The 72089-nt window shown below is 42.5% G+C and overlaps 1 pseudogene; it reads left to right on the forward strand.

Moving 5' to 3' along the window:
• The first annotated feature begins 24028 nt into the window (after window positions 1-24028).
• Window positions 24029-31901, forward strand: LOC123401788 (annotated as a pseudogene).
• Window positions 31902-72089: the final 40188 nt, after the last annotated feature.

Here is a 72089-nt window from a genome sequence, read left to right on the forward strand (position 1 = left end):
TGGGTCCATTGGGACTAGGAGTGCGATGGGTGCTAAAAGTTTTGAGATCCTCAACAACTTGTATAGTAGCAATGGTAGTGTGTGTAGGAAGGCTCTTAATTCTCTTCCTCTTCTTTTTATCTAGACCATCTCTCTTTAAGTTTGGCTAGCATTCTTATGTTCTCATTAATTTGGACTTGGATAGCATTCATGGGTGTGGTGTTCCTTTCCTCAAGGGAGGAAGTTCTAATTTGAAGCATCTCTACATCATGAGCTATGTTGTCCACCTTCAAAGAGAGACTATCTAATTTTTCTAGTTTATCTTCTACACTCTTGTTGAAGGCTAGAAGTGATAAAATCTTTAAGGATGCTCTCTAATTCAGGAGTGGAGTTTTTGATGCTAGGATAATTGTTGTTGTTCCCATAGTTGTTGGATGGAAAAGGTCCAGGATTGCTACCAAAATTACTCCTAGAAGCATTGTCATTAAAGTTGTTCCTAGAGATAAAATTAACATCAACTTGCTCTCTTTCTTGAGAAGCCAAAGAATTTAAAGGAACATCATGAGGATCAATAGGAGCTTTCTTAGAAGTAGAGTCATGATCATGTCAACCTTATCATTAAGGGAGGAGATCTCCTCAACAGAGTTTACCTTCCTACCTGTTGGAGCTCTCTCGGTGTGCTATGGAGAATAATTTGTCATCATCTCATCCAATAGCTTTGTGGCAACACCAAGTGTAGTTGACATAAAGGTTCCTCCCGTGGACGAGTCTAACAGATTCCGCAAGGTAAAGTTCAATCCTGCATAGAAAGTTTGGATAACCATCCAAGTAGTCAAACCATGAGTAGGGCAATTCTTAACAAGAGATTTCACACGTTCCCAAGATTGAGCAACATGTTCATTATCCAATTGTCTAAAATTCATAATGTTAGTCCTCAACTGGACAATCTTAGCAGGCGGGTAATACTTCCCAATAAAAGCATCTTTGCACTTATCCCAAGAATCTACGCTTTTCCTAGGCAAATATTGAAGCCACACTTTCGCTCCTCCTCTCAAAGAGACAGGAAAAAGCTAAGTTTAACAATATCACCATCTACTTCTTTACATTTTGGCATATCACATAGCTCAACAAAATTGTTCAAGTGCAAGGCAGCAGCATCTCCAGCATCGGAGAATTGATATTTCATAACTAGGTTTAGTAAAGGAGGTTTAATCTCATAGACGTGGCTCCACTGGCGGGAGCAGCAATAGGAGTGCAGATAAAGTCATTGTTGTTGTGACTAGTGAAGTCACACAACTTGGTGTTCTCAAAGGAACCCATAGTAGCGGCAACAAGCAAGAACAAAGCAACTAATTTTTTTGAGGTTTTTGGTATAAGACTCTAAAGCAAAAACTAGAAAGCAAACTAAAAAGGCTAAAAAGCAAAGGTAAAAGATAGCGTGCAACTCCCCTATCTTGAAGACTGGAGTCCTCGGCAACGGCGCCAGAAAACTTTGCTTGATGACGAGATGATGTATATACTTCTCGCGCCCTGTTGGTTACCCCAAGTGGAAGGTTGAGATGTAGGTGTCTCCAACCCTGGCACTAGTAGAAGACGTGGACCTGCACACACACAAATAACTTTGCTCCCATCGAGTACAAAGAGGTTTTCAATCTCTCCGACCTTGTAGTTTGCAAAGGATCAAAACACAAGCGGGAAAAGTAATAGTGATTCCAACAAAAAAGTAAATGAAAGTGGTAAATGATGCAGGTGTAAACAATGATGGTGATATAGACCGGAGTCACATGATGTTCACTCGTGATGTCTCTCTCCCAAAAGACGATAAACAACTATGCTTGGTAAACAAATCACAGTTGGGCAATTGACAGAATTATGCACGCACCGCAATGCTAATGATGCTACTTGATAGTTAGAGGTTCAATAGTAATGGGTAGTACGCCAAGACAAGTAGACCGTTTATTCATCAGCATCTACTTACTAATCATCCACCTTGACATATCTATCCAGAACATCTCGCCGGTATTAAGTTGCGAGCCCCACCCAAAGTGTAAACTCAAAGCAACGGACAACTGCATTAACGAACTATGCGTAAGGTAAACAGTCCTTGCAACCATGGTCACAAGCACCGTTATTTTCTCCCTGGTGGCAACAACACATCCCCTAGTCTCATGTTTCTGTCACTCAATTTAGACATCGAGGGGGATGAACACATGATCATGCATGACGCCCCCTCTTGGATTTACAATCTACTACTCGGCCAAAGCAATAAATAGTAACGGAGAACATGCATGAATCACTAAGGAACATAATATAAAAGGATAATCAAATATATAACTCATAAAAATATGAACATCATCTCATAATCCATCGGATCCCAACAAACGGAGCATAACAATAGCAAGAGAATTACATAGACGCCTTGATCATGTAGGGAAGCTCACGAGGACTAACCATTGAAGCACAAGATTGGAGAAAAGACATCACATAGCTACTGGTCATGGACCCATGGTCCAAGGAGGACTACTCACGGCATGTCCGGGAAGCGTCCATGGCGGTGGAGAAGCTCCGGGAGCTCAATCCTCCCTCCGACAGGGTGCCGGGAAGAGGTCTCGTGACGTTCCTGATCTTGGAAGCGCTGCGATGGCGGAACGATGGAGAAATTCGCGATTCTGGAAGTTGTCGAAGGGTTTTATCTCGGAGGACTAAATATAGGCCAAAGGAGGGCACCGGAGGAGGTGGGGCCCACCCAGGCGGCCTCCTGGCGTGGCCGAGGGCCCCCTGTCGTCCACCTTCGGTGATCTGGAAGCTCTTGTTTCGCTGATTTTTTATATATTTTTCTTGGAATTTTTTGGGCTTTAGAAAATTGGGTAAAAGCCCCTGCAAAATAGACATCAGCAGACCGAAACTGCTACTGGGTGCACTGAGTTAGTAGGTTAGTCCAAATATGTGTAAAATTATATATAAGTGTAGCAAAACATATAACAATGTCAACCAAAAGATCATGGAACAAGCAGAAATTATAGATACGTTTGGGACGTACCAATCGCCTTATTAAGACTCGCCTTCACTACGGCTCCGGTGGATTTTGTTCCCTAAACTAAGGCACTGCCTATTGATAACCCACAAGTATATGGGATCATGATAGTTTTTGAGGGTAGAGTATTCAACAAAAAATATAGATTCGACACAAGGGGAGCCGAAAAATATTTGCACGTATTAGTAGCCGAGTTGTCAATTCAACTACACTTGGAGATTTAGTATGCGCAGCAGAGTGATCAGTAGCACAGTAATATGATAGTTTTGATAGTAGTGGTGACAGTAGCAGCAGCAACGGTAACACTAGCAACAGTAATGGTAATAGTGATAGCAGTTTTGTAGCAGTTGTAACAATAATAGAAACAATAGTAACTTAGCAAGAACAATATGTGGAAAACTCCTAGGCACTGGATCGGTAATATTGCTGGATGATATTCAACATGTATCAGTCATAACATAGGGAGACACAGAACTAGCTCCCGTTCATTGATATACTATAGGTATGCATTCTGTAAATAGTCATACATGCTTATGGAAAAGAACTTGCATGCCATCTTTTATCTTACCCTCACGTGGCAGCGGGTCCATAAGGAGACTAAGGAATATCAAAGCCTCCTTGATGGGGTTATAGTCCCAGGGTAGGGTCATAGGCCTGCCCTATAGGTCCTACCCAAGGACTACCCTTCACAGAGGACAAGGCCCTTAGACAGTTCCGACTGAACTAAGGACTCCCCCATCATCCAGTCGGCGACGAGCACTCGGAGCATATTTAACGTACCGACTGGATTCCAATCTGTACATCGTAACCTCCCAGGAGGGCAACGGTCATACGTTTTCATACACCATTATTAACATTTAAGGCTTACGTTACCTGTAACGTAGGCATTTATTCGCCACTATTCCACCCCTGTCCACCGGGCCATTATGAAGGGCAGCGCACCCTATATAAGCCGCCCTTCCCCACTGGTGCAGGGGTTGGCATTTACTGTAATCCTATAATCCACTTGACACTAAGCTCCCAAGAGCACTGAGACGTAGGGCTTTTACCTCCACCGTAGAGGGGCCTGAACTCATACATCCTCACCGTAGCTAAGGCTCTGCCCATCCTTTCGTACCCCATACATCTACTGTCAGACTTATACCCATGACACTCCTTTTAATAGAGAATCTGAAGAAAGCATTAACACATAGTGAATACATGAACTCCTCATACTACGGTAATCACTGGAAAGAATCCCAATTATTACCTACTAGCAACATCAATCTCCGAACATAGTGGATACTAGGGATCAAGCCCTAAACTAACTCGATTACATGATGAGTCTCATCCAGCTCCTCACCGACTTACAAGCCAATGAAGGGACTACTCACTACCGGTGGAGAGCATCATGGAATTGGCGATGAAGGAGGGTTGGTGATGACAAAGACCAAAGATTCCCCTCTCCAGAGCCCCAAATAGACACCAGATTTGGCCTCCCGATGAAGAACGGGAGGTGGCGGCGGTTGTGTATCATGAAATGCGATGAAACTTCCTCTCCTTTTTTCTCTGAAAATAGGAATTTATAATGCTCGAGATAGGGTTAGCCGAGCCTCGTGGGCCCCACTAGCCACCAGGCTATGCCACGGGGGGCTCGCGCGCCCCTGCGCCTAAAGGGCACCACGGGTCTCCCCTCCAATGGATCTTGGGTCCAGTATTTTTACTTTATTCCATAAAAAATCTCCAAAAAGTTTAGTTCCATTCCGAGAACTTTTATTTCTGCACAAGACAACACCATGGTAGTTCTGCTGAAAACAGCGCCAGTCCAGGTTAGTTTTATTCAAATCATGCAAACTAGAGTCCAAAACAAGAGCAAAAGCGTTAGGAAAAGTAGATAGGATGGCGACGTATCAACTCCCCCAAGCGTAACCCATTGCTTGTCCTCAAATAATTCAGTTAACAAACTGAAATTAAAAAGAAAAACTTTTACAAACTCTTTTGTTCTTGTTTACATATACATGCTTAGAGAGCACCCAGGTTTTTAGCATAAATCATGACTAATCATATCGGCTATAACCCTTAGAAACTATATTAGCTAATATCAATGGCATAATCAACTAGCGAGCAATAATAAGATAACTCAAACACCAACACTTTGTTAAAACAATCATGATACAATATGAAAATAGTGGTATCTCGCTAGCCCTTTCTGAGAATGCAAAACATAAATGCAGAACACCTCCAAAGTTCAGGAAGCAACTTGACATTGTAATTCCTGGTACAGGAGATACAGTCATGCTGCAACAACGTTTAACTAAACACAAATCATGAGGATGACAGCAGTGCTCTCAGGTTTGGTACTTACTTGAGAAAGTGATGACTCAAAGTAAAAGTAAAATAACATAAGAGTAAATAGAAAGTCCCTTGGCAAAGGGAAGCAGGGATTTGCCGTGGTGCCAGAGCTCATAGAAAAATCAGAGATAAATTATTTTGGGAGGTACACCCTTCCTGTCAACATTACGACCAAGAGTTATCATTCTCTTCCATGGTAAACAAATTAGCGACAGTTCCCAAGCGGTAAAAGTAAAGGTTTTCTCCCCTCCACCAACAAACTCACTCCACAGCTAACCGAATCCATGGGTGTCGTCCATACCAACAACAATTCAGGGGGAGTTTTGTTTAACTATTTGTGATTTATGATTTCGGGATTGGGAATCCCTTTTTAGCAGCCCCTCTCGTGCAAGGACGAGTGAATAAACACTCATCATGAGAATAACTCGCTTAGCATGGAAGATACCGACTGCCCCATGTTGCTCCATGAGTGGTCCAGGCACACAAAAAGAAGTTCATTTGAAGTATTAGAGGTGGCACATGCAAATTTACTTGGAACAACACGGTAATGCCGCATATAGGTAGATATAGTGGACTCATATGGAATAACTTTGTTTCAAGGATTTTGAAGCACAAGCAGTATTCCCGCTTAGTATAGGCAAAAGCTAGCAAATAGGTTGGGAAGCGACCAGCTAGAGAGCGAAGAAGGTCATGAACATGCTTATGAATAATTATCATTGCATACTAGCATGAGTAGGATATAAACACCATGAACAAAAATATCATGGAGGCTATGTTGGTTTTGATTCAACTACATGCATGAACATGTGCCAAGTCAAGCCACTCGAACATTCAGAGGAGGATACCATATCATCATACTACATCACAACCATTTTAATGTATGTTGACATACAAGATAAATCATTATCCACTCCTAGCAACTTAAACATGGCATGAACAACTATAATCTCAAATTTTCATTGCAAACATGTTTGGTCACAATACGCTAAATCATGAATATTGGTCTAAACATATTTACAAAAACAAAACAAAAAAGTTGAGTTCATGCCCGCTTCTCTGTGCCAGAATCACTTCATCAAATATCGTCATTATTGCCTTTCACTTTCACGACCGAACGATATGAAAATAATAATAATGCAAGAGTGTCGTGGACTAAGCTGGAGTCTGCATTTTATTCAAAAGGAAAAGACAAAGTAATATGGGCTCCTTATTAGATCAATAACAATGCATATGAAAGCCAGTCAACATTTTCATCGTGGTCTTCCCTTTGGGTACAACTCAATAAAGGGAAAACAAATTCAAAGAAACACACTAAAATATTTTTGGAGTTTTTAGTTTCTTAGAAGAAAGCAAATTAAAGAAGGGAAAACTGAAACGAGAAAAACTATTTACATGGGAAAGCTCCCAACAAGCAAAAGAAAAAAGAGAAATCTTTTTTGGTTTTATGCAAGTTTTTAAAACACACAAGAAGAAGTCAAGAAAACTAAATCTACGTGGATTATATAGTACAAGAGTGTGAACACCTACAACTAGAATATGTGAGCATGAATGTAAATTTGGTGGAAACACGTACTCCCCCAAGATTAGGCTTTTGGCCTAGCTTGGTAATCACCACCCGTATTGGTGTGGATAGTAGTCACTATGATAACTCATGGAAGCCCTTGGTGCAGCTTCCGCGGCATGACGGGCAGCCTCCACTACCGCGTTGTACTCATGCGCCTCCCTCTCATAGACGTAATATCTTCCTTTTCCCTGATAATCAAAGAGGGAAGGTGCACGCAAAATAACAAGCACACTAGATTTCTTATTAAACATTAGTTTGTAGTTATAATCGATAGTTGTGGACTTTATGAACTTGTGGCGCTTCATGGCCTCAAAATCTAAGTACTAAGTAGGAAGGATAGGATCACTAGAACGCGGTGACACACCACACTTCTTAGCTAAACGGGAGGCATAAATTCCTCCATAAATATGGCCACTATCATAATTGCGTTGCAATATGCGTGCTGCCATTGCTCCAAGATTATAGCATTTAATTCCAATTAACACATATGCAGGAGACTCCAGTCTGGGGCACATAAGGTACAACCATATTGCTTGCCCACTATGCATTTTCCATTAAAAAGTGCTAGGTAACGAATTGAAGGGAAGTGTATGCTATTAATTCTACCTTGAGTCACTCCCCTGTCTTCACCAAAGCAAAGACTTGTTAAAAATGCATTGTATTCAGATTTGGTGGTTCATCTAGCGATCCCCAAGTTGGAATTTTACATGCATCATAGAAATCATCTAGAGACATGGTGAAGGAATTTTCATAGAGGTTAAAGGAGACTCTGAATTCTCAAGGATAAAATTTAAACTCCTTATTGAAAGTTTCACTAAGATGATAATGTTGCGCGCACTTATCTGCGATGAAGGGTGCCAGCTCAGTATTATGAATGTATTGCTCAAACTCTTCCTTAATGCCTGCACCCAACATCAAGACATCACTTGGCCAAAGGCATGATTTGGTGTGGGATTCTCGCATCAAACTTTCACTTGGCTGAGCATAAGACCGTCATATCGGAGTCTCACTCGATGATGCTTTCGATGACTTCATCCTCGAAGAACTCCTCTTGAACCAGCTCATAATTCCTACATAGGAATTTCTGAAAATTTTGGGTCACACATAAAGTTTGCATGACATCACAAGAATGATAGAAACTACTCATAAGGATGTCTACAACCTAAAACAAGCATTCAAACTACTTGGAAATTCAAGAATTCAACCTGCAAGCTCATCTACAGCAACACCTAGAGTAGTTTATTACTTCTAAGATAAACCACTAAAGCAAAAAAATTGGAGGAGTGGGAAGTTACATACCAAGGAGCAATCCCCCAAAACAGTTTCAGAAATGGAGTGTCGAGCAAAGAGATCGATATCCATGGGTCTGAGAGCAAGAACACGGGATAGAGAGCTACATGGATTTTTTTTCTGGAGGTAAGTGACGAAGTGAGCTGAATGGATAAGTGAGGGGACACCCGAGGGGCCCACTACCCACCAGGGCACGCCTGGTGGGGGTGGCGCGCCCAGGTGCCTAGTGGACACCTGGAACACCCCCTTGTGATGTTTTCAGTGCGAGATATTCTCAAATATTCAGAAAATAATCATGTGAAAGTTTTAGGTCATTTGGAGAACTTTTATTTTTGGGCACTTTTTATTGCACGGAGAATCAAGAAAACGGTATAAACATGGTATTTATTGTATTTAACTAAAAATAACAGGAAAGGTAAAATGGGCACAGAAAGTTGTGCCTACTGAATTAATCGACCCCATGACTCTTGAAAATGATTCATTAACAAGGTTGATCAAGTCTTATTAACAACCACTTCCAATTGGCATGACCCCGAAGAATTTTCGTGAAACACTAAGTTACCTCAACGGGGATGTGCATATCCCCAACAATAAGTATTTCATATTTATTTTTGGCAGCACGTAGAGGTAGTTGAAAACTCCCATTTGTGATAGTCGGAGATTTTTCAATAACATTAACACCATTCGGTTGGAATTGTTTCCTCAGAAAATGCATCGTATGTTCTTTACCATTGACATGAAACGTGACTTTGCTTTGGTTGCAATCAATAACAGCCCCTGCAGTATTTAAGAAAGGTCTACCAAGGACAATCTACATATTGTCATCCTCGGGCATATCTAGTATAACAAAGTCTGTCAAGATAGTAACATCTGCAACAACAACGTGTACATCCTCGCAAATACCAATTGGTATGGCAGCTGATTTCTTAGTCGTTTTCAATGAAATTTTAGTGGGTGTGAGTTTATTCAAGTCAAGTCTTTTATATAAAGAGAAAGGCATAACACTAAATTTTCACATAGTTTCTTTTGATGGAACATGGTATAGATGGTATTCCTCGATCTCCTAGTTTTTTGGGTACTCCATCCTTAAAAGAGTAATTAGCTAGCATGGTGGAGATTTCATCTTCAGGTATTTTTCTTTTATTAGTGATGATGTCTTTCATATACTAACCATAAGGGGCCATATTTAAAATATCAGTTAAATGAGTATGCAGAAAGACTGGCCTAAGCATTTCAGCAAAGCGTTCAAATTCTTCTTCATCTCTTTTATTAGTTGGTTTAGGTGGATAAGGCATGGGTTTTTAAACTATGGCTCTTTTTCTTTGCCATGGTTTATAGCAACAAAATTTCTTTTATCATAATGTTTATTCTTAGGGGTTGGGTTATCAAGATCAACGACATGTCCTATCTCAACATCATTATCTGGTTTTTTTATCATTGTCAGGTTGAGCGTCAACATGAGCATCATCATTATCATTTCCATTATCACTAGGTGAATGCTCACTATGAGATTGAGTTTCAGCATTAGAGATAGAGATGTCATTAGCATTATCAGAAGGTTTTTCTATTTCAGGTTCACTAGAAGTATGCAAGGTCCTATCATTTTTTTTCCTAGAAGGACTAGGTGCATCAATATTAATTATTTGTGAATCTTGTTCAGTTCTTTTAGGATGACCTTCTGGATATCGTGGATCTTGAGTCATTGTTCCACCTCTAGTCATTACTCTAACAACATGATCATTCATATTATTATTCATTTCATGAAGTAACTCACTTTGAGATTTAGTAATTTGTTCTAATTGGGTTTGAAGCATGGAAGCATGTTTTCCTACACCTCTTACATCATTGGTGATTCTAAATAACAAGTCACTTAAGCGAGCAATCATATCAGAGTTTCCTTTCAATTGTTTCATAACATAGGAGTTGAAATGATCTTGCTTTCTAACATAATTATCAAACTCATATAAGCATTGACTAGGATGTTTATTGTAAAGGATGTCACCTTTATCAAACTTTAAAAGACAATTTACCTCCACCACCCGTGGTGGTGTTCTGAGACCATGCATCCCTTCGATAGGTGGTAAATTCTTAACATCTTCAACTTTAATGCTTTTTTTCCTTCATACATTTCTTTGTCTCTTGCATAGTTTTAGGACTAAGAAATAAGATACCCCTCTTATTTGGAGTGAGTCCAGGCGGCGGTTCAGGAAGTGTCCATTCATCATGATTCTTCAATATATTAGTTAATAATTCTTTAGCTTGTTCAACGGTTCGTTACCTGAAAACACAACCAGCACAACTATATAGGTGGTCCCTAGAAGCATCGGTTAGTCCATTGTAAAATATATCAAGTATTTCATTCTTCTTAAGAGGATGATTAGGCAAAGCATTAAGTAATTGGAGAAGCCTCCGCCAAGCTTGTGGGAGACCCTCTTCTTCAATTTGCACAAAGTTAAATATTTCCTATAAGGTAGCTTATTTCTTATGAGCAGGAAAATATTTTTCAAAGAAGGAATAAATCATATCGTGGGGAATATGCACACAACCAGGAGCTAGAGTATCGTGCCAAATCTTAGCATCACCCTTTAATAAGAATGGAAATAATTTGAGAATATAGTAGTAGCGAATTTTATCATCATGAGTAAATCGGGAGGCTATATCATTTAACTTAGTGAGATGTGCCACAATAATTTCATTTTCATAGCCATGAAAAGGATCAGATTCAACCAAAGTAATTATCTCTGGGTGGACACAGAATTCATAATCCTTATCAGTAACAAATATAGGTGAAGTAGCAAACTTAGGATCATATTTCATTCTAGCATTCAAGGATTTCTCTTTCAACTTGCATAGTAGTTTCTTAAGATCTTCTCTATCCTAACAAGCAAGAAAGTATCTAGTTATTTCTTCATCCATAACATAACCTTCAGGTACTTTAGCCATTTCAATTCTAGGATAGTCATGTCTAAAAGGTGTTTCAATATTTTCAGTTTCAAAAACTTCATCAGTTTCGATAATATCATCAGTTTCAACATGCTCAATTTCTTTAGCTCTAGCAAGTTGTTCATCAAGAAATTCACCTAGTGACACATTATCATCAAGCAAGGTACTAGCATCATCATTAGCTTCATTCATGGCGGAGGTATCATCATTAATAACTTGCGACATATCAGGATTACTAGCATGTGGTGGTGGTGTTGCAAGTCTATTCAAAACAGAAGGTGAATCAAGTGCATAGCTAGATGGTAGTTCCTTACCTCCCCTCATCTTAGAGGGAACGATCTTGGTTCTTGTATCTTTCAGATTCTTCAGTGATCAATAAATGGATATACCAAGTGACTCAAGAAATATAACTATGCTCCCCGGCAACGGCGCCAGAAAACGTTTTTGATAACCCACAAGTATTCGGGAACGCAATAGTTTTCGAGGGTAGAGTATTCAACCCAAATTTATAGATTCGACACAAAGGGAACCAAAGAATATTTGCACGTATTAGCAGCTGAGTTGTCAATTCAAACACACTTGGAGATTTAGTATCTGTAGCACAGTGATCAATAGCACAATAATATCATAGTTTTGATAGCAGTGGTGATAGTAGCAGCAGTAACGGTAATAGTAGCAAGAGTAATGGTAAAAGTGATAGAAGTTTTGTAGCAATTGTAACAACAGTTGTAACAGCAGTAGCAACAGTAGTAACTTAGTAAGAACAATATGTGGAAAACTCGTAGGCACTAGATCAGTAATATTGCTGGATGATATTCATCATGTATTAGTCATAATATAGGGCGACACAGAACTAGCTCCCGTTCATCGATATAATGTAGGCATGAATTCTGTAAATAATCGTACGTGCTTATGGAAAAGAACTTGCATGACATCTTTTGTCATGCCCTCCCGTGGCACCAGGGTCCATAAGGAAACTAAGAGATATTAAGGCCTCCTTTTAATAGAGAACCAGAATAAAGCATTACACATAGTGAATACATGAACTCCTCATACTACGGTAATCACTGGAAAGAATGCCAATTATTGTCACTTTGGGGTATGCGGATCCTAACACGTAGTAGTTGCATAAGACTTGCAAGATCGGATCAATAACATAGATATAATGGTGAAAACACAAGCGGTTTAGATCTGAAATCATGGCTCTCGGGCCCAAGTGACAAGCATTAAGCACAAAAAAGTCATAGCAACATCAATCTCCGAACACAGTGGATACTAGGGATCAATCACTAACAAAACTAACTCAATTACATGATGAATATCATCCAGCTCGTCACCAACTAGAAAGCCTACGAAGGGATAACTCACTCCCGATGGAGAGTATCATGGAATTGGCGATGAAGGAAGGTTGGTGATGACGAAGACCGAAGATTTCCCTCTCCGGAGCCCCAAACGGATTCTAGATTTGGCCTCCCGATGAGGAACATGAGATGGTGGCGGCTCCGTATCGTTAAACGTGATGGAACCTCCTCTCCTCTTTTTTCTCCAAAAATAGGAATTTATAGTGGTGGAGTAGGTTATCCGAGCCCCATGGGCCCCACTAGCCACCAGGGCGCGCTAGGGGGAGGGGGGTGGCGCGCCCTTGTGCCTAGTGGGCGCCTGGGGCCTCCCCTCCAGTGGATCTTGGTTCCAGTATTTTTCCTTTCTTCCATAAAAATCTCCAAAAAGTTTCGTTCCATTCCGATAACTTTTATTTCTACACAAAAACAACATCATGGTAGTTCTGCTGAAAACAACGTCAGTTCGGGTTAGTTTCATTCAAATCACACAAATCAGAGTCCAAAACAAGAGCAAAGCATTAGGAGAAGTAGATACGATGGAGACGTATCACCTATGAGTCACCGGCTCATTGAAGTTCTTCAACACGCACGCGGTCAGAAATCACATTCCCCTCCACAAAATGTAAGTACTATTCCAAAACAAATGTAGCTGGCATTTAAAATATTTTCTTGCGTTTCGAAAATGTTAGTGACTTTTTCAAAAATAGTATACAATGTTGAAAATTGTTTGTATAATTTAAAAACAAATCATACCATTCAAAAAACATACAAGACATCCATGAAAATTGTTCAAGTGTCTCAAAAAAATGTTCTACACATTATAAAAAATTATACAAAGGTAAAAAATGTTGTGTAATTTATAACTGTCATCATTTACCTCCATATATAGATGAGGAAGAACCTTTGAAGCCTATTCCCAATGACAATGCCCCCTGGGAAAAAGGAAAGGGGTCGCCATTCTCTTACTTTCCTCGATCGTTCCGATCATTTCTCTCATTCCCTTTTATTTGTTTTTAGGGTTGATTCGTTTTCTCCTCCTATCTACATAACTTTTTGGCTTCGTTTGTGAGCATATTAAGGAGGAGGATCATGATAGGCTTGGCAATCAAACATCAAAACTCAGCCACTCTTATGGAGATGAACAAGTGCATCAAGGACAGAGCAGATCAACTCTTGGTGAAGAACGAGGAGATTATGCATAGATGGCGGGAGTACTTTGACAAGTTGTTCGATGGGGAGAGTGAGAGTTCTACCATTGAACTGGACGACTCATTTGATGATATTAGCAAGCATTTTGTGTGGCGAATCCAGGAGTCAGAGGTCAAGGAGGCTTTAAAGAGGATGAAAGAAGGCAAGGCGATGGGCCCTCATTGTATCCCCATTGAGGTGTGGAGAGGCCTCGGGTACATAGCGATAGTATGGCTAACCAAAGTTTTCAACCTTATTTTTTGGGCAAACAAAATGCGAGAAGAATGGAAACGGATAAAAATATTAGTACCAATCTTCAAGAACAAGGGGGGTGTTCAGAGTTGTACTAATTACCGTGGAATTAAACTGACGAGTCATACAATGAAGTTATGGGAGAGAGTCATTGAGCACCGCTTAAGAAGAATGACAAGTGTGACCAAAAATCAATTTGGTTTCATGCCTCGAAGGTCGACCATGAAAGCCATATTCTTGGTGCAACAACATACTGAGAGATATAGGGAGTAAAAGAAGGACCTCATATGGTGTTCATTAACTTGGAGAAGGCCTATGATAAGATATCGTGCAATGTTATGTGGTGGGCCTTGGAGAAACACAAAGTCCCAGCAAAGTACATTACCCTCATCACGGACATGTACGATAATATTTTGACAAGTGTTCGAACAAGTGATGTCGACACTCATGACTTCCCGATTAAGATAGGACTGCATCAGGGGTCAGCGTTGAACCCTTATCTTTTTTCCTTGGTGATGGATGAGGTCACAAGGGATATACAAGGAGATATCCCATGGTGTATGCTCTTTGCGTATGATGTGGTTCTAATTGATGATAGTCGGAGGGGCGTCAACCTTAAGTTGGAGTTATGGAGACAAACCTGGGAATCGAAAGGTTTTAGACTTAGTACAAGTAAAACCGAGTACATGAGATGCATGATTGTTCTGCTGTGTATCCCTTGCAACGGCGCCAGAAATAGTTGTGTCGACGGCACCAGGAATCCTTGAGCTACGGCTACGCCTTAAGGGACTTCCTAGGCAAGTATGCAAAGGATTTCCCCCGTGGCCTTGGAGCCTTGCGTTGGTGTTCCCTCGAAGCGGAAAGGGTGATGTAGCACAGCGACGGTAAGTATTTCCCTCAGTTTGAGAACCAAGGTATCAATCCGGCGGAAGAGTATCTCAAGATCCTGCACAAACACAAAAGCTTGCACCCAACGCTATGAAGGGGATGTCAATCCCTTATAGATTGTTTTCCAAGTGAGAACTGAAAGCAACAAAGTAACAAAGCAAAGTAAAAGCGGAGTTGTAAATGATGGATGTGAATAGACCCGGGGGCCGTAGTGTTTACTAGTGGCTTCTCTCATGAAAGCAAGTAGACGTTGGGTGAACAAATTACTGTCGAGCAATTGATAGAACTGTGCAGAGTCGTGACGATATCTATGCAATGATTATTTCTATAGGCATCACGTCCGAAACAAGTAGACCGATACTTTGTGCATCTACTACTATTACTCCACACGTCGACCGCTATCCAGCATGCATCTAGTGTATTAAGTCCATAAGAACAGAGTAACGCCTTAAGCAAGATGGCATGATGTAGCGGGATAATCTCAAACCAATGATAAAAACCCCATATTTTTACCCTTGATGGCAACTACTTGATGTGTGCCTTGCTGCCCCTACTGTCACTGGGAAAGGTCACAACATGGTAGAACCCAAAACCAAGCACTTCTCCCATTGCAAGACTTATAGATCTAGTTGGCCAAACAAAACCCAAGACTCGGAGAGACTTACAAGGATATCAAATCATGCATATAAGAAATCAGCAAAGACTCAAATATATATCATAGATAATCTGATCACAAGTCCACAATTCATCGGATCTCGACAAACACACTGCCAAAGAAGATTACATCGGATAGATCTCCATGAAGATCATGGAGAACTTTGTATTGAATATCCAAGAGAGAGAAGAAGCCATCTAGCTACTAACTACGGACCCGTAGGTCTGAAGTGAACTACTCACGAGTCATTGGAGGGGCGATGATGATGATGAAGAAGCCCTCCACCTCCAAAGTCCCCTCCGGCAGGGTGCCGGGAAGGGTCTCCAGATGAGATCTCGCGGAAACGGAAGCTTGCGGCGGCGGAAAAGTATTTTCGAGGGTCCCCTGATTTTTTGCGGAATATTTGGGAATATATAGGCGCAAAACCTAGGTCAGGGGCGGCCAGGGAGGCCACAAGCCTGCCCACCGCCGCCTCCCCCTGGTGGCGGAGTGGGGGCTTGTGGGCTCCGTGGAGCCCACCTGTCTTGGCCCAAACGCTCCGTGGACTTCTTCCGTTCGGGAAAAAAATCATTTCGGGGTTTCTATTCCGTTTGGACTCCGTTCCAAAATCTGATCTGAAAAGAGTCAAAAACACGGAAAAAACAAGAACTGGCACTTGGCACTGAATTAATAAGTTAGTCCCAAAAAGATATAAAAAGGTACATAAAACATACAAAGAAGGCAAGATAACAGCGTGAAACCATCAAAAATTATAGATACGTTTGAGACGTATCAAGCATCCCCAAGCTTAACTCCTGCTCATCCTCGAGTAGGGAAGTGATAAGAATGAATTTTTGATGTTTTCATGCTACCTAGCATAGGTGTCCTTTGTAATTCCTCTTGTGTGACGTGAATGTTCAGATCCATTAGATTCAAAACAATAGTTTTCTATTGACGTGGAAACAATAATAATTCAAGCAAACTAGCAAAGTAATCATGAACTTTCAAAATAACAAGGCCAAAAGAAAGTTATCCCTACAAAAGCATATAGTCTGGCTATGCTCTATCATCATTGCACAACGAATTTAAATCACGCACAACCTCGGTATTGGCCAAGTAATTGTTTCACACCTTTACTTTCTCAAACATTTTCAACTCTCACGCAATACATGAGCGTGAACCATGGTTATAGCACTATAGATGGTGTGGAATGTAGTGGAGGTTGCAAGACAAAAAAGGAGAAGATAGTCACATTAACTAGGCATATCAATGAGCTGTGGAGATGCTCATCAATAGATATCAATGTGAATGAGTAGGGATTGCCATACAAATGATGCACTAGAGCTACAAGTATGTGAAAGCTCTTAAAGAAAACTAGTGGGTGTGCATCCAACTTGCTTGCTCACGAAGACCTAAGGCAATTTTGAGGAAGCCTATCATTGGAATATACAAGCCAAGTTATATAATGAGAATTCCCACTAGCTATATGGTGGTGACAAAACGAGAGACTCTCAATCATGAAGATCATGGTGCTCAAAATGCACAAGTGTGGAAAAAGTGGTAGCATTGTCCCTTCTCTCTTTTTCTCTCATTTTTTTTATTTTGGTGGGCGCTTTGGCCTCTTTTTTGTGAGGACATGGGACAATGCTCCAATAATGATGATCATCACACTTTCAACTCAAAACTTAGAGCATTTATGACTCTATATGGAATGCCTTCGGTAGTGTACCGTGGCAATGATCTAGCATGGCATACACATCAATGGAAACATCATGCTAGCTATCTTACGATCGTGCAAAGGCAATGTAGACGTGGTGGCACATATCATGGCGGTAGTTGCATGGCAATATATCTCGGAATGACTTTGAAAAGGCCATAGTAGGTAGGTATGGTGGCTGTTTTGAGGGAGGCTAAAGGTGGGTTTTGTGCACCGGCGAGAGTTGCACGGCACTAAGAAGATAGTGATGGTGGAAGGTGAAAGTGCATCTAAACCATGGACTCAACATTAGTCATGAAGAACTCATATACTTGTTGCAAAAGTTTTATTAGTAATCGAAACAAAGCATTCAACGCATACTCCTAGGGGAAGGGTTGGTAGGTATAAACCATCGCGTGATCCCGACCGCCACGCAAAGGATGACAATCAATATACTAATCATGCTCAGATTTCATCACATAGCGGTTCACCATACGTGCATGCTACGGGAATTACTAACTTCAACACAAGTATTTCTAGATTCACAGCACCTTACTAGCATGACTTCAATATTACCATAACCACAACTCAAAACTAATTGAGATGAATCAAACTTCTCTAACTATTCAATGCACATGAAGGTGGAAGTTTTCGTATCCCTTTGGATAATTACCCCTTTTTGAGACTACTTTCAAAGCATAGATCAACTACCAAGCCACGCACCGCTATGCTCTAAAAGATATAAGTGAAGCACATAGAGCAAAAGTATCTAGCTCAAAAGATATAAGTGAAGCACATGTCAGCTGAATTGTCTACCAAAAGATATAAGTGAAGCTCGACAAAATCACGGTGTGTGCATGTCTCTCTCTCTAGGAGTGCAGCAAGGATGATTGTGACACAACAAAAATAAAAGACTCCTATGATACAAGACGCTCCAAGCAAAAAAAACATAACATGTGGTGAATAAAAATATAGCCCCAAGTAACGTTACCGATGGATTGAAGACGAGAGAGAGGGGATGCCTTCCCGGGGCATCCCCAAGCTTAGGCTTTTAAGGCATACTTGAATCTCTTGGGGTGCCTTGGGCATCCCCAAGCTTGAGCTCTTGCCACTCTTTATCTTTTTGTCCATAAGAACTTCACCCAAAACTTGAAAACTTCACAACACGAAACTTAAACAGAAACTCGTGATAACATTAGTACAAGAAAGCAAACCACCACTTCCTTAGGTACTGTAGCAAACTCAAATTCTACTTGTGCTGATGTTGGTTTACTATACTTTCAATCTTACATGGCTAATACCCCCGATACTATCCATAGTTTCATCAAAATAAGCAACCAACACAACAAAAACAGAATATGTTAACAGCAGACCAGTCTGTAGCAATATGTATGTTTCGTATAACTCTATTACTTCAAAAATTCTGAAAAATTACGAAAGTCTGAAGAATTTGTGTAGAAATCAGCATAAAAAAGAATCAACTCAAAATCTCTTATAGAAAAAATATGAAAATTATTTTTGTGAGCAGAAAGTTTCTGTCTTTTCCAGCATGACCAAACGATCATCCTCAAGACTAATCATAACGGTTTTGCTTGGCACAAACGCAAAAAGAAACACAAAAAACACAATCATAACAGAATTATGAAAGTGTGGAAAACACAAAACATAAAGAAAAAGGATATATTCATTGGGTTGCCTCCCAACAAGCGCTTTTGTTTAACGCCCTTAGCTAGGCGAAAGTGATAGAATCACGTATAGTCATCTTTGGTGCTCAAACCATAGGTAGCCCTCATCATAGATTCATAAGGCAATCTTATTTTCTTTCTAGGAAAGTGCTCCATGCCCTTCTTTAAGGGAAATTGAAATATAATATTCCCTTCCTTCATATCGATGATAGCACCAATAGTCCTTAGGAAAGGTCTACCAAGAATAATGGGACATGAAGGATTGCAATCTATGTCAAGTACAATGAAATCCACTGGTACATAGTTCTTATTTGCAACAATAAGAACATCATCGATCCTCCCCATGGGCTTCTTGACGGTAGAATCCGCAAGATGCAAATTAATAGAACACTCTTCAATCTCATGAAAACCAAGAATATCACATAAAGACTTTGGAATCGCGGAAACACTAGCACCCAAATCACACAAAGCATTGCACTCAGAGTTTTTGATCTTCATTTCGATAGTAGGTTCCCACTCATCATGAAGTTTTCTAGGTATCGAGACTTCTAGTTCGAGCTTCTCTTCAAGAGATTTCATCATAGCATCTACGATATGCGCGGTAAAGGCTTTGCTTTGGTTATAAGCATGTGGAGAGTTTGCAATGGATTGCATCAAAGAAATGCATTCAAACAAGGAGCAATTATCATAATTGAATTCCTTGAAATCCAAAGTGGGAGTTTCATTCCTACCCAAAATTTTGACTTCTTCTACTCCACTCTCCACACCTTTATCATCAAGATAGGTGGACTCCGAATCATTGGGGCTTTTTTCAACCAAAGTGGACTCATATCCAGCCCCTCCGTAAGTAGCTTTGACACGCGAAAACAAAGATTCAAGAGGAGACACACCAAGCACTTTAAGATCTTCGCGATTTGCATCACTAGAACGCACCCTTTTAAACAATTCATGTCTAGCGCGAATTTGGGCGGTTCTTTCTTTGCTCTCATTCATGGAGATACGCATAGCTTTCAAAGTTTCATCCAAGTTGATCTTGGGAGGAGCGCATCTAACTTTCAAAGCATCAATATCACAAGACATCCTATCAACACTCTTAGCCAAATCGTCTATTTTGAGTAGTGTTTCCTCTATGGACGCGTTGAAAATCTTTTGAGAGTTGATGAATTCTTTGATATTACTCTCTAGATCAGAGGGTAATTTGTTATGATTTCCATAAGTGTTGCCGTCAGAATTGCCATAATTGTTAGAGGAGTTACTAGGAAAAGGCCTAGGAACATAGTTTCTTCTAAAAGCATTGTTGTTGCCAAAATTGTTCCTACCAACAAAATTCACGTCCAAACTAGCGTTGCTACTCTCAATCAAAGAAGATAGTGGCATGTCATTAGGATCTACGGTAGCATTTCTACTAGCAACCAAATTCATCAACTCGTCCATCTTAGCACTAAGCGAGTTAATCTCTTCTATAGCGTGCACCTTTTTGCTAGCAGGCGACCGTTCAGTCTGCCACTGAGAGTAGTTGGTCATGATATTGTCTAGGAGTTTTGTAGCGTCTCCTAACGTGATTTCCATGAACGTTTCACCTGAGGCAGAGTCCAAGATATTGCGAGAAGCGAAATTCAAGCCAGCGTAAAAGATTTGTATAATCATCCACAAACTCAAGCCATGAGCAGGACAATTTCTAATCATAAGCTTCATCCTCTCCCAAGATTGTGCAACGTGTTCATGATAAAGTTGCTTGAAATTCATGATATTGTTACGTAAGGAGATGATCTTAGCCGGCGGAAAATACTTGGATTTGTAAGCATCCTTGCACCTATCCCAAGAATCGATACTATTTTTAGGCAAAGAAGAAAACCAAGTTTTTGCGCGATCTCGCAACGAGAAAGGAAAAGGTTTCAACTTAATCACGTCATTATCCACATCTCTTTTCTTTTGCATATCGCAAAGCTCAATGAAGGTATTGAGATGGGATGCGGCATCTTCACGAGGAAGGCCAGAGAATTGCTCTTTCATAACAAGATTCAGTAAAGCTTCGTTGATTTCATACGATTCCGCACTAGTGGCGGGAGCAACCGGAGTACTAATAAAATCATTATTATTAGTGCTCGAGAAGTCGCAAAGTTTGGTGTTTTCACACATGATGTCTTCAACAAACAAACAAGCACACAAGCAAGCAAGAAACCGGCAAAGGAAAACGGCAAGGGCAAGAGAAAATGGCGAAGGAGAAAGGCGAATGAAAACGGCAAATGTGAAGTGGGGGAGAGGAAAATGAGAGGCAACTGGCAACAAAAGTAAATGCAAGAGAAGAGTTTGTGAGACCTACTTGGATAGATCTTGATTTCTCCTCCCTGGCAACGGTGCCAGAAATACTTCTGATTGTTCTGCTGTGTATCCCTTGCAACGGCTCCAGAAATAGTTGTGTCGATGGCACGAGGAATCCTTCAGCTACGGCTACGCCTTAAGGGACTTCCTAGGCAAGTATGCAAAGGATTTCCCCCGTAGCCTTGGAGCCTTGCGTTGGTGTTCCCTCGAAGCGGAAAGGGTGATGTAGCACAGCGACGGTAAGTACTTCCCTCAGTTTGAGAACCAAGGTATCAATCCGGTGGAAGAGTATCTCAAGAACCTGCACAAACACAAAACCTTGCACCCAATGCTATGAAGGGGTTGTTAATCCCTTATAGATTTATTGCCAAGTGAGAACTGAAAGCAACAAAGTAACAAAGCAAAGTAAAAGTGGAGTTGTAAACGATGGATGTGAATAGACCCGGGGGCCGTAGTGTTTACTAGTGGCTTCTCTCATGAAAGCAAGTAGACAGCGGGTGAACAAATTACTGTCGAGCAATTGATAGAACTCTGCAGAGTCGTGACGATATCTATGCAATGATTATTTCTATAGGCATCACGTCCGAAACAAGTAGCCCGATACTTTCTGCATCTACTACTATTACTCCACACGTCGACCGCTATCCAGCATGCATCTAGTGTATTAAGTCCATAAGAACAGAGTAACGCCTTAAGCAATATGACATGATGTAGAGGGATAATCTCAAACCAATGATAGAAACCCCATATTTTTACCCTTGATGGCAACTACTTGATGTGTGCCTTGCTGCCCCTACTATCACTGGGAAAGGTCACCACATGGTAGAACCCAAAACCAAGCACTTCTCCCATTGCAAGAATCATAGATCTAGTTGGCCAAACAAAACCCAAGACTCGGAGAGACTTACAAGGATATCAAATCATGCATATAAGAAATCAGCAAAGACTCAAATATATATCATAGATAATCTGATCACAAGTCCACAATTCATCGGATCTCAACAAACACACCGCCAAAGAAGATTACATCGTATAGATCTCCATGAAGATCATGGAGAACTTTGTATTGAAGATCCAAGAGAGAGAAGAAGCCATCTAGCTACTAACTACGGACCCGTAGGTCTGAAGTGAACTACTCACGAGTCATTGGAGGGGCGATGATGATGATGATGAAGCCCTCCACCTCCAAAGTCCCCTCCGGCAGGGTGCCGGGAAGGGTCTCCAGATGAGATCTCGCGGAAACGGAAGCTTGCAGTGGCGGAAAAGTATTTTCGAGGCTCCCCTGATTTTTTGCGGAATATTTGGGAATATATAGGCATAAAACCTAGGTCAGGGGGCGGCCAGGGAGGCCACAAGCCTGCCCACCACCGCCTCCCCCCTGGTGGCGGAGTGGGGGCTTCTGGGCTCCGTGGAGCCCACCTGGCTTGACCCAAAAGCTCCCTGGACTTCTTCCGTTTGGGAAAAAATCATTTCGGGGTTTTTATTCCGTTTGGACTCCGTTCCAAAATCAGATGTGAAAAGAGTCAAAAACACTGAATAAACAGGAACTCGCACTTGGCACTGAATTAATAAGTTAGTCCCAAAGAGATATAAAAAGGTACATAAAACATAAAAAGAAGGCAAGATAACAGCGTGAAACCATCAAAAATTATAGATACGTTTGAGATGTATCAATGCACTTTTAGTACTACTAGGCACGAGGAGGAGGAGAATGTTAGCCTTGATGGGCAGATGGTGCCTCAGAAGGACACCTTTCGATATTTGGGGTCAATGTTGCGGAAGGATGGGGATATCGATGAAGATGTGAACCATCGAATTAAATCCGGATGGATGAAGTGGTGCCAAGCTTATGGAATTACCTGTGACAAAAGAGTGCCACAAAATCTAAAAGGCAAGTTCTATAGAACGGCGGTTCGACCCGCAATGTTGTATGGCAATGAGTATTAGCCGACTAATAGGCGACATGTGCAACAGTTAGGTGTGGCGGAGATGCACATGTTGAGATGGATGTGTGACTACACAAGAAATGACCAACTCCAAAATGATGATATACGAGATAGAGTTGGATAGGGCCGGGCCCATAGGTGTGGTGACTGTGTGGCCCACACAAGGCCCATAAATTGAGGGGCCCCAAAAAAATTATACTATGGGCCTAGGTGTTGGGCCGTTGTCGCTTACTCGTGTTTACTGGACGCCCAACCTGCTGTGGCGTTCATACCCTTGCATGGACTTGATACTCGAGATCGATCGATCATATCCTAAAGAAAAGGATCCGTCCATCGTGGATGTGTCATGAACATCACTCGTGATTCCATTCCTGGACGACAGCAGGTCCAAACTTCGAGTAGCGTCACCTAACCCGCATCGCCAATTGCGAAGATCGCGTCCCGAACGCACGCACCACGCGTCCAGGTCGGACGTGCCTCCCGGCTCCTCATTCCAGAACAAACCGAAGCAGTGAACAAAAAATCGATCAGTCTATTCGTCCGCCTTCCAACCCAGCAACACGCTATGGTTCTCCAATCGAGTGTCTTGTGAGTTGATCCTCCTTTTGTTTTTTTAGAATGGAACCAGCCTAATCTTAATAACGGGATGAGGGAAAAAAAGATAAAGACTCGACCATGGACGGACTCGAAGAAACAGATGGCGTCGAACCGAAACCTCGCTGCATCGGTCGGTCTGTAGCATGTACACGCATATGTAAGAAATACGCTACAGTATGCGTAGCGAGCATGCTACCGTATTCCTACGTAGTCGGACCCAATATGGCATATAATACCTAGCGTCGATGCCCTAATTCGACAAATCCAAAGCTTTTTCCTCGCAATCACGCGCGAACAAGAATCTCCAGCTCTCTGCTCCGCTCCGATCGCCCCGCCGCCATGGCGCACCACCGCTGCCGCACCTGCCTGCGCCGTGTCACCACCATCGCGGGCGGTGTGTCAGCCGACCTCCTCCTCCTCGTTGGCGGCCATACCTACGGCCATGGGCAGCTCTTCTCGCCGGGCTTGCTACCCCTTGGCCTCGGCGGCTGCGCCGATTGCTCGTCATCCTTTGCCCCGCCGCCCTTCGCTCTCTCACCGCTGCCGCCCTACCTCCTATCGGAGGCCGAGGCCGAGGCCCCGCAATAGGAAGCCAATCTCCCATGCCGCTTCTGTCCGCCATCGCTCACCGCCGTCGCCGCCGCCCTGCCTCCCCTCGAACTTGGACTTGGACTCGGAGGCCAACCACTCGCACGATGACGCCGATGTTGTCTTGCTCCCGGACTGGGAGGTCCTTCTCCTTGCTGACATTTGGCTTGGCTCCAAGGCGAGGTGCGCCATCAAGGGTGGGGCTTCGTCCCCGGCGAGAGTGCTCGGGAGGCTGCCGGGGTCGGGCCGCCACGCCTACCTCTGTCCAAGGCCCGAGCCTGCCCGAAGTATCCCACCGCTCCAAGCACCGGTGCTGCTCCCCACCTCGGTTGCCTCTACTGATTGTCCTGGCCGCGCACTACTGAATTGGAGAGATCGGATCGCGTTCAGCTCTGCAACTCTCGACACTGGGGATGTTCTGGTGTTTGCCAAGGGTGTTAACCACGCTGCTGATGGAGTCCAGTGCATCTATCGCCACTGCGGCGATGCCCATGGGGTCGTGGCCTTATTCCCGGCCATCATGTGTTGAATAATTAGGCACAATTTCCATGATTAATTCTAGAATATAAAGCATGACGATACCAGCTACTAACATGTGAAACTCTAACATACTAGATGCAGCAGACAACATGAATAGCAGCAAGACCATATAGCAAAACATGTACGCATCTAACATGTTCATCACGCTAACGGGAACACAACACACGTACCGAACGTTTGTAGAGGAAGCGTATGTGTTCGGTGCAGACACGTTGTTGACGATGACGTTGGCGATGACGGGACGAAGTAGACGACGCTTGAGGTGGCGGTACGCAGCACCGCCCGACTTGCTTGGTAGACGACCCGTTGTGCAAGCAGCGAGCAGCCGTGCAAAGCGCTTCCCAAAAACCTAATTCGCCTTCTCTTGTACAGGATCGCAAAGGCGACTGGTTCCGGAGACCTGCTCCCTCGTTCGCCATTGGACGCCGGCGCTCGAGATGAGGTAGACTACAATGGCGGTGCAAGTTGTGAGACGAGGCAAAACCCTAGATGTTTTTCGGTGTGTCTTTGGCCGACCCCGATAAGCTGTATATATAGGATGACCAAGGTCGGTTCCGTGTCGCGACCACGTCTCAAACCGACTTCGTTTCCAAGTCGTATACTTACCGCACAAGAAATTAACTTGTCTGCCAAGACATAAAATAATAAAACGGCAAAAGGTAGCCGTGCCCCGGCAACGCATCGAACCGGAATTTGGCAGAATATTCACGCACATGTCGCACGTATGCACCGCCCGGCCCGGCCAGGCTAGGTGAGCGAGCGTGCGTGTGTGGTTCTCTCATTTCTCTTCTCAACACACACTTAGAGTGGTGGGGAGAACTCACTATATAAAGAGGTCCAACACTTCCTCCACTAGTGAGCTTACTAGAGATTACCCAAATCTCCTAGATTGCTACGTTTTACAATCGAAGCTCATATAGGTGTGTTCTTTCAAGTTTGTTCTGTAGGACAACATCTTTGCTATAATAGCCAATAGAATCACATTAAGGAATGTTGCCAACCTGCCTAACAGTACTTAAGCCTTACATCTCTGAGAGTTTTGCATCTTCACTTAGAGACGGTCACTTATTACTCTCCTCTGTTAACCAATAGCTTGTTCTTCCCAGGTCCTAATTCACGGGATCTCCAATCACAAAGGTTGGGTTACTACTATGGAGTAACGTCTATGGCTCTCATACCCATCTCCCTAGATGCACTATCTATCACATTGCGTGATAGTCCCTTTGTAAAAGGATCTGTCAGGTTTTTTGTTTGTCTGAATATACGTAAGAGTTATTACTCCAGAGTTTCTCAACTTCCTGACAGATTTTAAACGTCTCTTCATGTGTCTTGATGACTTCGCGTTATCCTTAGAATTATTCACTTTAGCGATAACCGTTTGGTTGTCACAATTCATAAGAATAGCCGGTACAGGTTTTTCAACCACAGGCAAGTCCATCAAGAGTTCACGCAGCCATTCTGCCTCTACAGTGGTTGTGTCTAACGAAGTTAGTTCTGCTTCCATAGTTGACCTTATCAATATGGTTTGCTTGCAAGACCTCCATGACACTGCACCACCTCCATGAGTAAATACATACACACTTGTAGCATAGAGTACATCAACATCAGAGATCCAATTTGAATCACTATATCCTTCTAGCACAGCGGAGTGCCCTGAATAGTGAATTCCATAACTCATAGTACCTCTCAGATAGTGCAAGACCCTTTCTAGTGCATGACAATGATCATTACCTGGGTTGGACATGAACCTACTCAGTTTGCTCACAGCAAAAGAGATGTCTGGTCTTGTAGCGCTAGCTAGGTACATGAGTGAACCGACAATTTGAGAGTATCTTAATTGCTCTCTCGTTTCTTTCTTGTTCTTTCTAAGTGTCACGCTGGGATCATAAGGTGTTGGAGAAGGCTTGCTATCCATAAAGTTGAAATGGCTCAAGACCTTCTCAACATAGTGAGACTGCGTTAGAGTAATCCCACTCTCATCCTTAATAATTTTGATGTTTAGGATCACATCGGCTTCTCCCAGATCTTTCATGTCAAAACTCTTTGATAGGAAAGTCTTGACCTCATTGATCACAACAATGTTTGTACCAAAGATCAATATGTCATCCACATACAAACAAAATATGACACTATTGCGTCCGCCATGGCGATAGTAGACACACCTATCAACATCATTAATGAAAAATCCCGCATGAGTCAATGTTCTTTCAAACTTCTCATGCCATTGCTTAGGTGCTTGTTTCAGACCATACAAAGATTTTAGCAACTTGCACACCTTTTTCTCTTCTCCTTTTACCACAAACCCATCAGGCTGATCCATATAAATTTCCTCTTCCAACTCTCCATTTAGGAAAGTTGTCTTTACATCCATTTGATGAATGATCAGACCATAAGAGGCAGCCAGGGAAAGTACGACCCGAATGGTGGTTATTCTAGCAATAGGTGAATAGGTGTCAAAGTAATATTTGCCTTCTTTCTGAGTGTAGACCTTGGCCACAAGTCGCGCCTTGTACTTATCAATGGTACCATCAGGCCTTAACTTATTTTTGGACACCCATTTACAACCCACGGTTTTACAACCATAAGGTCGTTCAGTTAACTCCCAAGTTCCATTAGAAAGAATTGAGTCCATCTCACTATGAACAACTTCTTTCCAATCATCTACATCTGGAGACGCATATGCCTCTTCAATAGTCTTGGGAGTATCGTCCACAAGGTATACAATGAAATCATCACCAAAGGATTTTGCAACCCTTTGTCTCTTGCTCCTTACAGGAGCTTCATCGTTATCCTTCTCATGGACTTCCTCGGGTGTTTGTTCAATATAATCATCAAGTGTACTAGATTTAGAATTTAACTCAGAAGAAAATCTAGCAATGTTATGCATATCTTTCATAGGAAACATATTCTCAAAAAATGTTGCATCACGAGATTCCATTACAGTATCTACATGCATATCAGGAACCTCAGATTTAACTACTAAAAATCTATAAGCAATGCTCCGCTGAGAATAACCCAGAAAAACACAATCCACTATCTTTGGTCCAAGTTTGCGTTTCTTGGGGATAGGAATATTGACCTTTGCCAAACATCCCCAAGTGCGCAAATAAGAAAGTGATGGTTTTCTCCCAACCCACTCTTCATAAGGGGTTTTCTCTTTATTTTTGTTAGGGACTCTATTCAAGACATGACATACAGTCAACAAAGCCTCCCCCCACCGTGCCTTAGATAAACCAGCAGTGTCTATCATGGCGTTCACCAAGTCAGTCAACATGCGGTTTTTCCTCTCGGCAATCCTGTTTGATTGGGGCGAATAGGGAGGCGTCGTCTCATGAATAATACCATGTTCCTCACAAAATTCATCAAAAACTTTGGAAAAATATTCTCCACCACGATCCGACCTAAGACGCTTGATCGTTCTCTCTAGTTGATTTTCAACTTCTGCTTTATAGATCTTAAAGTAATCGAGAACTTCATCTTTAGTTTGCAACAAATAAACATAGCAAAATCTAGTCGCATCATCAATCAAAGTCATGAAATATTTCTTTCCACATTTTTTCAACACACCATTCATCTCACATAGATCAGAATGCATGAGTTCTAGAGGTGCCAAGTTTCTCTCTTCGGCAGCCGTGTGAGGCTTTTGAGGTTGCTTTGATTGCACACAACTATGGCTCTTAGAACCTTTGGCAAGTGTGAAATTAGGAATTAAACTCATACTGGATAGTCGAGACATTAAACCAAAATTAATATGACACAAACGATAATGCCAAACACTTATATCATCATTAATACTAGCACAAATTTGCTTTACTGACTTATTGCAAAAATCTGAAAGGGAAAAGCGGAACAAGCCTCCGCACTCATAGCCTTTACCTATAAATTGTCCAAATCTCGACACGACTACTTTATTTGACTCTAAAACTACCTTAAACCCATCTTGACATAGAAGGGAGCCGCTAACTAGATTCTTGTTCATAGTAGGGACATGTTGCACGTTCCTTAGTTGCACGATCTTTCCTGGAGCAAACTTCAGATCCACCGTGCTAATGCCACGAATAGAAGTATGCGACCCATTCCCCATTAGGACGGAAGAATCCCTTGCGACCTGATAAGAAGTAAACAAAGAGACGTCAGCACACACATGAACGCTAGCTCCTGAATCAATCCACCATGAAGATGATTGAATACTGAAAGCACAATAGGTAAATTTCCATACCCATCAGTATTGCTAGCGGTCACCATGTTGACTGTCTTGGAGCTGGTTTTCCCTCTGCGGTCTGCGCATTCTGGGCATTCCTTGGAAAAGTGTCCGAGCTTCCCGCAGGCGTAGCACTCTAGCTCAGCCTTGTTTAACTTCTTCTTCTTGAAGGTAGTAGTCTTTATAGGCTTGTTGAAAACAGGCTTGTTCTTTCCTTTGTTCTTGTTCTATGGGAACCTTTGTACCATGTTGGCAGTAGGTTGAACCTCACCTCCTTACTCAGTAGTGTCTTTAGCCCGAGTTTTCTCTTCAAAATCACGAGATGCAATCAGATTTTCAACTGATATCTCCTGTCTCTTATGTTTCAGAGAAGTGGCGAAGTTCCTCCATGAAGAAGGCAACTTTGCAATCATGCACCCAGCCACAAATTTATCGGGTAGATCACACTTAATGAGTTCCAGTTCCTTCACAATACATTGTATCTCATGAGCTTGTTCAACCACAGAACGGTTATTCACCATCCTGTAGTCGTGAAACTTCTCCATGATGTACAATTCACTGCCTGCATCTATAGCACCGAATTTAGCCTTCAGTGCATCCCACAGTGTCTTTCCATCTTGTATGTGCATGTACACATCACACAGATGGTCAGGAAGAACACTCAAAATGCATCCCACAAACATAGTGTTGGCTTCCTGGAACTTCCTCTGATCTTCATCAGAAGCTCCCTCTCGCATGCGAGCACTAACATGGAAAACTTTTAGAGCAGTAAGCCATAGCGTGGATCTCACTTTCCACCTCTTAAAGTGCACACCGGTAAACTTATACGGCCTCAGTGCATCAGAAAATCCAGCCATAGTTAACTCAGGAAATTGCCTACAATTAGGTTTTTGGATTGTTGAATAATTAGGCACAATTTCCATGATTAATTCCAGAATATAAAGCGTGACGATACCAGCTACTAACATGTGAAACTCTAACATACTAGATGCAACACACAACATGAATAGCAGCAAGACCGTATAGCAAAACATGTACGCATCTAACATGTCAATCAGGCTAACGGGAACACAACACACGTACCGAACGTTTGTAGAGGAAGCAGATGTGTTCGGTGCAGACATGTTGTTGACGATGACGTTGGCGATGACAGGACGAAGTAGACGATGCTTGAGGCGGCGGTACGCAGCACTGCCCAACTTGCTTGGTAGACGACCCGTTCTGGAAGCAGCGAGCAGTCGCGCAAAGCGCTTCCCAAAAACCTAATTCACCTTCTCTTGTACAGGATCACAAAGGTGACTGGTTCCGGAGACCTTCTCTCTCGTTTGCCGTTGGACGCTGGTGCTCGGGATGAGGTAGACTACGATGGCGGCGCAAGTTGTTAGACGAGGCAAAACCCTAGATGTTTTTCGGTGTGTCTTTGGCCGACCCCGATAAGTTGTATATATAGGATGACCAAGGTCGGTTCTGTGTTGCTACCACGTCTCAAACCGACTTGGTTTTCAAGTCGTATACTTACCAGACAAGACATTAACTTGTCTGCCAAGACATAAAAAAATAAAACGTCAAAAGGTAGTCGTGCCCCCGCAAGGCATCGGACCGGAACTTGGCGGACCATTCACGCGCATGTCGCACGTACGCACCGCCCAGCCCTGCCCAGCCCGACCAAGCGAGGCGAGTGAGCGCGCGTGTGCGGTTCTCTCCTTTCTCTTCTCAACACACACTTAGAGGGGTGGGGAGAACTCACTATATAAAGAGGTCCAACACTTCCTCCACTAGCGGTATCGGACTAAACTTTAGCACCACTATTTGCCATTTCATTCATGGGCTCAATTTGAGATTTCAGAATTTTGTAGATGGGCCAAGCCCATTTAATTCTAACATCACGTCTGTGCAGCAGGTTACCTGGTGCCCTGCGCCACCGATGCATCTCAACTCCAGGAACACAGAGCTCCGTATCACTGTGTCAGCCACCGGCGAGGATCCCATCCCCTCGCTTGCGACTTACCGTCCTCAACAGATTGAAAGTGGCTTGGTGCTGACACCAGAAAAGAACTTGATTTGTGTATGCACCATGGTACACAATGTCTCGAAATTTCTTCGTGAGTGGGTGTTGTACCATGCCGTTGTTGGCGTGGATCACTTTTTCCTGTATGACAACGGAAGTCTGGATGACTTTGCGGATCAAGTCGCTTAGTTGAGGTCTACCGGAATCAAAATCTCTACCGTGCCTTGGACGTGGATCAAAATGCAGGAAGCCGGCTTCTCCCATTCTGTTGCAACACACCAGAGCTCTTGCAAGTGGATGGCCTTTATCGACGTTGACGAATTCATTTTCTCGCCCAACTAGAGAGGATCTGAGAAGCCATCGAAAGCAATGCTTCAAGCTCTTGTTTCAGTTTCTCCGTATGTCGGGCGGGTATATCTGTGGTGCTTTGATTTTGCCCCCTGTGGCCAAACATCACACCCATAGGAGAGTGTCACCCAAGGTACACATGCCGTCGGAAGTAGATTCTGCGGCACAAATCGATGGTTCGGCTTGATGTTGTGGACCATTCTTTGGAGAATGCAATTCACCACTTCACACTCAAGGCTGGTTTCAAGAGCATATGGAACTTTCAAGCACATGTCAACCACTATAAATACCAGGCATGGTCTGAATTCAAGTACAAGTTCAAACGGCGAGTATCTGCCTACGTGGCTGAGTGGAGAGATCCGATCAACCTTGAGTCCGCTGACCGGGCCCCTGGCTTAGGAGTTGACGGAGTTGAACCGGTTGATTGGGCACAAAGGTATTGTGACATCAAGGATAACCTGCTTCAGCAATTGAACACAAGATGGTTCAGCAATGGATTGGGAAGTCTGGGCTCTCAGGATACTTAGGCTTGGCCATATCTGTAACCTCCGATTGTCTAGAAGGATCTAGAGGTACTAGAGATGAAATTGTAATATAGTTTAAACTTGTCTCCTTGCCTCCCAAGATCAATCTAGGAACCAACCTGTACATCGATTGCCACGTTCGGCACCTATAAATAAACATCAGGCGGCCTCCAATGGAGGTAGAGATGCTTCCACAATTCTCACATGGTATCACGAGCCATCTTCCTCTTTCAGCAATTCAACTAGATTGATCTGATCATGGCGAACTCTTCCTCCAGCTGTAGCGGTTAATCGCCACCGCCGTCTCTGAGGAATTCCTGTCCAGCACTAAGAAGGATGGGAAGCAGCACTGACAAATCCATTCATAAGGTTCACAAGATGGCAGTTTAAGTTTGTTGAAGATATTTTTTTGGATTGGTTTCTTGCTCTTCGGCTCTTCTCTTAAAATACTTGGCCGGATGTAGTTGATAGTTAATATATAAATAACTTTTAACTCTTCAAGCATTATAATGGAGTATTTTCTAAGTTGTCTTGATCTAGAGCTTATATCGCCTCTTCAACAATTTATTGGCATAAACTTTTACCTGAAGTTGCCCGTCAAATATCTATTCCTAATAGTACATATACCTGACATTATTTGTCATGTGTACTGCATACTGTTTGGTATGTTGTCCACTTATCCAGGATTCCATGGTCTGCAGTAATAGTGGATTTGTATTAGTGGAAGTATTATCTGAGTGATATTTTTCTGGTTTGGTATCACTTTTGCTCCAGGTAGGAGATATTTGAGCAAGATACCATGTACAAAAGGTAATAACTGAGAATTCATGAGCAATGTAAAATTTCAGCATGATATTTTCAAGCAATAGTTACTTGAATGTCAGACCTTTCTGTGTTCTTGTTTTGACATTTCTGTTCGGAATTAATGATTTATCCAGTGCTGCACATTGTATGTACGCTGCAAAAAAAAAATCATCTCATTTTGCTAAATATTCTTTCTTAATGAACTAGCTTCAGGACAGATGGCAGGTTTGCTAACAATTTGGTCTTTTTTGTGCAATGCAGGTTTGGTACTAATTTCTTGAAATGCTTTTTGCAGCACCATCCTGTTGAGCCATGATATTTGAACCAATGAATTCAGATAACGTCTGCCATGTTTAGTTTTCAGTACATGTTCCGTTGGAAGTGGAACAATATGAGATCCCTTTTTCAATAACCATTTGAACACATGTTTTATGCTTTTCTGGATTATTCAGTGCCACACATTGCATGTTCGTTGGAAGCTTCAAAAAAACTTTATATTTTTGTTGCTAAATGTTCTCTCTTACTAAACTAGCTTCAGGACGAAGAGCGGGTTTGCCAACCATTTGATCTCTTTCGTGCATTGTAGGTTTGCTACTTAATTCTCTAACAAAACTGTGCTTTCGCATCACCATACCGTGGATCCACGAGGCTTGATCCAATGATTCCAGAGAACATTTACTACATTTATGGATCACTACATGTTCTGTTGGAACAACGTGCGATCCTTTTTCAGTAACCATTCCATTTGAACACGTGAAAGGACCGACATGGTTGACTAGAGGGGGGTGAATAGGCAACTACCAATTTTTAGCTTTTCTTAAAAAGTTAGGGTTGGCAACATAAAGGTTCTCTATAATAACAACTAGGTGAGAAACCTATATGATGCTACCGACTATGACCACTAAAGCAAGTAAGGAATATTGTTCAACAATAGCATACACAATGTAAAGGTAAGAGATAACCGCAAGAGGAACCGATGAAGACGAGGATGTGTTACCAAAGTTCCTTCCCTTTGGCAGGAAGTACGTCTCCGTTGGAGCGGTGTGGAGGCACAATGCTCCCTAATAAGCCACTAGGGCCACCGCATTCTCCTCACGCCCTCACACAATGCAAGGTACCATGATTCCACTATGGGTGCCCTTGAAGGCGGCGACCAAACCTTTACAAACAAGGTTGGGGCTATCTCCACACAAAGCTTGGAGGCTCCCAACAAGACCATGGATCTTCACCACAATGGAATATGGCTCCGAGGTGACCTCAACCATCTAGGGTGCTCAAACACCCAAGAGTAACAAGATCCGCAAGGGATTATTGGGGGGAATCAATTTTCTCTTGCTGGAGGTGTAGATCTTGGCCTTCTCAACCAATCCCTAGGAAATCAACAAGTTTGATTGTCTAGGGAGAGAGATCGGGCACATATGAGCTTAGGGAGCAACAATGGGGTCTTGTAGGGTCGAAGGTAGGGTTCGTGAGGTAGGTGAACCTTTTCTATAGTGGGGGAATAAGTCCAACCGTTACCCCCACTATCAGCATGCCCCTAGCGGTACTACCGCTTGGGGGAAACAGTACAACCGCTATCCCTAGTGGTACTACCGCCTGGTGGGAGCGGTACTACCACAAGCCCCAGCGGTACTACCACCAGACCTGGGCGGTACTACCGCTAGGCAGACTCAAAGCCACGGTAGTAGAAATACTACTACGGAGCCTACCACCGCTGGAAAAGTATTCGCAAAAAGTCCGACGAAGTACAACCTCTCAGAGAGGGAGGTACTACCGTCCCTAAGCGGTACTACCGCTCTACTGGAGCGGTACTACCGCTCTACTGGAGCGGTACTACCGCTCAGCTAGCGGTACTACTGCTCATCTGGAGCTGTACTAGCGCTAGCGAGCCGTACTACCACTCTGCTTGAGCGGTACTACCGCTGGACCCTTTGCAAATGCAAGGATAGACCAAGCGGGTGCTCCATTCCCGCAAAGAGAAGGTGGTGGAAAGAAAATGTGCGTGTGTGTGAGTTGATTCCACCCAAACATTTCCGACGCGGACCCCTCTTGATAGTACGGCTTTCCTACTACTCAACACTACCAAAGAGAACCGTAGGAAACACCGTGCTCCAACAACACCGAGGGCCGACAAATCATCTTGTGCCATGTGATGTATTATCTGAAATGCTCAACGCACACGATTAGTACGCAGAGGTGCTGTCATCAATCACCAAAACTACTTAGAACAAGATATGACCTAACAATCTCCCCCTTTTTGGTGGATTAATGACAACACCGGATTTGCACAAAAACATATTAATGAAAACATAGACATGTGAGCATAAAGATAAAGGCACGAGATAAATGATCTCACAGGCTAAGCATATAGAGAGACTTTAGAGATAATATAAGGATAGCATATGTCTCACACCATATGCCGAAGAGTCTTCACACACACAATAAATATCCAACAGACTTAAGCCAACCAAGTTCAGTAAAGAAAGACTCAAACACGAACGAAAAAACAAAGGCAAATCTCTAACACTCACTCCCGCTTTGGCATCAGTACACCAAAAAGGCAGAGACGACGCGAACACAGGTGGTGGCTCAGTCAGCACACACATCCGTAGCGTCCTCATCATCCTCATTTGCCTCCTCGTGATCAGACCCCGTTGCATCTTCTTCGTCAGACACCTCCTAATCAGTTCCATCCCACTGGTAGTCTCTAGCCTACATCCAGGAAGACACTGGAGTGATGACATCCTCAAAACCTCTAGAGACGTGCACATCAAGCGTCCTCAGGAGGCGCTTATCCCGCTGACGGCTCTCCTTCTGAGCCACATGAGTTAGATAGTGTCCTTTTGCCTGCATGCAATACAAGGTCCTCATCTGGTCCTTCAGGGACCCCGTCTGTTCCTTCAGCTTCTTGGCCCAAGATGGCTCAGCAGAAGAACGGGTCTGTGAAGCAGGGCCGCCGTCAGCCCCAGCAGCACCAGTCTCCTCCCCAGTCTCCATGTGATCAGTAGAACGTGAAGTGGAGGTGTTGGGCCACTTCTCTTTCTAGCACAGTTTGATGGGATCATGGCTGAAGGACTCTATGGGTGCAGGAAAGGCCCTACTAGGAAAGGACTCAGCCCATTGAGTCTTGATGTAGTAGAACAAGTAAGGCCCATAGATGGGAACCCTACGGTTGTATATGGCCCTCTAAAGCTCGCAAAACATCACATTTAGGACATCGAGTGTCCCATTGGGTTGTGTCCGTCCTTCCTGACAAATCAGGAGCATGTCCACCAGATAGGAATGAATTTCGTCTTTGTTACCAACCCAAGGAACAGAGTGTTGCGGAAGACCCGATGCATGATATCCAAGAAGGGAATGAGCACACCCTTCCTGACATAGAAAGGCATCAACTTGTCCTTGGGGGTGGTATCAGGGTTTCGATGAGGGCGCAGGCCAACAGGGTTATGCAGCCCAGCGGAATTGTTCTTCAAAAGCTTCATGAACTCAGCCCAAGAGCCAGTCATCTTCTCGCCATGAGTCATCCAGGTCAAAGAGAGATTCTCATCATTATGGAAGTAGACAGAGACATAGAATTGAGCCACTACCTCTCGATCAAAGTCACAATGAAAAGTGATGATATCCTCAATACCTAGCTGCTCAATCATACTCAGGGCCTCTCCAAATTATGTAGTATCCTTCCGGAGATGATTGAGATCAATCCACTGCACTGGAACATATTTCTTCTTCTTAGTCAAGACGATATCTTGATTGATCATGAGCTGCTGCTTGGACCAGAACATCTCACCGCCCCTGAACTGGGCCCTCTCAGTGACATAAGGATTTTGCTTTCGACGCCGCGCAAACTCCTTGAGAGGCATAGTGTCATAGTCAATGGTGGTCTCCTTGTCCTTTGATGCAGTCTTCTTGATGTTGCGCTTTGGAGGATTGGAACCTTCCGGTTCTTCAGCATTATGGTACCTCTTGGACTCGGTGTTGCGAACTGGGTTGGAACGACGGGAACCACCACCTGAGACACGCAACACAAACACGCGAAAACGACAAAAGAAGTCATGGAAACATCCAGAACACACGAGAAAACACAAATGAAACCAAGTAGGAGCAAGCATAGGCAGCAAATCGTGCGCAAGTGGTAGTACCGCTCGGTCAGGGCGATAGTACCGCTCCACGAGTGGTAGTACCGCGTGGGCAGGGCGGTAGTATCGCGTGGTTACAGATCTGGAGGAACAAGACATGGATCTAACCACTATGTTGTAGATTTAAAATCATTAGGGACCAAAACTATGCAGATCCAAAACATATTGAGGCACTTTCCACTATCTCTCCTCCAATCCATGCACGAGACAAAATCATGCCAAAGCAATGAAGCCACTACAACTAGCCCCTAACCCTCGAACCAAGAACATCAACACAACAAAATGAGAATAGGGGCAGTACCGGAATCCATGGCACACGGAGGAGGAAGGAGGAGGGGGAAATTCGTCCAAATGGAACGGGAGGAGAAGTGTCGCGGAGGAAGATCAGATCTGGGGGAACTCGAGATAGAGAGGGGGAGCTCCACGAAAAAGAAACAAATGGGGGCACAGGAAACTGCCCCCTCTCTTATATACCCCCTAGGGCACGGGAAGGGCGGTAGTACCGCTCGGGTCATCGCGGTAGTACCGCTGGCCACGGTAGTACCGCTCGAGTCATGGCGGAAGTACCGCTCCCCCTAAAGAGGTGCATATTCTATCCCTAGTCAGCGGTAGTACCGTGCTAGTCATCGCGGTAGTACCGCTCGGGTCATCGCGGTAGTACCGCTCCCCGGGCGGTAGTACCGCTTCCCCTTAGCGGTAGTACCGCTCAAGAACATACATAAATTTTCAGAACTTGCCAGAACGGCGCGAAATCACTACAGGCACCTACTAGTTAGTACTGGAGTAAAAACACAAGCAAAATATACTGTCTAGCAATATTATAACCCTCCTTTACCGGGAGAGAGGGGGGCGGTGGCTGGAGCCACCTATGTTTGAGACAAAAGGTATGACACCGCGAAGAATTATCCTTGAGTTCATGACCAACACTCATCTTTGAAGCACAAGTGCCATCAATAATGGCCAATGTGAAAGACTTGATCGATTTATGCATAATGGGGGGAGGGATAGTTCATTGAGAGAACAACACTCCCCTATGTCCATGCCTACACCTAGAACTATATATAATGCGGAATGAGGTGCATAGTGCCTAGTTTCAATCCACATTACTTGAATCAATGATATTTAGCTCATGCCTTAACTCCCGGAACCTTGCTTCATCTAGGGGCTTAGTGAAAATATCTGCAAGTTGCTCTTCAGTGTTGATGAAGTGAACCTCAATATCACCACGCTTGATATGCTCACGAATGAAGTGATGACGAATATCAATGGGCTTGTTCTTGCTATGTTGCACCGGATTGAGCGAAATCTTGATAGCACTTTGATTGTCACATAGGAGAGGCACTTTGTCACAAGTGACACCGTAATCCTTTAAAGTTTGCCTCGTCCATAGCAACTGTGCACAAAAACTCGCAGTTGCAACATACTCGGCTTCGGTGGAAGACAATGAGACACAGTTCTACTTCTTTGAAGACCAACTTACCAGCGAACGACCAAGAAATTGACATCCTCCAGAAGTTGACTTCCTCTCCACACAGTCTCCCGCCCAATCTGAGTCGGAATAGCCCACTAGGCTGAAGCTTGCTCCTTTGGTATACCATAGGCCAAAGTTTGGGGTATGAGCCAAATATCGAAAGATTCGTTTGACAGCCATAAAATGGCTTTCCTTTGGTGCATATTGAAACCGTTCACAAATCCCTACACTCAACATGATATCCGGTCAAGATACACAAAGGTAAAGAAGGGATCCAATCATGGAGCAATATACCTTTTGATCCACTTCTTTACCATTGGGATCACTGTCAAGCTTACATCTGGTTTGCATGGGAAACTTGACCGGCTTGACGTCCTCTAGCTCGAACCTCTTGAGAATGTCTTGGGTGTACTTGGCTTGTTTGATGAAGGTTCCTTCTAAACCTTGTTTTATCTCGAACCCGAGGAATAACTTCAACTCACCCATCATTGACATCTAAAATTTCTCAGTCATTAGTGCAACAAATTCTTCATTGAAAGATTCGTTAGGGGAACCAAAAATAATATCATAAACATATACTTGGCATATGAACAAATCCCCTTTGACCTTCTTGGTAAAAATATTGAGATCAATCTTCCCAATTTCAAACCCACGATCTTGTAACAACTCGGTAAGGTACTCATACCACGCACGTGGGGCTTGTTTAAGGCCATAGAGTGCCTTATTAAGTTTGTATACATGATTGGGGAGCTTGGGATGTTTGAATCCCGGGGGTTGTTTGACATACATAAACTCATTTAAAGGACCATTAATAAAAGAACTTTTCACATCCATTTGTTGAAATTTGAAATCATGATGAGATGCAAATGCAAGCAGCATACGAATAGATTCTAGACGAGCAACAGGGGCAAAGGTTTCACCGTAGTCGATACCCTCGACTTGGGAGTAGCCTTGAGCCACCAATCTCGCCTTGTTTCGAACCACAATCCCATTGGCATCTTGCTTGTTTTTGAAGATCCATTTGGTCCCAATGACATTATGTTCCTCCTTTGGTCTTGGCACTAATTCCCATACTTGATTATGCTCGAAGTTGTTTAGTTTTTCATGCATGGCCATAATCCAATCCTCATCATCGAGCGCTTCGTGTACCTGTTGAGGTTCACAATACGAAACAAACGTGTGATGCTCACAAAAATTTAAAATTTGTTGACGAGTGGATACTCCCCTTATTAAGCTTCCAAGCACGTTCTTCATAAGGTGTGATTTGACTCTCAGCTTGGATGCTATCTTGGCTGCGCGACGCTCCAAGAGTTCCGCGCTTGTTAATTGGGGAGCATCAACTTGATCACGTCGCTTGGCCTTGGCTTTGAGTTTTGATCCCGCCTTGGCACCGCGACCCCTCTTAGGTGCTGCAGTAGGAAATTGAGGAGCAGCATCCTGATCAACTTGATTTTTGTCTTGAGCAGGCTCACTGGTTTGTTCTTGATCTTGTGGCTGCTCTTGATCTTGATCTTGTGGCTGCACCTGATCTTGATCTTGAGCAGATTCAGAACCTTGTGTAAGCACTTGGACATCATGTGGTGCATCACCATCTTCATGTGGTTGATCTTGCCCTTGATCCTGTACAGCTAGTTGAGGGTCTTCTCTTTGTTCATCGGAAGCGTGTGGGGCTAGCGAGGGTGATGGCTCCACTTGAGTATAGCATTGTCCTTCTCCTTCGGCCACAAGGGGTTCCTCAATGGGGAGTATTTGACCAATCCCCATTCTTCTTATGGCTTGGGGAGGAATTTCATCACCTACATCACAAAGACCACTTTGCTCCACTTGGGAGCCATTATTTTCATCAAACTCCACGTTACACGTCTCCTCAATGAGCCCAGTGGACTTGTTGAGGACACGATAAGCATGAGAGTTTGTAGCATAACCAACAAAAATGCCCACTTGAGCTCTAGAATCAAATTTAGCTAAACGTGCAGCTTTCTTGAGAATGAAACACTTACACCCGAATACCCTGAAGTACTTGAGGTCGGGTTTGTTTCCGGTGAGAATCTCATATGGAGTCTTGTTCAAGCATTTGCGGATATAGAGCCAATTGGATGCATGACATGTTGTGTTGATGGCTTCGGCCCAAAAGTTGAACAGAGATTTGAATTCTCCCATCATTGTTCTTGCCGCGTCCATCAACGTCCGGTTCTTACTCTCCGGCACACCATTTTGTTGAGGGGTGTAGGGTGCTGAATATTGATGCTTGATCCCCTCATCACTAAGAAACTCATACAGGGTGTAGTTCTTGAACTCGGTGTCGTTGTCACTTCTAATCATCAAAATCTTTGCTTCATGTTGTCGTTGAGCTTCATTAGCAAAGTTGATGACAGTTTGTTGAGTCTCACTCTTCCTCTTGAAGAAGTATACCCAAGTGTATCTTGAGTAATCATCAACAATCACCAAGCAGTACTTTCTCCCCCCAAGACTATCAAAAGATGGGGGCCAAAGAGATCCTTATGAAGGAGCTCCAAGGGTCTCTTAGTGTAAATGAGAGTCGTGGGACGATGAGCGGTCTCATGAATCTACCCTTCAATACAAGCACTGCAAGCACGATCTCTGGAAAAACTCACATTCGTTAGTCCACGAACATGGTCCCCTTTGAGGAGACTTTGCAAAGATCTCATATTGACATGAGCTAGTCGGTGATGCCAAAGCCAGCCCACATCAACTTTAGCCATTAGACAAGTCGCGGTCTTAGTGGGTCGCTGTGAAAAGTTCACCACATAGAGACCATTTTCGACATATCCAACATAGGCTACTTTAAGAGACTTGCTCCACAAAAGGACCACGGTATCAAGATTAAAGAATGTGGCACAGCCCATAATTGCAAGTTGACGAACAGAAAGTAAATTGTAAGCAAGGCACTCAACAAGCGTGACCTTCTCAGTAGATACATCTTGAGAGATGACCACCTTACCAAATCCCAATACCTTTGACATTGAAGCATCAGCAAATTGGACATGGGTGGGCATAGATGGGGTAGGACGCACGTCCACCACTAAGTCCTTGTTGGGGAACGTCGCATGGGAAACAAAAAATTTCCTACGTGCACGAAGACCTATCATGGTGATGTCCATCTACGAGAGGGGATTTCCGATCTACGTACACTTGTAGATCGCACAGCAGAAGCGTTAAGAAACGCGGTTGATGTAGTGGAACGTCCTCACGTCCCTTGATCCGCCCCGCGAACCGTCCCACGAACCGTCCCGCGATCCGTCCCACGATCCGCTCTGATCTAGTGCCGAACGGACGGCACCTCCGCGTTCAGCACACGTACAGCTCGATGATGGTCTCGGCCTTCTTGATCCAGCAAGAGAGACGGAGAGGTAGATGAGTTCTCCGGCGGCGTGACGGCGCTCCGGAGGTTGGTGGTGATCTAATCTCAGCAGGGCTCCGCCCGAGCTCCGCAGAAACGCGATCTAGAGGTAAAACCGTGGAGGTATGTGGTCGGGCTGCCGTGGCAAAAGTTGTCTCAAATCAGCCCTCAAACCCCACTATATATAGGAGGGAGGGAGGGGAGGAGGCAGCCTCAAAACCTAAAGGTTTGGCCAAATTGGAGGTGGAGGAGTCCTACTCCAATCCTACTTGGAGTAGGATTCCACCTTCCCACTTGGAAACTCTTTCCACCTTGTGGTTTTTCCTTCTCAAACCTTATGGGCCTTAGTGGGAACTTATTCCAGCCCACTAGGGGCTGGTTTATCTCTTCCCATAGCCCATGAGACCCCTTGGGAAGTGACACCCCTCCTGATGGTCCCCGGCACCCCTCCCGGCACTCCCAGTACACTACCGATGAGCCCGAAACCTTCCCGGTAATGCACGAAAACCTTCTGGTAACCAAATGAGGTCATCCTATATATCAATCTTCGTTTCCAGACCATTCCGGAAACCCTCGTGACGTCCGTGATCTCATCCGGGACTCCGAACAACATTTGGTAACCAACCATATAACTCAAATACGCATAAAACAACGTCGAACCTTAAGTGTGCAGACCCTGCGGGCTCGACAACTATGTAGACATGACCCGAGTGACTCCTCGGTCAATATCCAATAGCGGGACCTGGATGCCCATATTGGATCCTACATATTCTACGAAGATCTTATGGTTTGAACCTCAGTGCCAAGGAGTCATATAATCCCGTATGTCATTCCCTTTGTCCTTCGGTATGTTACTTGCCCGAGATTCGATCGTCAGTATCCGCATACCTATTTCAATCTCGTTTAGCGGAAAGTCTCTTTACTCGTTCCGTAATACAAGATCCCGCAACTTACACTAAGTCACATTGCTTGCAAGGCTTGTGTGTGATGTTGTATTACCGAGTGGGCCCCGAGATACCTCTCCGTCACACGGAGTGACAAATCCCAGTCTCGATCCATACTAACTCAAGGAACACCTCCGGAGATACCTGTAGAGCATCTTTATAGTCACCCCGTTACGTTGCGACGTTTGATACACACAAAGCATTCCTCCGGTGTCAGTGAGTTATATGATCTCATGGTCATAGGAACAAATACTTGACACGCAGAAAACAGTAGCAACAAAATGACACGATCAACATGCTACGTCTATTAGTTTGGGTCTAGTCCATCACATGATTCTCCTAATGATGTGATCCCGTTATCAAGTGACAACACTTGCCTATGGTCAGGAAACCTTGACCATCTTTGATCAACGAGCTAGTCAACTAGAGGCTTACTAGGGACAGTGTTTTGTCTATGTATCCACACATGCACTGTGTTTCCAGTCAATACAATTATAGCATGGATAATAAACGATTATCATGAACAAAGAAATATAATAACAACTAATTTATTATTGCCTCTAGGGCATATTTGCAAAAGTCTCCCACTTGCACTAGAGTCAATAATCTAGTTCACATCACCATGTGATTCCAACGAATCCAACACCCATATAGTTATTGGGTATGATCACGTCTTGCTCGTGAGAGAGGTTTTAGTCAATGGTTCTGAAACTTTCAGATCCGTGTGTTCTTTACAAATCTTTATGTCATCTTATAGATGCTGCTACTATGTGCTATTCGGAAATACTCCAAATATCTACTCTACTATACGAATCCGTTTCACTACTCATAGTTATTCAGATTAGTGTCAAAGCTTGCATCGACGTAACCCTTTACGACGAACTCTTTAACCACCTCCATAATCGAGAAAAATTCCTTAGTCCATCAGTTACTAAGGATAAATTTTGACCGCTTCTAGTGATTCAATCATGGATCACTCTCTGTACCTCTCAACAGACTTTGAGTCAAGGCACACATCAAGTGCGGTACCCAGCATGGCATACTTCAGATTCTACGGCCAAGGCATAGAAGACGACCTTCATCTATTCTCTTTATTCTGCCGGGGTCGGGTTTTGAGTCTTACTCAAATTCACACCTCACAACGCAACCAAGAACTCCTTCTTTGCTGATCTATTTTGAACTCCTTCAAAAACTTGTCAAGGCATGCATCTTGTTGAAACTTCTATTAAGCGCTTTCGATCTATCTACATAGATCTTTGATGCTCAACGTTCAAGTAGTGCAATCCAGGTACGCCTTTCAAAACTCCTTTCAAACAACCTTGTATGCTTTACAGAAATTCTACATTACTTCTGATCCACAATATGTCAACCACATATACTTATCAGAAATTCTATAGTGCTCCCACTCACTTCTTTGGAAATACAAGTTTCTCATAAACCTTGTACATCTCATCAAAGTGTATATTCCAACTCTGAGATGCTTGCACCAGTCCATTGAAGGATCGCTGGAGCTTGCATACTTGCTAGTATCTTTAGGATCGACAAAACTTCCTGGTTGTATCACATACAATGTTTGCTCAAGGAAACCATCGAGGAAACAATGTTTTGACATCCTATGTGCAATATTTCATAAATAATGCAGCAACTAACATAATTCTAACAGACTTTCAGCATCGCTATGAGTGAGAAAGTCTCATCATAGTCAACTGTTTGATCTTGTCGGAAACATCTTTGCGACAAGTCGAGCTTTTCTTAATAGTGACTTATCACCATCATCGTCTGTCTTCCTTTTAAAGATCCATCTTTACTCAATAGTCCTATGACCATCAAGTAGTTCTTCCAAAGACTACACTTTGTTTTCATACATGGATCCTCTCTCGGATTTCATGGCTTCCAGCCATTTGTCGGAATCCGGGCCCACCATTGCTTTCTCCATAACTCGTAGGTTCCCTGTTGCTCAACAACATGACCTCCAAGACAGGGTTACCGTACCACTCTGCAGTAGTATGCGACCTTGTCAACCTACGAGGCTTGTAGTAACTTGATCCGATGCTCGATGATCACCATCATCAGCTTTCACTTCAATTGGTGTAGGCGCCATAGGAACAACTTCCTGCGCCCTGCTACACACTGGTTGAGGTGATGGTTCAATAACCTCATCAAGTTCTACCACCCTCCCACTCAATTCTTTTGAGAGAAACCTTTCCTCGAGAAAGGATCCGTTTCTAGAAACAAACACTTTGCTTTCGGATCTGAGATAGGAGATGTACCCAACTGTTTTGGATATCCTATGAAGATGCATTTATCCGCTTTGGGTTTGAGCTTATTCGACTGGAACTTTTTCACACAAGTGTCGAAGCTCCAAACTTTCAAGAAACGACAGTTTAGATTTCTCTAAACCTCAGTCTATACTGTGTCATCTCAACGGAAATACGCGGTGCCCTATTTGAAGTGAATGCGGATGTCTCTAATGCATAACCCATAAACGATAGTGGTAATTCGATAATAGACATCATAGCATGCACCATACCAAATAGTGCGTGGCTATGACATTCAGACACATCATCACACTATGATGTTCCAGGTGGCATGAATTGCGAAACAATTTCCACATTGTCTTAACTGCGTACCAAAACTCGTAACTCAGATATTCATTTCTATGATCACATCGTAGACAGTTTATCCTCTTGTTACGACGAACTTCACTCTGAAACAGAATTGAACTTTTCAATATTTCAGACTTGTGATTCATTAAGTAAATACTCTTGTGTCTACTCAAATCGTCATTGAAGTAATAACATAATGATATCTACTGCGTGCCTCAGCACCCATTGGATTGCATACATCAAAATGTATCACTTCCAACAAGTTACTATCTTGTTTCATCTCAATGAAAACAAGGCCTCGCTCATGTGGTATGATTTGCATGTCACAAGTGATTCAAAATCAAGTGAGTATAAATATCCATCAGCATGGAGCCTCTTCATGCAATTTATACCAACATGACTCAAGCGGCAGTGCCACAAGTAAGTGGTACTATCATCATTACCTTGTTTCTTTTGGCACCAATATCATGAACATGTGTAACACTACGATCGAGATTCAATAAACCATTGAAGGTGATTATTCAAGCAAATAGAGTAACCATTATTCTCTTTAAATGAATAATCGTATTGCAATAAAAACGATCCAATGATGTTCATGCTTAACGCAAGCACCAAATAAAAATTATTTAGGTTTAACACCAATCCCGATGGTAGAGGGAGTGTGCGACGTTTGATCATATCAACCTTGGAAACACTTCCAACACGTATCGTCACCTCGCCTTTAGCTAGTCTCCGTTTATGCCGTAGCTTTCATTTCGTGTTACTAATCACTTAGCAACCGAACCGGTATCCAATACCCTCGTGCTACTAGGAGTACTAGTAAAGTACACATCAACATCATGTATATCAAATATACTTCTTTCGACTTTTGCCAGCCTTCTTATCTACCAAGTATCTAGAGTTGCTCCGCCTCAATGACCGTTCCCCTCATAATAGAAGCACTTAGTCTCGGGCTTGGGTTTAATCTGGGGTCTCTTCATTAGTGCAGCAACTGCTTTGCCGTTTCACGAAGTATCCCTTCTAGCCCTTGCCTTTCTCGAAACTTAGTGGTTTTACTAACCATCAACTATTGATGGTCCTTCTTGATTTCTACTTTCGCGGTGTCAAACATCGCGAATCGCTCAAGGATCATTGTATCTATCCTTGATATGTTATAGTTCATCACGAAGCTCTCACAGCTTGGTGGCAGTGACTTTGGAGAACCATCACTATCTTATCTGGAAGATCAACTCCCACTTGATTCAAGCGATTGTCGTACTCAGATAGTCTGAGCAGACGCTCAATGATTGAGCTTTTCTCCTCTACTTCGTGGACAAAGAATCTTGTCGGAGGTCTCATACCTCTTAACAAGGGCACAAGCATGAAATCACAATTTCATCTCTTTAGAATATCTCTTATGTTCCGTGACGTTTCAAAACGTCTTCGGCGCCTTGCTTCTAAGCCATTAAGTATTTTGTACTGAACTATCGTGTACTCATCAGAAACGTGTATGTCGGATGTTCACAACATCTACAGACGACGCTCGAGGTGCAGCACACCGAGTGGTGCATTAAGGACATAAGCCTTCTGCGCAGCAACGAGGACAATCCTCGGTTTTACAGACTCAGTCTGCAAAGTTCGCTACTATCAACTTTCAACTAAATTTTCTCTAGGAACATATAAAAACAGTACAGCTATAGCGCAAGCTACATCGTAATTCACAAAGACCATTAGACTATGTTCATGACAATTAGTTCAATTAATCATATTACTTAATAACTCCCACTCAAAAAGTACATCTCTCTAGTCATTTGAGTGGTACATGATCCAAATCCACTATCTCAAGTCTGATCATCACGTGAGTCGAGAATAGTTTCAGTGGTAAGCATCTCTATGCTAATCATATCAACTATACGATTCATGCTCGACCTTTCGGTCTCATGTGTTCCGAGGCCATGTCTGCACATGCTAGGCTCGTCAAGCTTAACCCGAGTGTTCCGCGTGTGCAAATGTTTTGCACCCGTTGTATGTGAACGTTGAGTCTATCACACCCGATCATCACGTGGTGTCTCGAAACGAAGAACTGTCGTAACGGTGCACAGTCGGGGAGAACACAATTTCGTCTTGACATTTTAGTGAGAGATCACCTCATAATGCTACCGTCGTTCTAAGCAAGATAAGGTGTACAAAGGATTAACATCACATGCAATTCATAAGTGACATGATATGGCCATCATCATGCGCTTCTTGATCTCCATCACCAAAGCACCAGCACGATCTTCTTGTCACCGGCATCACACCATGATCTCCATCATCATGATCTCCATCAACGTGTCGCCATCGGGGTTGTCGTGCTACTCATGCTATTACTACTAAAGCTACGTCCTAGCAATATAGTAAACGCATCTGCAAGCACAAACGTTAGTTTAAAGACAACCCTATGGCTCCTGCCGGTTGTCGTACCATCGACGTGCAAGTCGATATTAACTATTACAACATGATCATCTCATACATCCAATATATCACATCACATCGTTGGCCATATCACATCACAAGCATACCCTAAAAAAACAAGTTAGACGTCCTCTAATTGTTGTTGCATGTTTTACGTGGTGACCATGGGTATCTAGTAGGATCGCATCTTACTTACGCAAACACCACAACGAAGATATATGAATTGCTATTTAACCTCATCCAAGGACCTCCGCGGTCAAATCCGATTCAACTAAACTTGGAGAAACCGACACTCGTCGGTCATCTTTGAGCAACGGAGTTACTCGTAACGATGAAACCAGTCTCTCGCAAGCGTACGAGTAATGTCGGTCCGAGCCGCTTCGATCCAACAATACCGCGGAATCAAGAAAAGACTAAGGAGGGCAACAAAACGCACATCACCGCCCACAAAAACTTTTGTGTTCTACTCGAGAAGACATCTACGCATGAACCTAGCTCATGATGCCACTGTTAGAGAACGTAGCACGGGAAACAAAAAATTTCCTACGCGCACGAAGACCTATCATGGTGATGTCCATCTACGAGAGGGGATTTCCGATCTACGTACCCTTGTAGATCGCACAGCAGAAGCGTTAAGAAACGCGGTTGATGTAGTGGAACGTCCTCACGTCCCTCGATCCGCCCCGCGAACCGTCCCACGAACCGTCCTGCGATCCGTCCCACGATCCGCTCCAATCTAGTGCCGAACGGACGGCACCTCCGCGTTCAGCACACGTACAGCTCGACGATGGTCTCGGCCTTCTTGATCCAGCAAGAGAGACGGAGAGGTAGATAAGTTCTCCGGCAGCGTGACGGCGCTCCGGAGGTTGGTGGTGATCTAATCTCAGCAGGGCTCCGCCCGAGCTCCGCAGAAACGCGATCTAGAGGTAAAACCGTGGAGGTATGTGGTCGGGCTGCCGTGGCAAAAGTTGTCTCAAATCAGCCCTAAAACCCCACTATATATAGGAGGGAGGGAGGGGAGGAGGCAGCCTCAAAACCTAAAGGTTTGGCCGAAATTGGAGGTGGAGGAGTCCTACTCCAATCCTACTTGGAGTAGGATTCCACCTTCCCACTTGGAAACTCTTTCCACCTTGTGTTTTTTCCTTCTCAAACCTTATGGGCCTTAGTGGGAACTTATTCCAGCCCACTAGGGGCTTGTTTATCTCTTCTCATAGACCATGAGACCCCTTGGGGCGTGAAACCCCTCCTGATGGTCCCCGGCACCCCTCCCGGCACTCCCAGTACACTACCGATGAGCCCGAAACCTTTCCGGTAATGCACGAAAACCTTCCGGTAACCAAATGAGGTCATCCTATACATCAATCTTCGTTTCCGGACCATTCCGGAAACCCTCGTGACATCCGCGATCTCATCTGGGACTCCGAACAACATTCGATAACCAACCATATAACTCAAATACGCATAAAACAACGTCGAACCTTAAGTGTGCAGACCCTGCGGGCTCGAGAACTATGTAGACATGACCCGAGTGACTCCTCGGTCAATATCCAATAGCGGGACCTGGATGCCCATATTGGATCCTACATATTCTACGAAGATCGTATCGTTTGAACCTCAGTGCCAAGGATTCATATAATCCCGTATGTCATTCCCTTTGTCCTTCAGTATGTTACTTGCCCGAGATTTGATCGTCAGTATCCGCATAGCTATTTCAATCTCGTTTAGAGGCAAGTCTCTTTACTTGTTTCGTAATACAAGATCCCGCAACTTACACTAAGTCACATTGCTTGCAAGGCTTGTGTGTGATGTTGTATTACCGAGTGGGCCCCGAGATACCTCTCCGTCACACGGAGTGACAAATCCCAGTCTCGATCCATACTAACTCAAGGAACACCTTCGGAGATACCTGTAGAGCATCTTTATAGTCACCCTGTTATGTTGCGATGTTTTATACACACAAAGCATTCCTCCGGTGTCAGTGAGTTATATGATCTCATGGTCATAGGAACAAATACTTGACACGCAGAAAACAGTAGCAACAAAATGACACGATCAACATGCTACATCTATTAGTTTGGGTCTAGTCCATCACATGATTCTCCAAATGATGTGATCCCGTTATCAAGTGACAACACTTGCCTATGGTTAGGAAACCTTGACCATCTTTGATCAAAGAGCTAGTCAACTAGAGGCTTACTAGGGACAGTGTTTTGTCTATGTATCCACACATGCACTGTGTTTCCAATCAATACAATTATAGCATGGATAATAAACGATTATCATGAACAAAGAAATATAATAACAACTAATTTATTATTGTCTCTAGGGCATATTTCCAACAATCCTTGCTTCCGGTCATATGATTTGTCGCGCCACTATCGAGCAACCATGACACCCCACCGGAAGCAAACTCCGGCAATAGATCAAGGCTTGGTTTTAGGTACCCATTTTTGAATGGGTCCTTTGATGTTAGAAACAAGGATCTTAGGAACCCAAATAGCCCATTCAATGGACTCATAATAAGAACCAACAAGTCTGGCATAAACATGCCCATCACCAGCACGACATAAAACATAAGAGGGATTAAATTTACCAGTTGTGTTGGTAGGAATGGTTTTTCCCTTCTTGACAGTACCATCATCTACCTTGTTCCTGTTCTCCTTCTGAGTCCTGATACGTCTCCGTCGTATCTACTTTAACGAACTCTTTTGCCCTTGTTTTGGACTCTAATTTGCATGATTTGAATGGAACTAACCCGGACTAACGTTGTTTTCAGCAGAATTGTCATGGTGTTGTTTTTGCACAGAAGTAAAAGTTCTCGGAATGACCTGAAAATTTACGGAGAATTTTACTGGGATTTATGAAAAATATTGGCGCAAGAATCAGCGGAGGGAGTGGAGCCGTGAGCCCACAAGCCCACCAAGCGCGGGCCCCCCTGGTCGCGCCTGGCAGGCTTGTGGGGCCCACAAAGCTCCACCACCTCTCAATCCATCTATATATATTCCGTTTCGTCCGGAAAAAATCAAGGAGAAGAGTTCATCGCGTTTTACGATACGGAGGCGCCGCCACCTCCTGTTCTTCATCTAGAGGGCAGATATGGAGTTCGTTCTAGGCTCCGGAGAGGGGAGATCGTCGCCATCGTCATCACCAACCTTCCTTCATCGCCAATTCCATGATGCTCTTCACCGTTCGTGAGTAATCTCATCGTAGGCTTGCTGGACGGTGATGGGTTGGATGAGATCTATCATGTAATCGAGTTAGTTTTGACGGGGATTGATCCCTAGTATCCACTATGTTCTGAGATTGATGTTGCTACTACTTTGCCATGCTTAATGCTTGTCACTAGGGCCCGAGTGCCATGATTTCAGATCTGAACCTATTATGTTGTCGCCAATATGTGTGTGTTTTAGATCCTATCTTGCAAGTTGTAGTCACCTACTATGTGTTATGACCCGACAACCCCGGAGTGACAATAGCCGGAACCACTCCCGGAGATGACCATAGTATGAGGAGTTCATGTATTCACCAATTGTTAATGCGTTGGTCCGGTTCTTTATTAAAAGGAGAATCTTAATATCACGTAGTTTCCATTAGGACCCCGCTGCCACGGGAAGGATGGAAAATAGATGGCATGCAAGTTCTTTTCCCTAAGCACGTATGACTACATACGGAATACATGCCTACATTAGATTGACGAATGGGAGCTAGTTACATATCTCTCTGTGTTATAACTGTTACATGATGAATAGCATCTGGCATAATCATCCATCACCGATCCAATGCCTACGAGTCTTTTACTACTAGTCCTTGCTACGTTACTTTGCCGCTACTGCTGTCACTGCTGCTACTGTTACTCTGTTGCTACTGCTGTCACTTCGTCGCTACTCGTTACTGTTGCTACTGCTGCTATCACCCTACTTTGTTGCACATACTAAATCTTTCAGGTGTGGTCGAATTGACAACTCAACTGCTAATACTTCAGAATATTCTTTGGCTTCCCCTTGAGTCAAATCAATAAATCTGGGTTGAATACTCTACCCTCGAAAACTGTTGCGATCCCCTATACTTGTGGGTTATCAAGACAATTTTCTGGCGCCGTTGTCGGGGAAGCACAACTATATTCTCTGAGTCACTTGGGATTTACGTCTGCTGGTCACTATGAGGAATCCGATAGAGCCAAGAACTGAAGTCTTGCCCTCCACTACGAGGACAGGTAAGGAACTGCCATCTAGCTCTGCACTTGATTCACCTTCAGTTATGAGTAAGTTTGCGACACCACCTCCTGCTAGAAATCTTGATATGTCGCATGTGCTTGATGATGCTACTTCTGCTGCCCATGATGCTTATGATGATGCTATGTTTGATACTGCTTTGCCACTAGGTGCATTCCTTGATGCACAAATTGCTAGAGTTGCTGCTAGATGTGATGATACTTCTAAAACTGCTGATACTATTGAAGTAGAACCTGCTATTATGCCTGAATTGCCTGATATGCCTGAGCGTTATGTTATGGAGGGAGAGATAGCTGAGGACTTTCTTGCATGTAAGGATAGCTATGATGTTGAGAAATTACTACTCAAGTGGAAAGAAAAATCTCTGAACGCGAGGATGAAATACGACCCGAAGTTTGCTACTTCACCTATCTTTGTGACCGATAAGGATTATGAATTCTTTGTGGATCGTGAGTTAATCACTCTGGTCGAATCTGATCCTTTTCACGGTTATGAGTCTGAAACGGTTGTAGCCCATCTTACCAAACTGCACAATATAGCCACCCTATTCACTAGTGAGGAAAAGATCCGCCACTACTCTATCCTCAAACTGTTTCCTTTCTCGCTAAAGGATGATGCTAAGACTTGGTTCACTTCTCTTTCTCCTGGTTGTGTGCGTAGCCCCGAGGATATGGTCTACTACTTCTCTGAAAAATATTTCCCTGCCCATAAGAAACAAGCTGCCTTGTAGGAAATATACAACTTTGCTCAAGCTGAAGTAGAGAGTCTCCCACAAGCTTGGGGGAGGCTCGTCCAGCTACTGAATGCTTTGCCTGATCAACCTCTTGAGAAGAATGAAATACTTGATATCTTCTATAATGGACTTACCGATGCTTCCAAAGACCACCTAGATAGTTGTGTTGGTTGTTTTTTTAGGGAACGAACTGGAGAACAAGCTGAGATTCTACTGAATAACATCTTGTGCAATGAGAATGCTTGGACTATTCCCGAACCACCTCCTAAGCCAACTCCGAAGAAAAGTGGTATTCTATTCCTCAGTTCTGAAGATATGCAAGAAGCTAAGAGATCTATGCGAGAGAAAGGCATTAAGTCTGAAGATGTCAAAAATCTACCACCTATCGAAGAGATCCATGGTCTCGATAACCCGATACAGGTAGTAGAAGTAAATTCTCTGTGTAGGTTTCATGAGAGTGATATTCCTTTTGATAAACCTGTAGCTTATGCCTGGATGAATTTGATAACTTTGTTGCCAAACAACAGAGTTTCAATGATTATGTTAGCAGACAATTGGAACAGAATGCTCGTATCCTTAGTCATTTAAGTGCTTGTGTTGACAGAAATGTCAATGATCTTAAGCTTCTGAGTAAACATGCCTCTATGGTTACTACTCAGGTAGAACAAGTACTTAAGGCTCAGAATGACTTGCTCAATGAGTTGAATGACAATTCTATTAGAGTCGTTACTAGAGGCGGTGGAATGACCCAGGAACCTTTGTATCCTGAAGGTCATCCGAAGAGAATTGAACAAGATTCTCAAGGAGTTAGCACTGATGCACCTAGTCATCCTAGAAAGAAGAAGAAAGATGCGGATACCCAGGCATCTGCACGCTAGCAACCCAGATGCGGATACACCTGATAGTCCAAACGATGCCTCTGTTTCTGATGCTGAAACACAATCTGGTGATGAACAAGAGCCTAATGATAATATCAATAGTGATGTTCATGATGATGCTCAACCTAGCAATGCTAAGGATGTGGAGATTGAACCTGTTGATCTTGATAACCCACAGCCTAAGAATAGAAGATACGATAAGAATGACTTCGCTGCTAGGAAGCATGGTAAAGAAAGGGAACCATGGGTTCAGAAACCTATGCCCTTTCCTCCAAACCATCCAAGAAAAAGGATGATGAGGATTTTGAGCGATTTGTTGAAATGATTAGAAATGTCTTTCTCCAAATGCGTTTGATAGATATGCTCAAAATGTCTCCGTATGCTAAGTACATGAAAGATATTGTGACTAATAAGAGGAGGATACCTGAGGTTGAGATTTCCACCATGCTTGCTAACTATACCTTCAAGGGTGGAACTCCTAAGAAACTAGGTGATCCCGGTGTGCCCACTATACCTTGCTCCATTAAAGGCAACTATGTTAGAACTTCTTTATGCGACCTTGGAGCCGGTGTTATTGTTATGCCTCTCTCTCTTTATCGTAGACTTGAACTGGATAAATTGACACCCACTGAAATCTCTCTGCAAATGGCCGACAAATTAATTGTTTTTCCTATCGGCATTTGCGAGGATGTGCCTGTTGTGGTTGCTAACGTTACTATCTTAACGGACTTTGTTATTCTGGATATTCCCGAGGACGATGCCATGGCGGTCATCCTCGGAAGACCCTTTTTAAACACTGCAGGGGTTGTTATAGATTGGAACAAAGGCAATGTCACTTTCCATGTCAACGGTAATGAGCATACGGTGCACTTTCCGAAGAAACAATATCGAGTACATTGCATCAATGCTATCGAAAAAACTTCATTGATACTTATTGGGAGCTTAGAATGCCCTATACCTCCTGTTAAGATGAAGTATGATTTGCTTGTTGGGGAGATACACATCCCCGTTGAGGTGACCTAGTGACTATTCGAAAATTCTCCGTCTTCTTTTGCGATTCGAAAAGGTTTGTCAAGGAGACTTGATCAACCTCATTGACGGATTTATTTCAATGACCATGAGATGGATGAATTGTGAAGCCACAAACCTCTGTTCCAAGCTTTCACCTTCGGTTGCTTAGAAGAAAAATGATAGATTTAGTTTAGTTTTCCCTGTTTTCTGTCTTAGCGTCCCGTAGAAAAGTACCCCGAAAATAAAAGTTCTCCGAACGTCCTGAAAATCAAGTATGTTTTTTTCTAGAATTTTTGAAAAATACTGAGACGAAGAGCTAGTCTGGGGGCTGCACCAGTGGGCCACAAGCCCTGGAGGCGGGGGCACCCCCTGGCCACGCCTACCTGTCTTGTGGGGCCCACGTGCACCCCCTCCACTCATTCTTGCTCTCATCTGCTTCTCCTACCTCCAGAAAAAATCATTTCGCAGCTCAAACCCGTGTTCTTGTTCCTCTTGCTGGGATTTTCGATCTCTTTGCTCAAAGCACCATTCTGTGAACTGTTTTGGGGAAATTACTCCTTGGTAAGTGACTCCTCCATTCGTCCAATTAGTTTTTGCTCTAGTGCCTTATACTTCACGTATTTTTGCTGCCTTGGTGACCATGTTCTTGAGCTTTGCATGCTAATTTTAGCTGGTCCCAAGTGGTTTTGATGCGTAATATGGCCTCTAGATACTTGTTGGAGTAGTTGCTACGAGTATCGTTGAGCCTTATTCACTTTTCCTTAGAGTCACTAAAAATTTCAGAAATTTTCAGAGATAGAAAAGGGAAAAGATGAGGAGGTTCTTAAGAGGCTCTTCAAGCCGTGACCCCAAGGATGATGGAAGTGAGAAGAAGCCCAAGTATACGGTCCCGCGAGTTGCAGAAGTTCGAGCGTGCGAGTGGCCAAGCGATGTGTTCTTACGCGCCACCAGACTTTATGAGGACTTTTATTACTTGGTGGGGAACGCAGGCCTCACCGCCTTCGTTGAAGATAAGTGTCTGTAATACCTCCTCCTCACTAATATCTTCGTACAAAGCTTTAACTGCTATCCGAGGAAGAATCCTCCTATGGTTGAGTTCAAACTTTATGATATCCCCCAGTGCATGTCACTCTAGGATTTTTGCAATGTTTGCAAATTACCTTATGTTGGGGATATTCATGAACCTCGTCCATGGGACTTAGAAGCTTTCATCGATACAATTGCTGTAGGAGAGGAGAGAGGAGTGTCTTGCTCTAGAGCTGCTAGCATTCATTTTCCCGTGCTTCGGTACTTCTCATTATTTGTGGGAAAATGTTTGATTGGCCGTGGGAAGGCTGGGTCACTTAGTTCCCCAGATCTTGCGGTCTTGCGCGAAGCCCTTTATAATGATAAAACTTATAGCTTGGGTGCTATAGTAGCTCAACGGTTGAACACTAACAGTTCTAAAGGCATTGTCTATGGAGGTATCTATGCTACTCGTCTTGCTAGACACTTTGAGATACCTATTAGACTGGAAGAGGAAGAAGAGATTCTTCTTCACGAGAGATATCTAGATTACGATAGCATGGTTCGCCATGACTTTCTTGATAGAGATATAAATAGAAGGATGATTTATAACCTGGTGTTTAGTCAGGGTACTCGTGAGACTATTACTTTGTCTGCTCCTTCTTTGTTCAATCTTCATGCAGGCAGGTACATTATTATGCCCTCGGACATCTACACATACTGGGGCTTGACCCAACCACAGGTGCCCATGCCCGAGCCACCAGTCGAGTACCAGACGCCGGTTTATCAGTGGGAGCCAGAGGAGCTCACACAGCAGTGGCATCCTCAGTCTACTTCGGAGTATCCCGCAGCTGGTTATTTCCCTCCATGGGAGTAGACCAACTTAGGCCAAAATCCTAAGCTTGGGGGAGTACGTGTTTCTCACCGACCTTACGTTCTTGCTTATGCTTTCACTTTGTTCGTCGGTGTTCATACTTTGCCATTGTATCATCCATGCTAGTTTATTTCTTTTTCTCGTTTTCTTTTCGCGTGTCTGTCTAGTTTGAAAAAAAAGAATTTATTTTTCTTCTTTTGCTTGTTGGGAGCTTTCCCGTGTAAATAGTTTTCTTTTTCTTTGGGTCAAGGTAGAAGACCATGGTTACAATGTTTAGTGGCTCTCGCATGCATATCTGTTTATCTGTTAAAGAGCCATATTACTTTGTCTTCTCCTTTGTGTTTGCATGCAGATTCTAGCTTAGTCTAATGCACGAGCACGCTTATTATTGTTCACATCGTTCGGTCGTGCAAGTGAAAGGCAATAATGATGATATATGATGAAGTGACTGAGCCTAGAAAAGCTGGTATGAACTCGATCTATTTTGTTTTTGTAAATATGACTAGCTCATCGTGCCTGATTCAGCTTTGTTATGAGGGAAATATGTTTGCAATGACAACTTAGAGATCATAGTTGCTTATGCCATGCTTACTTAGCTAGGAGCTTATAATGGTTTGTCCAGGATGCCAGCATGAATTTTGAGATGACTGTGTTGTAGTATGATAGGATGGTATCCTCCTTTGAATGATTCAAGTGGCTTGACTTGGCGCATGTTCACGCATGTAGTTGAAACAAAATCAACATAGCCTCTATGATATTCATGTTCATGGTGATTTATGTCCTACTCATGCTTGCATTCAATGTTGGTTAATCTCAATGCATTTTGATGACGGTTGTCGCTCTCTAGTTGGTCGCTCCCCAGTCTTTTGCTAGCCTTCACTTGTACTAAGCGGGAATACTGCTTGTGCATCCACTTACATAAACCCAAAGTTGTTCCATATGAGTCCACTATACCTACCTATATGCGGTATCTACCTGTCGTTCCAAGTAAATTTGCATGTGCCACTCTCTAAACCTTCAAGAAATAATCTGTTTTGCATGCCCGAACCGCTCATGTGGTGACAGGGGGCTATCAGTATCTTCCATGCTAGGTGTGTTATCCACGATATGTGTTTATTCACTATCATTCACGAGAAAGGGGCCGGTAATTGGAATTCCCAGTTCCATGCTCAAATCGAAAAGATAATTACAAACAAAACTCCCCCTGGATTGATGTTGGTATGGACGACACCCGAGGATTCGGCTAGTCGTGGAGTGTGATTGATTGGTGGTGGGGGAGTCAAAACTTTACTTTTCTGTTTGGGAACCGCCTATAGCATGTGTAGCGTGAAAGATGGTGAGAACTCTTAGTCATTGCGTTGACAATGAAAGCTTGCCACCCGAAATTATTATCTCTGTTTTCAAAGCTTGAGCCAGGGCACCTCTGCAAATCAATGCTTCCCTCTGCGAAGGGACTGTCTATTTATGTTCTTGTTGAGTCATCTCTTCTTATAAAACCACCAATTAGAGAGCACCTCTGTCGTTTTTATGCTTTGCTTTTAATTGTGTTGAGTATGACTGTGACTGGATCTTCTTTGCCATGAATTACAATGTTTAGTCAGCCCTTGGTCTTTGAAGGTGCTCTGCATTTATGTCTTTGCGGTCTCAGAAAGAGCTAGCGAGATACCATCTGTTCGTACTGCTTCATGATTATTTTGATTGAAGTGTTGATGTTTGAGACTTATTATTATTTGCTCGCTAGATGATTATGCCATTGATACGAGTTTACCGTGAGACCTAGATGTCATTTGCTTATGTGGTTAGCTTGTGATCTTGCTGAAATTCTGGTTATGAGTTAGACATCGTTGCAACAACAAGATCAAACAGAGTTCGTCAAAGTTTTTCTTTTGTCTCTTTCAGTTTGTCAACTGAACCATCGAATTAAAGTCGGATCAATGAAGTGGCGCCAAGCTTCTAGCATTCTTTGTGACAAGAGGGTGCCACAAAAGCTAAAAGGCAAGTTGTATAGGACAGCGGTTCGACCCGCAATGTTCTATGATGTTGAGTGTTGACCGACTAAAAGACGACATGTGCAACAGCTAGCGGAGATGCCATGTTGAGATGGATGTGTCGCTACACAAGGAAGGACTGAATCCGGAATGATGATATACGAGATAGAGTTGGGATAGCGCCAATTGAAGAGAAGCTTGTCCAACATCGTCTGAGATGGTTTGGGCATATTTAGCGTAGGCCATGAGAAGCCTCATTGCATAGCGGACAGCTAAAGCGTGCTGATAATATCAAAAAGGTCGGGGTAGACTAAACTTGACATGTAAAGAGCTCATAAAAAAGATCTAAAGGATTGAAGCATCACCAAAGAACTATTCATGGATCGGGATGCGTAGAAGCTTGCTATCCATGTGCTAGACTCATGAGCATCTTATGAATAAATGTTCAAACCGTGTAAATGTACATAATATATTTTAAAAAATCAATGTGAATCATAAAACAGTTTCATTTGTATATGAAAAATGTATAACTTGCATTAAAAAATACATGTATTAGAAAAAGGTAAAACAAAAATAAAACTGGAGAAGCCCAAAGTAAACCGGGAAGGAAACGCAGTAAACGGCGAAACTGCATTTCTGCTCCCGAGCTCATTTGAGCTCGGGTGAACAGTAAAATCGAAAAAAATCTAAAAATGTTTAAAAAATTCTGAAATTTTTTGGAGACCAACTTTGACAAAATTTCTAAATGCATGCAAAAGTTTGGCATGAACTAACATTTTTACAAGGCGTGGAAAAATAAACAAAATGGATGCTCTGAAAATGCGCATTTTCAGAGTTTCTATTTTGTTTAGTTTTCCACGCCTTGTAGAAATGTTAGTTCATGCCAAATTTCTGCATGAACTTAGAACTTTTGTTAAAGTTGGTCTCAAAAAAAATTCAGAATTCTTTGAACATTTTTTGAATTTTTTCCGATTTTACTGTTCACCCGAGCTCAAATGAGCTCGGGAGCAGATACTCCACGTCCTGTAAACGGCCCATTCACTGCACTATGTAGGCAAGCCAGTGCTACAGCTTGCAGGAGGCGAAATATGCAGCTGGTACACTTACTATGACCTGGAAGATAGCTACGCCTCAAAAGTCCCCTTAGTTGGCCGACCCACTCTCAGGCTTTTCTGTTCATTTTTTCCTCAAGCTTATTTTGCCTTTTTTTTCTTCCAGTTAGCCTTTTTGTTTTCCATTCGCTTGATCGTTCTTTCCAAAGTTTCTTCACGGGTTTTATTTGAATTTTATTTTATCCTTTCCCTTATATTTTTATTTTCTCTGCGCATGTCTACCATTTCGCTACACGTTTTCAATTTTCATATACTTGTGGCTCCATTTTTTATAGGCATTGAACATTTTTAAAATATGTATTTACATTTTTATAAAATACATGTTCCAAACATTATTTCGAATGGGTGATAATTTGTTTTCAAATACGCATTGACCATTTATTGCAGTTTTTTAACAACACAAACAATTTTGCATCATATATGTTTTAAAAGATATCACAAATATATTTTGTCTACATATTAATATATTTCTAAATGCCATGTGCCTTTTATGAAGGATAAGAAATACTTGTTAACTGCGTAATTATTTCTACATTGCATATCCTTTTTTAAATATGCAATGTGGATACTTTTGGAATGCGCAAGCATTTTTTGAAATGTGATGAACATTTTTGTGTCTGATAAGAAACATTTTTATTTGATTTTCTAAAAATTCTGTTAAAATGTCACGGTTATATTTTTGGGATGAACGAACGTTTTTTTTATGATTAACGTAAATTGTTTTTGAGTGCTTTTCCAAAACTATGCAAACATTTTTCGATTTTGTTGGAATGCGTGCATTTTTTAAAACTATATGTTATTTTTTTGAATGGTATGATAGCAAACTTTTCTCTCTAATCACGCAAACATTGTTCATACAATGAATAATGTTTCTTTTAAAAGTCACGATTAATTTTTGAAACACATAAACAGGGGGAGGGCACCTTGAGGCGAGATCAAGTTCGGTCTTGTTGCTAGAATGGGCTGAACCACTAGAGTGCTGTTCAGTTTTTTTACTTTCTAAAAAAAATTGTTAAGAAAAAAATATACAAAACCAAAAAAGGTTTACATATTAAAATAAAAAAGGTTCATCCATTTAAAAAAAAGTTCATATCTTTCAAAAAGGTTCATCGATTTTGAAAGAAGTTCATCAATTTGAAAAAAGGGATATTGAAAATGAAAAAAAACTTCATCCAATTTAATCAAAGTTCAGTAAATTTTAAAAAAGTTCAATAAATCTGAAAAAAAATCATAAAAATTCAAAGAAAAAGTTCATATAGTTATTAACAAAGTTCATTGAACTGAAAAAAGTGTATAAATCTTACAAAAGTTCAACCATTTTCAAAAAGATTTTCATCAAATTTCAAAAAGAAATCATCGATATTAGAAAAGGTTCATCAATTTTTAAAAAAAAGATCATCAATATGGAAATAATTTCACAGAAGTTTTATGAAAAAACGTCAGATGCGTCTAGATGGGCCGGCTCAGTTCGAACGTCATAGGCGTCAGTCTCCTCTTGCGTTGGTGGCGCCAAATAGGAAATGCCTAAAAGGGCACCTAGCTTCCTCTTGCGTCAGTCTCCTTGCTAAATGGGCCAACCCAGACGCGTGGGAGGGCACGGCTTTACCATTTTTTCTGTGTTTGAAGTTTCAGTCTTTTTTCTTCATTCTTTACATTTATTTTATTCTTTCAAACATTCCACATAAATATATTGCAAAAAACACTTTACATAGAAACTTTTCAAATATGTTGATCAAAAATGTTAAATGTGTATAAAAAATCATTCTCATGTATACAAAAAATATAGAACATTCGTATCAAAATTGCCCGTGTATTTATAAAGTGGAAATCAACCATCCAGAAAAATATTACACAGGTATTGAAATTTTATTAATCAATTGTTTGAAATATATTAAATCTGCATAGATAAAGTGGTGACCATGTATTTTAAAAATACCAAAATTGTATTTCACAATTGTTAATCTAGAATTTGGAAATGTTAAAATGTGTATAGAAAAAAATGCGGACCAAGGATTAGAAAAGTTCATCTTATATTGGTAAAATGTTATGGAGCACTTGAAAAGTGTTACAAATGTGTGTAGAGAATGTATTGACAATGTATTGAAATAATGTTAACCAAGATTTGAAAAAAGTTAAATGTGTGTAAATAAAATGTTTCCCATATACACTAATTATTTTATGAGAGTGCAAAAGTTGGTCAGGTATTTATAAAATGTTAATCAAGTATTGGGAAAAAATGATAAACAACTATTTACAAATTTTTAATCAAGCATTGAAAACTGTTAAATGTGAATACAAAAAATGTTGCTCATCTATGAAAACATAATAGTCTCATATTTAGAAACTGCTAATCAAGTTTTCAAAAATGTTAAAATGTGTTTTTAAAAACTCTTGATCATGTATTGAAAAAACTTATACGTATTTCAAAAATGTTAATCAAGCATTTGAAAAATGATAAAAATGTGTATAAAAATAATAGTGACAATGTATTCAAAATATGTAAAACTTTTATTTAAAAAATGCTCTGAACGTAAGGAAAAAATGTATAACGAAAACCAAAAGAAAGAGATAAAAAGAGAAAAATGAAAACCAAAAAAACAAAAAAGGGAACCACAGACACAAGTGCAAGAAGAATGGAAAACAGTGAAACCGAAAACAAAACAAAGGAAAAAAAAAGTTGAAAACCAGGAATAGAGCGAAAAACAAAAAACATGGAAAAACCAAAAACCAAAATCATAATTTTTCAACATAATACAAAGAAATTGGCTTTCGTCTTTAGTGAAGGTTCTCTCTGTCCTCGTCATAACTGGGCTAGCTTGGTCCGGTTTTCTTTTTGTCATTTTCTTCCTTCGGTCTTCTTCACCGATTTTCTTTGGCTTCCTATTTTTCTTCATTTTTTCACTATTCTTATTTTTTCCTTTAACGTTTCTCTTCCCATTTTTCTTTGCTTCTTTCCCGGGGTTAATTGGGAGTTTTGTTTTTATTTTCCCCATCATTCTTCATTTTTCTTTGTATCTTTTTTGGTTTCATTCGTCTTTATTCGTTTCTTGGTTTTCACTGTTTTTATTACTTCATATTGGTTTCATTTGCTTTTTATTTACTTTTGTTGGTTTTGTTTTTGTTTTTTGTTGGGTTTCTCGATTTTTGTTTGCTTCTTGGTTGATTTTATATAGGATTAATTTTTTTGTTCAACACGTATCAACTCTTTCTATTACATATTCAAAAAAAATAATGTACATCAGAAAACACATTTAATATACATGTTTAACACTTTTGAAATACACATTTTTTATATTTTACATCATTTTTCCGAAAACTATTTTTATGTCCATTTTTCCATACACATTCTACATTTTTGTTATATATATATATTAACATCTATTAGTGCGAGTTAAATATTTTTCACATACAAGATTTACATTTTTTGAGTACTTGGTCAACATTTTTTAACACATGGTTAATTTTTTTAATGTCAATAAACATTTTTTAGCAGACAAAGTACATTTTTATATCCAAGTTTAACTCTCTTTTAATTCAGAATAAAATTTAAAAATATTCAGGGGCTATTGAGAGAGTCCGGAACTAAGGGGTCCTCGGATTGCTTGCCTATTTACATGGACCGTACTCTTGGACCGTTCTATCATCATTATTACACTATGGATAAATAAAGTGATGCCGTATTCAAGATGAACTAAACTTGGCGTTTGCTCCATGGTTACGTAGTGATTGGCATATTCCCTCCTTGATGTATAGCCGACGTTGTGTAACCCTGACGGCTCTGGTATCTATATAAACAGGAGGGCTTTAGTTCATAGGACCGTTCAAGCTCATTACTCACGGGATTTCGACAACAACTATATAGCCTCTAGTTGACTAGCTTGTTGATCAAAGATGGTCAAGGTTTCCTCGGCATTGGACAAGTGTTGTCACTTGATAACGGGATCACATCAGTAGGAGAATGATGTGATGGACAAGACCCAAACTATAAACGTAGCATATGATCGTGTCAGTTTATTGCTACTATTTTTTGCATGTCGATGTATGTGTTCCTATGACCATGAGATCATACAACTCCCGGACACCGGAGGAATACCTTGTGTGTATCAAATGTTGCAACATTACTGGATGACTATAAAGGTGCTCTACAAGTATCTCCGAAGGAGTCTCTTGAGTTGGCATGGATCAAGACTGGGATTTTTCACTACATGTGACGGAGAGGTATCTCGGGGCCCACTCGGTAATACAACATCACAACGAGCCTTGCAAGCAATGTGATTAAGGAGTTAGTCACGGGATCTTGTATTACGGAACAAGTAAAGAGACTTGCCGATAACGAGATTGAACTAGGTATAGAGATACCAACGATCGAATCTCGGGCAAGTAACATAGCGAAGGACAAAGGGAACAACATATGGGATTAACTGAATCCTTGACATCGAGGTTCAACCGATAAAGTACTTTGTAGAATATGTAGGAGCCAATATGGGCATTCCAGGTCCTGCTATTGGTTATTCACCGGAGAATGTCTCAGGTCGTGTCTACATAGTTCTCGAACCCGCAGGATCTGCACACTTAAGGTTCAGTGACATTTCGGTATAGTTGAGTTATAGGTTTTGGTGACCAAAGGTTGTTCGGAGTCCCGGATGAAATCCTGGATGTCACGGGGAGCTCCGGAATGGTTTAGAGGTAAAGATTGATATATAGGAAGTCCAGTTTTGGTCGCTGGGGAAGTTTCGGGCCCATCGGTAGTGTACCGGGAGTGCCGGGAGGGTGCCGGGGAACCACCGGGAGGGGTGTGACGATCCAAGAGCCTTATTGGCTGTGAGAGGAGGTGGACCAGCCACTGGTGGGCTGGCCTAATCCTCTCTCAAAAGCCCATGTGGCTAGGAGTGGAGATAAAAAGGCAAAAATCCTTTAAAAGGAAAGGAAGGAGGAGGAGTCCCAAAGTAGTCCACCTCCCTTGTGGGAAGGTGGACTCTTCCTTGTAGGGTTCGGCCGACCCCATCTCCTTAGAGTAGGGGCCAAGGCTTCCTCCTCTCCCCTCCTCCTATATGTATACTAGAGGTTTTGAGGGTTTTGAGACATAGAAATCAGCCACGGCTGCCTCTCTCTCCCTCTAGATTTGTTTCTCCTCTAGTCTAATTCGGTGGTGCTGAGGCGAAGCCGTGCTGAATTAGTTCACCACCACCACCACCACCACCACGCCGCCCTTCTAGAGAACTCATCTACATCTCCGCCCCTCTTGCTAGATCAATAAGGCGGAGATCGTCATCGAGTTGTATTTGTGCTGACGCGGAGGTATCGTCCGTTCGGCATTAGATCGGGATGGATCGTGATGAGATCGCGGGACGGGCTGCGATTTGGATCACGAAGATGTTCCACTACATAAACCGCGTTATATACGCTTCCGCTTAGCGATCTACAAGGGTATGTAGTTTCACTCTCCCCTCTCGTAGATGATCATCACCATGGATAGGTATTGCGTGTGAGTAGGAAATTTTTTGTTTCCCATGCAACGTTCCCTAAAAGTGGCATCATGAGCTAGGTTCATGCGTAGATGATATCTAGAGTAGAACACAAAAGAGTTTGTGGGCGGTTATGTTCAATTTGTTGCCCTCCTTAGTCTTTTCTTGACTCTGTGGTATTGATCGATTGAAGCGGCCCGGACAAACATTATTCGTACGCTTACAAGAGACCGGTTTCATCGACTAACATGCAACTTGTTCCATAAATATGACTGGCGGGTGTCTGTTTCTTCAACTTCAGTTGAATCGGATTTGACCGAGGTGGTCCTTGGAGAAGGTTAAATAGCAACTTGCATATCACCGTTGTAGTTTTGCATAAGTAAGATGTGATCATACTAGATACCCATAGCAGCCACGTAAAACATGCAATAACAAATTAGAGGACGTCTAACTTGTTTTTGCAGGGTATGCATGTGATGTGATATGGCCAAAGACATGATATGATATATTGGATGTATGAGATGATCATGTTGTAACAGTTAAACATCGACTTGCACGTCGATGCTACGACAACCGACAGGAGCCATAGGGTTGTCTTTAATTATTTCGCGCTTGGAGATGCTTTGCTTTATCGCTAGTAGTAACAACATAGTTAGCGCGACAACCTCGATGGCAGCACAATGATGGAGATCAGGGTGTGGCGTCGGTGACGATGGAGATCATGTCGGTGCTTTCATGATGGAGATCAAGAAGCACAAGTTCATGGCCATATCATGTCACTTATGATTTGCATGTGATGTTAATCTTTTTTATGCACCTTGTTTTGCTTAGGACGATGGTAGCATTATAAGGTGATCCCTCACTAAAATTTTAAGATAAAATTGTGTTCTCCCTGACTGTGCACTGTTGCGACACTTCGTTGTTTCAAGACACCACGTGATGATGGGGTGTGATAGACTCAACGTTCACATACAATGGGTGCAAAATAGTTGCACACGCGGAACACTCGGGTTAAACTTGACGAGCCTAGCATGTACAGACATGGCCTCGGAACACAAGAGACCGAAAGGTCGAGCATGAATCATATAGTTGATATGATCAACATGGAGATGTTCACCATTGAAGCTAAACTCAACTCACGTGATGATCGGACTTGAGTTAGTGAATTTGGATCATGCGACACTCGAATGACTAGAGGGATGTCAATTTGAGTGGGAGTTCTTAAGTAATATGATTAATTGAACTCATTATCATGAACATAGTCAAAAGGTATTTGCGAATTATGTTGTAGCTTGCGTTGTAGCTCTACTGTCTTTAATATATTCCTAGAGAAAAATTTAGTTCAAAGATGATAGCAGAAATTATGTAGACTAGGTCTGTAAACTGAGGATTGTCCTCATTGCCGCATAGAAGGCCTATGTCTTTAATGCACCGTTCGGTGTGCTAAACCCCGAGCGTCGTCTGTAGATGTTGCGAACATCTGACATACACATTTTTTATGACTACATGATAGTTCAGTGCATAATGCTTAAACGGCTTAGAATTGAGGCGCTGAAGACGTTTCAAACGTCGCGGGACATATGAGATGTTCTAAGGGATGAAATTGGGATTTCAGGCTCGTGCCCTTGTTGAGAGGTATGACCTCTGACAAGATTCTTTGTCTACAAAGTAAGGGAGAAAAGCTCAATCGTTAAGCATGCACTCAGATTGTGTGAGTGCTACTATCGATTGAATCGAGTGGGGGTTAATCTTCGAGATGAGATAGTGATGGTTCTCCAAAGTCACTGCCACCAAGCTACTAGAGCTTCGTGATGAACTATAACATATCAGGGATAGATATGATGATCCTTGAGCTATTCGCGATGTTTGACACCGCAAAAGTAGAAATCAAAAAGGACCATCAATTGTTGATGGTTAGTAAAACCACTAGTTTCAAGAAGGGCAAGGGCGAGAAGGGATACTTCATGAAACGACAAACAAGTTGTTGCTCTAGTGAAGAGACCCAAGGTTGAACCCAAACCCAAGACTAAGTGCTTCTTTAATGAGGGGAACAATCGCTGAAGAGGAACTACCCTAGATACTTGGTAGATGAGAAGGTTGGCAAACTCGACAAAAGTATATTGGATATACATCATATTGATGTGTACTTTACTAGTACTCCTAGTAGCACGAGGGTATTAGATACCGGTTCAGTTGCTAAGTGTTAGTAACTCGAAATAAAAGCTACGGAATAAACGGTGACTAGCTAAGGGCGAGGTGACGATATGTGTTGGTAGTGTTTCCAAGGTTGATGTGATCAAACATCGCACACTCCCTCTACCATCGGGATTAGTGTTAAACCTAAATAATTGTTATTTGGTGTGTGCGTTGAGCATAGACATAATTGGATTGTGTTTATCGCAATACAATTATTCATTTAAAGAGAATAATGGTTACTCTGTTTATTTGAATAATACCTTCAATGGTCTTGCACCTAAAATGAATGGTTTATTGAATCTCGATCGCAGTGATACACATGTTCATAATATTGATGCCAAAAGATATAAAGTAGTAATGATAGTACCACTTACTTGTGGCACTGTCACTTGAGTCATATTGGTATAAAACGCATGAAGAAACTCCATATTAATGGATCTTTGGACTCACTTGTTTTTGAAAAATTTGATACATGTGAACCATGTCTATTGGTATAAACGTATGAAGAAACTCCATGCAGATGGATCGTTTGGACTCACTTGATTTTGATTCACTTGAGACATGCAAATCATACCACATGGGCAAGATGACTGAAGGCCTCATTTTCCAGTGAGATGGAACAAGAAAGTAACTTGTTGGAAGTAATACATTTTGATGTGTGCGGTCCAATGAGTGCTGAGGCACGCAGTGGATATCGTTATGTTCTTACTTCACAAATGATTTGAGTAGATACTAGTATATTTACTTGATGAAACACAAGTCTGAATTATTGAAAGGTTCAAGTAATTTCATAGTGAAGTTGAAGATCGTCGTGACAAGAGTATAAAATGTCTACAATATGATCATAAAGATGAAATTCTGAGTTGCGAGTTTGGTACACAATTAAGACATTGTGGAAATTGTTTCACAACTAATGCCACCTGGAACACCATAGTGTGATGGTGTGTCCGAACGTCATAGTCGAGCCCTATTGGATGTGGTGCGTAATATGATGTCTCTTATCGAATTACCACTATCGTTTTTGGGTTAGGCATTAGAGACAACCGCATTCACTTTAATTAGGGCACCACGTAATTCCATTGAGATGACACCGTATGAACTATGGTTTGGAGAAACCTAAGCTGTCGTTTCTTAAACGTTTGGGGCTGTGACGCCTATGTGAAAAAGTTTCAACTTGATAAGCTCGAACCCAAAGCGGATAAATGCATCTTCATAGGACACCCAAAACAGTTGGGTATACCTCCTATCTCAGATTCGGAAGCAAAGTTTTTGTTTCTAGAAACGGGTCCTTTCTAGAGGAAAAGTTTCTCTCGAAAGAATTGAGTGGGAGGATGGTGGAAACTTGATGAGGTTATTGAACCGTCACTTCAACCAGTGTGTAGCAGGGTGCAGGAAGTTGTTCATGTGGCTCCTACACCAACTGAAGTGGAAGCTAATGATAGTGATCATGAAGCTTTAGATCAAGTTACTAGAAACCTAGTAGGTCGACAAGGTCACATGCTACTCCAGAGTGGCACGATAACCCTGTCTTGGAGGTCTTGTTGTTGGACAACAATGGACATAGGAATTATGGAGAAGCGATGGTGGGATTGGATTCCGACAAATGGCTGGAGGCCATGAAATCCGAGAGAGGATCCATGTATGAAAACAAAGTGAAGACTTTGGAAGGACTACTTGATGGTCGTAAGGCTGTTAGGTGCAGATGGATCTTTAAAAGGAAGATAGACGATGATGGTGAAAGGTCACCATTAAAAAAGCTCGACTTGTCGCAAAGATGTTTCCGACGAAGTTCAAAGAGTTGACTATGATGAGACTTTCTCACTCGTAGCGATGCTAAAAGTCTATTGCAATTATGTTAGCAGTTGCTGCATTATTTATGAAATCTTGCAGATAGGATGTCAAAACATTGTTTCCTCGACGGTTTCCTTGAGGAAAGGTTGTATGTGATACAACCAGAAGGTTTTGTCGATCCTAAGGATGCTAAGAAGTATGCAAGCTACAGCGATCCTTCTATGGACTGGAGCAAGCATCTCGGAGTTGGAATATACGCTTTGATGAGATGATCAAAGTTTTTGGTTTTATACAAAGTTTATGAGAAACTTGTATTTCCAAATAAGTGAGTGGGAGCACTATAGATTTTCTTGTTAGTATATGTGATTGACATATTTTTTATCGGAAATGATGTAGAATTTCTGGAAAGCATATAGGGTTGTTTGAAAGGTCTTTTTCAAAGGAAAACCTGAATTGAGCTACTTGGACATTGAGCATAAAGATCTATAGAGATGGATCAAAACGCTTAATAGAACTTTCAAATGAATACATACCGTAACAAGATTTTTGAAGGAGTTCAAAATGGATCTGTTAAAGAAGGAGTTCTTGACTGCATTGTAAGGTGTGATTTTGAGTAAGACTCAAAAGCCCGACCATGACAGAAGAAAGAGAAAGGACGAAGGTCGTCCCCTATGCCTTAGCCGTAGGCTCTAAAGTATGCCATGTTGTGTACCGCACCTGATGTGTGCCTTGCCATGAGTCTGTCAAGGGGTACAAAGAGTGATCCAGGATTCAATCACTAAACAACGGTCAAAGTTATCCTTAGTAACTAGTGGACTAAGGATTTTTTTTCTCGATTATGGAGGTGATTAAAGAGTCCGTCGTAAAGGGTTACATCGATGCAAGCTTTAACACTAATCCAGATAACTCTGAGTAGTAAACCGGATTCCTATAGTGGAGCAGTCATTTGGATTAGTTCCAAATGGCGCATGGTAGCAACATCTATAGGATGACATAGATATTTGTAAAGCACGCACATATCTGAAAGGTTCAGACCCGTCGACTAAAAACCTCTCTCACAAGCAAGATATGATCAAACCCCATAACTGTATGGGTGTTAGATTCATTACAATCACATAGTGATGTGAACTAGATTATTGACTCTAGTGCAAGTGGGAGACTGTTGGAAATATGCCCTAGAGGCAATACTAAATTGGTTATTATTATATTTCCTTGTTCATGATAATTGTTTATTATCCATGCTACAATTGTATTGATTGGAAACTCAAATACATGTGTGGATACATAGACAACACACTGTCCCTAGTGAGCCTCTAGTTGACTAGCTCGTTGATCAAAGATGGTCGAGGTTTCCTGGCCATGGACAAGTGTTGTCACTTGATAACGAGACCACATCATTAAGAGAATGATGTGATGGGCAAGACCCAAACTATAAACATAGCATATGATCGTGTCAGTTTATTGCTACTGTTTTCTGCATGTCAATGTATCTGTTCCTATGAGCATGAGATCATACAACTCCAGGACACCGGAGGAATACCTTGTGTGTATCAAACATCGCAACATTACTGGGTGACTATAAAGGTGCTCTACAGGTATCTCTGAAGGAGTCTGTTGAGTTGGCATGGATCAAGACTAGGATTTGTCACTCCATGTGACGAAGAGGTATCTCGGGGCCCATTCGGTAATATAACATCACAACAAGCCTTGCAAGCAATGTGACTAAGGAGTTAGTCATGGGATCTTGTATTACAGAACGAGTAAAGAGACTTGCGGGTAACGAGATTGGACTAGGTATAGAGATACCGACAATCGAATCTCGGACAAGTAACATACCGAAGGACAAAGGGAATGTCATATGGGATTAACTGAATCCTTGACATAGAGGTTCGACCGATACAGACCTTTGTAGAATATGTAGGAGCCAATATGGGCATCCATGTACCACTATTGGTTATTGACCGGAGAATGTCTCAGGTCGTGTCTACATAGTTCTTGAACTCGCAGGGTGTGCACACTTAAGGTTCGGTGACATTTCGGTATAGTTGAGTTATAGGTTTTGGTGACCGGAGGTTGTTCGGAGTCCCGGATGAGATCCTGGACATCACGAGGAGCTCCAGAATGGTCCGGAGGTAAACATTGATATATAGGAAGTCCTGTTTTGGTCACCGAAAAAGTTTTGGGTTCATCGGTAGTGTACCCGGAGTGCCGGGAGGGTGCTGGGGGACCACCAAGAGGGGTGTGACGACCCAAGAGCCTTATGGTGTGTGAGAGGAGGTGGACCAACCCCTGGTGGGCTGGCCGAAGCCTCTCTCAAAATCCCATGCGGCTAGGAGTGGAGATAAAAGGCAAAATTCCTTCAAAAGGAAAGGAAGGAGGAGTCCTCCCAAAGTAGTCCACCTCCCTTGTGGGAAGGTGGACTCTTCCTTTTAGGGTTCGGCCGACCCCTTATCCTTGGAGTAGGGGCCAAGGCTGCCTCCTCCCCCTCCTCCTATATATACTAGAGGTTTGGAGGGTTTTGAGACACAGAAATCAGCCACGGTTGCCTCTCTCTCCCTCTAGATCTGTTTCTCCTCTAGTCTAATTCGGCGGTGCTTAGGCAAAGACCTGCTGAATTAGTTCACGACCACCACGCCGCCGTGCTGGAACTCATCTACCTCTCCGCCCCTCTTGCTGGATCAAGAAGGCGGAGATCGTCATCGAGTTGTACGTGTGCTGAACGCAGAGGTGTCGTCCGTTCGGCACTAGATCGGGATGGATCGTGATGAGATTGCAGGACGAGCCGCGATTTGGATCGTGAAGATGTTCCACTACATAAACCACGTTATATACGCTTCCGCTTAGTGATCTACAAGGGTATGTAGATTCACTCTCCCCTCTCGTAGATGATCATCACCATGGATAGGTATTGCGTGTGTGTAGGAATTTTTTTGTTTCCCATGCAACGTTCCCCAACATCGCCGAGAGCACCGCACACCAGAGTTGTCGCCTGTCATCACCATTCCGCGTGTATGACCGAGATGGACGTCCAGCACCCGCTCGCGCCGCTTGCTGAGGACGACTCAACACCACCATCGAATGTCGCCACCTTGGCTCTGAGATCCTCCAAGGGGACGAAGCGACCAGATCCTCGCTGCCACCATCCCTGGTG

The sequence above is a fragment of the Hordeum vulgare genome, chromosome 6H (genome assembly GCF_904849725.1).
Source record: "Hordeum vulgare subsp. vulgare chromosome 6H, MorexV3_pseudomolecules_assembly, whole genome shotgun sequence".
Classification (NCBI taxonomy): Eukaryota; Viridiplantae; Streptophyta; class Magnoliopsida; order Poales; family Poaceae; genus Hordeum; species Hordeum vulgare.